The sequence below is a fragment of the Lithobates pipiens genome, unplaced genomic scaffold, assembly GCF_037356315.1.
Source record: "Lithobates pipiens isolate NorthernLeopardFrog02 unplaced genomic scaffold, aLitPip1_a1.2 Scaffold_16, whole genome shotgun sequence".
NCBI classification, from domain to species: Eukaryota; Metazoa; Chordata; class Amphibia; order Anura; family Ranidae; genus Lithobates; species Lithobates pipiens.
In genome coordinates, this window is record NW_027507748.1 from 499,935,676 (window position 1) to 500,007,764 (window position 72,089).

General features: G+C 40.7%; 1 long non-coding RNA gene across 1 annotated transcript; it reads right to left on the minus strand.

The window, feature by feature from the left end:
• Positions 1 to 11,503: 11,503 nt before the first annotated feature.
• Positions 11,504 to 11,957, minus strand: LOC143984433 (uncharacterized). The gene is made up of 2 exons (XR_013274856.1): positions 11,894 to 11,957; positions 11,504 to 11,796 (listed from the first exon to the last, which is right to left on the minus strand). It is a non-coding gene; the product is annotated as an uncharacterized LOC143984433 (long non-coding RNA).
• Between the last annotated feature and the right edge of the window lie 60,132 nt (positions 11,958 to 72,089).

Sequence of the window (72,089 nt, forward strand, 5' to 3'; positions counted from 1 at the left end):
CAACGTTCAAGGATTGTAAAGATGTATGGCCAGGAAACCGAATCGAAGGCCTTTTGAAGGTCCAGTGATAAAAGCATGCCTGATTGTTTTGGACCTCCTGGCCAGTTTGTCTGGAGGATGGAGACTATATCTATGGCTCTTCTGATCTGATCAGGGCCCTGTCTGCCTGGGATGAACCCCACTTGATCCTTATGAACATATTGGTTAATGAAGGAAGCTAGATGATTTTCAAGGAGTTTGGTAAGGATTTTTAAGTCGCTATTGATGAGGGAGATGGGTCTATAATTACTGACTTCTTCCCGGGTTTTTATCCGGTTTCGGTATTACTGTAATGTAGGCTGTGTTTATGTGAGGATCAAGTGGGGTTCCCTGTGTCTTTGCGTTAATAAATGTTGTCAAATGTGGAGTCAGGGTGGTGGTAAATGTCTTGTAATAGGGGTTAGGGAGACCATCGGGGCCTGGAGCAGAACTTGATTTGAGGTTCTTAATGACTTCCTGTACCTCTTCTTCTGAGAAGGGGGCCTCCAGCATATTATTTTTTATTTTTATGTATTTTATGGTATTTTAAGTTATTTCCCTATCCACATTTGTTTGCAGGTCACTTACTACGCTCTTAACAACATTTTGCTGCCATTTGCAGTCCTCTAGCCCTTTCCATTACTTTTTTTAGAGCCATTTTAGTCCTCAAAAGTTTGGGTCCCCATTGACTTCAATGGGGTTCGGGGTCAAGTTCAGGTCCCAAACTCAAACTTTTTTGCGAAGTTCGGCTAAACTCGTCGAACCCGAACATCCAGGTGTCCGCTTCACTCTAGTAGCAATTCCATCTAGCAGCACGGGTTGCTGATTCAATTCTCCAATATACTAATGCTTGTGTTGAAGTATATCAGATTTGATACCTCAATGCAAATGGGATTTTCAAGGCAATATAAACAAAAAATGATAATTCTTATAAAAAAAAGAAATTTTTATTATTGATACAAAAATAATGTGTATATATATATATATATATATATATATATATATATATATATATATATATATATATATATATATATATATATATATATATATATAATCAATAATACCACATAATTATATATTCATAGAATCCATGTTGGACAATGCAGCATACATAAATATATAAGAACAGATGAGCAAAAAAGTGTTTACCTTTCTTTTTCCCTACTTCCCCATTTCTCTCACACAAAAAAAAAAAAAAAAAAACTGTTGCTATTACTTACAGCAATGTTGAGATATAAAACCGCATCCTCAGTCTAAAGACCAAACAACTTTTTTGTTTGTCTCTTTGCCTTAGGTTTTCCCCTGTTTCCTGGTGATTGAGGGCTTAGTTGTATTCACATTCAAATTTGGTCTACTATATATATATATATGGCAATAACATGCAATAGCATATGAGTCTAAAGTATTTTTATGTGTTGAAGTATATATGTATATATGTTCTCCCTGTGTGGGTTTCTCACCACAATCCCAAGACATGCTGGTATTTAATTTGTCTCCTGTCGAAATAGTCTCTAATGTAAGAAAGTTAGTTTTAGACTTTAGATTGCAAGCTCATTGCAGCCAGGGACTGATGTTATTGTTTGTTAGCACTAATCATACCCAGTAACTTGGACATTTAAAATTGTAGGGTTCACACTGCACAGGTACATATGCTTAGAAAACTGTTGCTTTGTTTATGTGCATGCAAATGGTCTTCGATCTTTGGCCTGTAGTTGGAGAGTTGATGCACATAGCCAAGGGCTAACACAGTTGCAAATACTATTATGTGCTCCTGTTCATCAGGAGCAATCACTTTAGACATACATGAAGAGACAGATTGAAAGATACTGGTGAGTGTGTACTTCTATTAGGCGTGTGTTAGTGTTTCTGCAAAGAAGTCTTTGAAATTTCCCCCACAGTAGGGACAGACATGCGGGAATGAAATTGTTTGAGTTCATCTGAACTCATGCGATTTCCTCCCACTGTCAGTGTGAGCCAGGGCTCAAACTGGGCCTTTGCCTTTGTAATTTACCTGCTGCTATCCCAGGGACACAGTTTCTTATCGAACTCCCTTAAGTTTCCCTTTAAATATCATATGTAGAAATACATAATTAAATATATTTCTTTTTTTTTTTTCATAAACATTTTTTATTGAAATTAAGGAGACATACACAAAAGGAACAGACACAGCCAATGATTTTTCCATATAAACAAATAGGCAATTATGCTAGATCGTGCCTAAGACTCATGTATACATCAACATAAGTAAAACACATACAATATGTCAAAAGGGAAGGATATAGTGAATTCAGTTTCAAATACTTGAGCCTCAGGCCCGAGAACCTCTAGCGATCCAATCCAAGTCAGATGCAGAGGTAAACACTAACCACTTCATGAACTGGGGTAGTTAAGGAGAAAGAAGAAGACATAGAAAAAAAAGAGGGGGGTGGGGGGGGGGAGGGTGTATTATGATGCGTATAGAGACATGGGTGAAATGACATCCAGGATGAGATTTGCAGAGAAGGGATGAAAGAAAACAGAGGGGGGGAGGGGTATATTTCTTAATTTAATTATAAAAGGATTTGGAATTAATGGATGTGCCTGATATATAAAGTCACACTGTACATCAGCATCAACTAATTCCGTATTTACAATACTAATTTGTTGACAATCTATGGATTTTGATATTGTATCATCTATATACATATTTATAAGACGTGGTCTTTTTATCTGGCACAGACACCAAAATATATATAAAAAAAATTAATAAAGTTCTTCCTTTCTTTTTTTTTTTTAATTTTGCTCTCTATAAGCAATCTTCAAATTATTAATAACATAATATAATTTTTAGGAGCTGCCCTTACCCGTCAGTTTCACCAATGTCACATGGGGAAATGTTTCCTCTTGATGAGACCAATATTTGATCTTTCACTACTTACAGGACTGATTGCTTTGCCCCAGTGTCTCTCCGGGTTTCTTTTCTGCCCACTGTTGTTGGGGATGGGAGGGTTTGGCCCTCTAGCAACATCCAGCTGGCACTTTTGGCCCTACCCATTCAAGTTCTGAAAATTTAGTAACCATCGGCTATGTCCATCTTGTTCTGATTGTTTTTAATCTACAAGTCTCATGGAATGCTTACTCAACATACATCTTTAAATATGTAAGTGCATGTAAAAATATGAATATGCATGTAATATATGTACTTGCTAATGTTTTGTACTCCTCTGACATATACTATTCTATTCTTTTTTTAAATAGAATTACTTTGTGCTCTATACCTACCCCTGAAGAAGGAAACGCAGATTCCCTGAAATGCGTAGAGGGTTCTAAGCATTAGAGTCTGTTATGTATACACTCCACTGGTTTGGTCATGAATTCTGTGTTTTATATAGTTTTCTTTTTTATATACTATTTTCAATAAACTTGTCTTTATATTATATATATATTTGATACTTGTTGTACGTGCCTAAAAAGTCCATTACTAGGGGTTCTCTAATCTTTGGTATGTAGAAATACAGATTCACATATCTGCAAATAAACAAAAAGCAAAAACAATCTAATTGTGGTTGCGATCAAATATTCACAGCTGCAATCAAAAGCGCGTGGGTTCACCTTCTGACTGAGAAATGAGTCATTGTAATAATGACAAAGAGGAGGTGGTAAGTGTAGGATATGTACTTGTGCTTAATCAATGTGGGGGTGGATGTGGTAGTTAGATTTGGTGTGGGTGGGGTTCATTGATTTGTTTGGCATCACCACACATTTCCTTCTGGCCCATGTGCACACATCACTTCCTGCATTTGTTCTGCTGATGTAAATCAGTAAGTACTATGCAAATATAAATGAGAGATCCTTTCTATTAAAATATATATGACTTGTTTCACAGTTGGACCTCCGAAATTTGGACCTCTGAATTGTATGACAAGTTGTACCACATGATTCTCAATGACAACCATTTATAGCTGTGCTACTTCAAGTTGCAACAACTTCAAAGTAGTCCCTGTACTACTTTGTGTGACTTTCATGTGACTTGAGGTACATAGGGCGCAATATTTCACAGGCATTCCCAGAAGTTGGGGCTAAGTTGCAGCAGCAAAGTGGCAGCAAAATAGTGTGACTTTCAGGTCACAGCAGTGTGAATGAGATTCATGGATAATACCTTTGACTTAGGCACTATTCTATACTTATGCATCCTGCAAATGGGTCAAATTTGTCCCTGCACTACTTTGGTTTGACTTTGATGCGACTTGAGGCCCATATACTGCAAGATTACACAGGCATTAGTCGCACAAGTGCAAACGGGGCCTAATTCAAAAGTGTTATCAATGAATTTGATTAGGTTCCTTTCACACTTGGCTGACTTTTCATACAACTTGAGGTCCATAAGGCCCCTTTCACACTTGTACGACCTGAAAGTCCAGTGAATTTGTAGCTCTTTTTGGTGCACATTTGATGTGATTTGAAGCAATGCCAGTGTAATCTTGATGTCTATGGACCCAGGAGTCGCAGGACAATTCACACAAGTGTGAAAGGGGCCTTAGGGCCGGTTCACACTAATGTCCTGTCCAACATCGGATGTGATTTTCCCCGCACTGCAAATCACATGTGATGTCTGTGATGCAAACTCAGCCATACAGATTGTGTGGTTGAATTTGCATTACTTTTGGACCAAACTCGCACAGGACTCTTTTTTTGGTCCGCAGCAGAATCAGATCGCATGGGTGTTGTCTAAATTTGCAGTTCGCTCTGTGATATGTAAACTGATTTAGGGGTGTCATTAGCTTTCTACTGACACTCCCAGCAGTTTGCATATGGCAGTGTGAACTGCCTGCGAGTTGTATGCAATGTTGGAACCCACATTGGATTTGCAGGGTTCCTGCATTGCTCCAGTGTTAACTGGCCCTCTGACCCTAAATTCACACCTACACATTTTTTACTGCATTTTGTCCATTTAACATGGTTTACTATGGTGCTAGTTCACATCTATGAGTTTTGCGGCTAGTGCGCTTTTGGAAATGGTCGGGGACTTCTTTCACGTGATTTGCGGGTAATAGATATCAATGGAACTGCACCAGAAACTCAACTGTTGCGTTTGTGATGCAATTTTTCATGTGTTTTGCGGTTCTTATTTTAACACTGTATATAGCTGGTTGCTAACTTGGGGGCTGGCACGCCAGCCACCGCATCCTTAACAACCAATGAGTTATCAGCTGTTAGTGGCTTCCCCACTGAAAGTAACAAAAAATGGCAGACAAAAAAAAAATCGCAAAAAAACTGCATGGCCTCCCCTAGGTCTATACCAGGCTCTTGAAGTCTAGTGTGGACCCGGAGGGGACTGCCCCCCCCCCCACACCAAAAGCATGCAACCTGGCAGAACGCAGGAAAAGAGGGGGGAAGAGAGAGTAGCCCCCCTCCTGAACCGTACCAGGCCACATGCCCTCAACATGGGGAGGGTGCTTTGGGGCCCCCCCAAAACACCTTGTCCCCATTTTGATGGGGACAAGGGCTTCATCCCCACAACCCTTGCCCAGTGGTTGTGGGGGTATGTGGACAGGGGGCTTATCAGCATCTGGAAGCCCCCTTTAACAAGGAGGCCCCCAGATCCCAGCCCCCCATGTGAATGGGTTTGGGGTACATTGTGCTCCTACCCATTCACCAAAAAAAAGCAGTGAAATGTGACAAAAAACAATAGCCGGTTTTGAAAAATTCCTTTATTGTAAAATAGTGGTCTTCTCTGAGCTGTGTCTCCCAGTGTCATCTTCTCCTGGTGCCGTCTCTCTTGCCGCCATCTTCTGTTGCCGTCTCTCCCGCTGTGGCCTACTTCTCCCACTGCTGTGTTCTTCCTCTTCCTCTCTCATCCCTTCCACTTTTCCTGCGGCCTGCCAGGTTGCGTGCTCGGATAAGAGTCTGGTATGGATTTTGCGTGGGGCCCTGCACCATTTTTTTTCAAATTTTGGCGCAGGGTTCCCCTTAATATTAATACCAGACCCAAAGGGCCTGGTAATGAACTGGGGGGGTGGCTCATGCTGTTTTTTTTCTATTATTTTTGTCTATATTGCTGGGATCCAACAAAACATTACAGCCATGAGCAGTTTTAAAAGACATTTTCTTCCTTTAGAAATGTAATTTTGCTGTGTTACTGTTCTAAACATGGGAAAGATGGGCTAATGTACAGGCATGCTAAGGACACCCCCCAAGGCACGATATTTAAAGGAATATTTCATTTTTATTGTTTCACTTTAAGCATTATTAATTTCACTGCTCCTGAAAAAAACTGCTGTTTTTAAATGTTTTTATTGCATTGATACATGCCCCCTGGGGCAGGATCTGGGTCTCATACATTTTTTATGGCAATGACTTGCATATAAGCCTTTAAAATTAGCACTTTTGATTTTTCATGTTCGTGTCCTATAGACTTTAACGGTGTTTGCACAAATTTTCTGCCTGTTCCCAAGTTTTGGTGCGAACTGAACTGGAGGTGTTCGGCTCATCGCTACCCAATAGCCAATGGCATATGAGCATGGTTGGTACCATAATATTAATGCCTTAGATGCAAAACATTATTGTATACACTGAAACATTAGTAATAGTACGTTCTATGTATGATTGTGCTCAGCTCCATAGCATAGTGGTATGTCCTGCTACCTTCAAGGGTTCAAGCCATGGGTTTTAATCCCACCAATGGTATCACCTCCTGAAAACATACATTGTATTCAGTAGCATAATTAGCGAATGCACATCAGTTTGGTTTATTCTATAATTTTACTCTTCAAATGCATGCAATGGTATGTAATTATTCAAAAATATTATATATATATATATATAATATATATATATATATATATGGTGTGGAATTCCAAAAATCCAGCTATTCAAAAATCAAGCAAAAAAGGTGTAGCCCCCCCCCCTCCCCCACATCCCTGCATACCAGGCCCTTCAGATCTGGTATGGACTTTAAGGGGAACCCCACGGCAAAATAAAAAAAAATTGACATGGGGTCCCCCAAAATCTATACCAGGCCCTTCAGGTCTGGTATAGAATTTAAGGGGAAGCCTGAGCCAGAATAAAAAAAATGGCATGGGGTCCCCCAATCCATACATTGTACCCCTACCCATTCAACTAAAAAAGCAGTGAAATGTGACAAAAGAAAAATAGCCGGCTTTGACAATTCCTTTATTAAAAATGTCTTCTTCTTTCCCCCACTTCTTCCTCCATCTACCTCCGGTCTTCCTTTGGTTTTTCCTTCCTCCTCCATTCCTCCAGCTGCTTCTTTCCCCGCTTCTTCCTCCATCTCCCTTTACTTCTTCCTCTGGCTTCTTCTTCCCCCGCTATGTCCTCTGGTCTTTCTCCTCCACCGCTCCCACCAGTGACCCACTGAACATGAATACAATGACCCTCCTCCGATGCTGTGGCCAGCCAATCTGTCTGCTTCCATAGCACACATTTCATATATAAATTGAGCATGGCCGGCAGATAACATCAGCAGGAAACCCTGTCCCCTTGTGACATCACTGACCCATCATACCATGGGCGGTGAAGTCACAAGGGGTGGGGTCTCGGAGTGACGTCATGCACCCCATCGCAGCATCGGAGGAGGTTCACTTTTTTGGGGAGTCCCATGCAATTTTTTTTTTAATTTTGGTGTGGAGTTCCCTTTAATATCCATACCAGAATCGAATGACCTGATATGGACTGGTGGGAGAAACCTACGCTGTTTTTTTTCTGTGATTTTTACTCTATATTTCTTTTAGAAATGTAATTTTGCTGCGGTACAGTAATAAACACAGGAAAGATGTGCTTTTTTACAGGCATACTAAGGACATCCTCCAGGCACGATATTTAAAGGAATTTTTCATTTTTATTGTTTCACTTTAAGCATTATTAAAATCACTGTTCCTGAAAAAACGTCCGTTTTAAAAAAACTATTCCAATTGATACATGTCTCCTGGGGGCAGGACACATGTCTTCATTCACTTTTTATGGTAAAGAACTTGCATATAAACCTTCAGTCAGAACTTTGGATTTTTCAGGTTTGAGCCCCATTGACTTCTACTATTCCCACATATGTGATTTGACAGACATGTTTGCCGGCAATAGCTCTGCATTCCATTTGCATTAGCGCCCAGTTTCTGAGAGTTGAAGTCTTAATTGGCCATAATTGGGCGCTATTTTCCGGGACTTCAGGATCATTTATCGGCGCTATAGTAAATTACCCCCCCAGTGTTTCTTTCATGTGCACTTAGCTGCCTAATTGAAGTTCATTTCCAGCTCACTTTTTTCTGATGTAGCCCAGCAACATCATTGGCATTTGCAATTGTCACAGGGAAAAAAAACGATTGTTTACAGCCGTTTGTTGTGCATGTGGATTTTTGAATATAAAAGCAGGTTCCACAGATTGCAGCATTCTTATAACTAAAAGTAACCAACCGCACAAAGCAAAAAAGGTTTTCTGCACTACACTTTGTGATTTATTTGCAGAGACTTTTATTTTCTCTCTGAGGATGTTAAGGTAGATTAAACAACGCACAACTGAAATCCTCTTTCCTTATAATCTTTGTGATCAATTACTTGGCATGAAATGGGAATATCAGGCTGACAAAAAAACATAATAGGAAAGATTGATTTCTTTTCCATTAAGAAAACCTTCACTTAATGAATTACATATTTACTTTAGAGTCAATAAATTCCTGTTGTGTTAGAGTTTGCAAAATAGTCAATGCTTAACAATACTTAACAGAGTTAAGTCATTTTACTACTATGACTCTACTTTAAAGGATAGCTTAACCCAAGAACAAAAATTGAATATATTGCAGTTTAGATGTGGTGGCTGCATTTTTTTCAAGGTAATAACATGTTAAGCAACTACAGAAATTCCCGTCTTGATCTTTTCAGAAATGTTATGCCCTTGTCACTTCCTGTGAACTGTACTGAAAAATATCTTCCGTTCTTGCCATTTTCTGTAAACTACTAATTACCTTTCCCCCTCGGTATGAAGATGAAGAGATATGGACATGTTTGTAGCCCATATCAGAAGGGCAGCCTAGAGCGACAACCGCGGCTCCCTCCATAGATATGTTGTACAATGGAGGAGTGGTGTAGACACTCAGGGACCGGAGGTGTATTGTTTGAAGGATTATTGGGTGAAAATAATGCAGCAGAAGCTTAAAATAAGGGAACAAATGCAGCTACCACACCAAGAACTAGTAAAATTAAATACCTTACAATTTGTGCTTTGGGTTTTGGATTCAATTACACTTTAGGCTTTGTAAATGCAAATATGTGGTAAAACATCTACTTTGGTGAGGAGATATCGTGTACATAACATTAAACTAAAACAATGGGGTTGATTTACTAAAACCAAAGAGTGCAAAATCTGGTGCAGCTGTGGATGGTAGCCAATCAGCTTCTAACTTTAGCTTGTTCAATTAAACTTTGACAAAAAAACATGAAAGCTGATTTCTATGCAGAGCTGCACCAGGTTTTGCACTCTGAAGTTTTAGTAAATCAACCTCGCTGTCTACTTCTCCATATTTCTGTAGCCAAGGACATGGCTACTAGACTTGTGCACAACTAAAAAATTCGTTTAGTTCTGTTTCGTTTCTTTCCGTTCCCGTTGATTCGTAGTCATTCGTAAATTCGTAAAACGAGATTTTCGTGTTCGGACTAATTCGTATTTTCGCAAGTAACGTTTTTCGTTGAATCGGAATGAGTCGGCCGTATATTTAGTTGTTTTATAATTCGTACTTTCGGTAGAGAACGTTGTTTTTCGTTGATTCTGGACACAACTCCTACTTTCGTAACTTTTTTTTTTGTTTGTTGATTCGTAATTTTCAGTCTCTTACAATGGCGCTACCTAACGTTGATTCGTAGTTATTCGTAATTTCGTAAAACAGGATGCTCAGACTAATTCTTATTTTCGCAAGTAAGGTTTTTAGTTGAATCGGAATGAGTCGTATTTCTGAAGGCCTTATATTTAGTTGATTTATAATTCGTACTTTTGGTAGAGTACGTTGTTTTTCCGTTGATTCTGGACACAACTCCTACTTTTTCTTTTGTTTGTTGATTCGTAATTTTCAGTCTCTTACAATGGCCCTGCCTAACGTGCTTCGAATGGATTCGTAAATTCATTACTTTTTTTGTTTTTTTTGTTTGTTGATTTGTAATTTTACGTGTCTCTCACACAATGGCGCTGTCTAACGTGCTTCGAATGGATTCGTACATTCGTAACCTTTTCTGTTCGTTGACGTTTATTCGTAAATTTACACGTCTGACAAGACTGACAGTGGCGCTGCGTGCTTCGAATGGATTCGTACTTTTCTAATACATCACAGTTATTCGTAACTATTCGAAATCTCGTTTTTTTTACTTTCGTTTTTGACATGTGGCTATAGTCTCCGCCCCTGTATGCCATTTTGAGAGGTTGTATAGTGGTGTGGTGAGGAAGGAGCAGAGAGCAGAGCAGAGAGTTTTGTGTTTGTTTTTGTGTGTTTTGGTGAAATTAGAATGTCTGGGAGTGAGAATGGACGTGTGAGACTTGTGAGTGAGAATGTTGGTGTTGGTATGAGAGTTGTTGGTGTGAGTGAGAGTGGAGGGGAGCGGAGGAGTGGAGGAGAGGACTCAGGGGAGGGGAGGAGTGTAGTGGAGGAGAGGCATAGAGGGGAGAGGAGGAGTGTAGGGGAGGGGGGGCGTGGAGGGGAGTGGAGGAGTGGAGGAGGGGACTCAGGGGAGAGGAGGAGTGTAGTGGAGGGGAGAGGAGGAGTGTAGGGGAGGGGGGGCGTGGAGGGGAGTGGAGGAGTGGAGGGGACTCAGGGGAGAGGAGGAGTGTAGCGGAGGAGAGGCATGGAGGGGAGAGGAGGAGTGTAGGGGAGGAGGGGCGTGGAGGGGAGCGGAGGCGTGGAAGGGAGAGGCGTGGAGGTGAGAGGAGGATCAGTGGGGGGTTGAGGAGAGAAGAGGAGGCGTGGAGGGAAGAGGAGGGGAGAGGAGGTGGGGAGGGGAGAGTAGAGAAAAGGAAGCGTAGAGGGGAGAGGAGGATTGGAGGAGAGGAGAGGCGTGAAGGGGAGAGGAAGAGTGGAGGTGAACGGAGGAGTGGAGTGGAGCCAAGGCATAGAAGAGAGCATGCCCATGGAGGTGGAGTGGAGCGGGTGCATGTCCAAAAAAAGAGGCAAGTGTCCACCCCTACATCAGAAGAGATTTCTGACGCCGACCTGCAGCATCACCAGCGAACTAAGAGACAGGGAAGATCAAGGGGGCCCGTATTTACCCCAGAGGAGAATTCTGCATTGGTTGCTGCAGTGAACAGAGACAAACTGAGACTCTTCAGCCTAAATGTCTCAACGTCGGCGAAGAGAGCAGCCTGGGAACGAGTCCGGGACTCAGTGAATGCAGTCTCCAAGGTTCGCAGGGCCACCTCTGGTGTCAGGCACAGGTAATTATTCAAATATTATATCACTTTTAGAACACACCACATATATGTGAAAAATACACAATATAGTCAATAAACTGATTTGAACGTAACACAAATATTTATTTGGCACAGACACAGAAAAGTAACATGTAAAATAAAAATAATATTGTTGTAACGTGTATTAACTATACTGTATCTTATTTTTTTCATTTGCAGGTTTTATGATTGTCGGGCGTCAGTTAATAAAAAGATAGAGAAGCATCTTCTGGCCCAGTCTACTGGAGGAAAGGCTGTGGTCTTCAGACAGTGGGAGGCAGAGCTGAGAGATGGCCTGCTTGCAGACGAGGATGTCCCTGGAGTCAGCAGAAAGGGTCCAGCCGAGCATCAGAGAGCTGGTGAGTAAAATAAAATATATCATTATATATTGCAGTTATATGTTGTTTCCAGCTCACTATTTTTTTTTTTTATGACTACGCATGTAAGACTTACGTTTTACTTTACATTCATGTTTTGCAGATCGAGCAACGTCATCTGTGGAAGGATTAGCTCCAAGTTCCTGCCCTCAATATTCTGGCAATGGTGAGTACCTAACATAAACACAAAGCAAACATAATAATAAATAAACATAATAACAAACATCTATTTAACATTTAAAGCAGACATCACTAAATGGCGGACTGTGGGCTAAATGCATACCGAGACACTGTGCCAACCGCCACAGTCCAGCCATTTATGTGCCGTTCTGCACACCGAGCCAGAGACACAGCGGGAGACACAGCAGCTCTGAATATTGGGCAAGAACGGAGCTTTTGAAGATAACTTTCCAAATTAACCAGCAGGCGATTGGTTGCTAGCAACCAATCACCTGCTGGTTAACTTCAGCACCTCCCGCTCCTACCCACTATTCAGTGCTGCTGTGTCTCCCACTGTGTCTCCAACTCTGTGAGACCAAATAAGGTAGCAAGGGGCAGAGCTGTGGAGGCTGTATTCTGACAGGGGCAGAGCTGGGAGGTTAAGATGGGGAAACTGGCAGAGATGCAGGAGGCTGTGTAATGTGAAGGGAGCCAGAGTTGCAGGGGGCTGTGATGTGAAGGAGGGCAATGGACAGAGCTGTGGGGAGGTGCTATGAAGGTGGCGGAGAAGATTAAGATACCATTGTGAACGGAGGTTCAGAACACTACTGTAAACTGTGATGTGAAGGGGGATTGTGATATGCCAGGGGACTGAGGAAACTGATGTAAGAATGGGATTGAGAAATAAAAGAGGAGGGGCTGTCAAAGCACAATTTAGCAATGATTTTTCCTCTTATCTGGGACTTGCTCCTTTTTGTTATGAAGTCAGATTTATGACATCTGGCTTCTGCTGTGCTCCCGAAGCCGGGTGACAATCCTCTGCCGTCCATTCTCTGGCTGAGAGATTAGCTGATTGTTCTCAGCCAATAAATGTCACACTGTGCAAGGGAATAAAAAAAAAAATTAAAGCCCAAATAAGTCCTGTAGCATACCACTTCCCACAAAACAATGTATCTGTACAGCGCTTTGAGGAAGTGGTTGTACCGGGGTGATAAGCAGCTGCAGCCGTCACCCCGGTACCTCTTTTTAGATCTGGTGGTTGGCTTTGCTATAACAACCGATGCGGCTCCGAAGCTGCTCAGCTGTCATCATAAGGAGTGGGAGAGGATACGACAAGCCCCCCACCTGCCGCTTTCCACCACGTCGCCCGGGTCTCCAGTCCGGAGCGACCAGCCGGCACGTCCGCCGGCATGCCAGAGTCGCAAACAAAGCCAGAATCGGCTTCAATCGAGTCTCCAATGTAGTAACTCAGAAGTTACGTACTCGTTTACATGGCTGCCAATGGCACCGATATGAAAAAATCCACAGTATTCAAATATGCAGATTTTTGCTTTTTCAATACTTGTACATGCAAAGGAGGGATTTGGGGAATGGGATTTTTTTAAAGTACAACTGGAAAAACAAAATAAATAAGAACAAAATAAATTATTTGAAAGTGCCCATAATGGTGTTCAAATCACACTTGTGAGGCATTGCCACATTGAGAGAAATAATTATAGCAAAAGATCTCTTCTGTAACGCTAAACTGGTAATCGTAAAACAAAAATCCCATGCTCACCTATAGTGATTTTCTAAGTACCATAGTTTCTTGCCATTCCAAGAGCGTTTGCAATTTTAAACCATAACATGTTCGATATCTATTTACTTTGAGTAACATCGTCTATCACAATATCCCAAAAAATTGGGTTAAATAAATTTACTGTAAATTTTTTTTTAATTCTGTAAATTTTTCCCAAAAAATTGCTTTTGAAAGGCCACTGTGCAAATACACACACACACACACACACATATATATATATATATATATATATATATATATATATATGATGTTTGTGGTTCTCAGTAATTTTCTATAATGATTTTAAATTGTAAACAATAACTGACAGAAATAGGCTTGGTCCAGAAGTGGTTACCTTAACTCTTTTTTATTCTATCTTTAACAGAAAGCCTGAGCCATATCCCGGACCCTCCAGCATCAGCTTCTGTCAGGAAGCAGCGGCACATTACTCCTCAACGTAAGTAGAATACGCAAGCTGCCAATATAAAGAAACAGGACACGAGGCACCATCATCATCCACACGTTACAAACAAGCATTATAAAACACATAAAAAGCTATTAAACAACCATCCATTTTTAAGTTCATACACACACACCTCAAACTAGGGGTCGACCGATTATTGGTGGCCACTTTTTTGTAATAATCGTTATCGTTGACAAACTTACCAATATAGTGCTTCGAGGTGTTGTACTGGGGTGATGCCTGCAGCGGCAGACATCACCCGGTACCGTTTTTTAACAACCGATATGGCTAAGCAGCCGCTTGTCTGTTATTACAAACAGCCGGAGGGGATGTCCTCCCCAGAAGTGCAGTCGCTGTAAATCTGAGGAGAAACTCTGAAATGAGGTGGAGCTCTGCTGATTTTATCATCCAATTGTGTACAAGCAAACATTCTGTTTTTTTATTTTCCTTGCATGTCCCCCTCAGATCTACAGTGCACTTGTAGTGGCAAGTGTATTTTCCTTTAGTAAATAGACCCCACTGTTTGTATTGTAACCTATAATTGTTTATTCTATTACTACAATATTTGGAAATGCATCTGATCTTAGTATCCGACCGCCACTACAATCGGCCACCAGTAACTAGGGTGGAACTTATAAAAGAGTAGCAAAAATAAAATATTTGCTATATAATGAAAAGAAAAACAAACATATGTTTCTTTAAAGCATTTGTTAACCTAAAAAAACCAAACCTGTTCCCTTAACAACTTAAGGAAGGACCACATGCCGCAGTTATACGTCGGCTGTTTGAAGAGGACCACCATTGTTATGGCAGCAGATAGCTGCCATAACCCCGGTATCTTCTTCAGCGGGCGGTCCTCTTTCAGATAAAAGTGGTCACTTCGGCAGACTTGCCGCGAGTTCACTTTTATCAGGGGCATGAGAGGCCCACCACGCTCCAGTCGCCTCTGCCGCTTACCAGTAGCAGTGGAGACGATCAGGTCCACTTCTGCCCTCCAGTCTTAAAGGGGCTTTTTTGGGGGGGGGGGAATATGACAATTCTTTTTATATACATTTTTTTTGCACTTTAGTGTAAATATGAGATCTGAGGTCTTTTTGACCCCAGATTTCACATTATAGAGGACCTTTCATTCTTTTTTTCTATTACATGGGATGTTTGTTTACATTCCTTGTAATAGGAATATATGTGACACAAAATATATTTCTTTTTTAAAGGACAGTGTCAAAATAAAAAATTAAAAGTAAAATAAATATTTTTATTCTAATGTCTAGAAATCTATTTCTTTGAATGCTATCATCAACATTGGCTATCTCGTCTATTTCAGATCAACAAGACCAGTCAGAGGGGAGAGCACAATGCAGCCTGCCTTGCTCACCTGTCCTTATTTGCGAGGGCATTGAGCTCCAGAATGAGCCAGAGCTTACCCCTGTGATTCCCCAGACTCCTGTCTTCTCCCCATGGCCAGAGGAGGCCACGGGCCATGTTTCCCGCATCCTGCCACCATCTGATGCTGCCCCTGGTGTGCCTCTACAGGAGCAGCCACAGCTGTTGCCCCCTCGTACCCAGATGGCACTGCCATCTACTGCTGTACCACCTGGACCAGCAACTGTCCCCGATGCAGTGCATCAGAGGCTCCTCAGAGAACTTCAGAGTCTGGCAAGTGACAATAGAAGGATGTCACGGGACATCAGGAGGTTAACCCGGAGCATTCAACTTGCAGCCAGGCAACAGACTGACCATATGGAGATTATGTTGGCCCGAGTAAACCAACAGCAGAACCAGGCAATGGAGCATTTGAGACTCTCTTTGATGGAAGCAATTTCCAGGCACAATGCTCCATTGCCTGGGAGCTCGTCTGCTAGTACTCAGAGCAGCAGAGAACCCTCTCCTTCGGAAATCTGAGGGCTAGTTCTTCCTCTGTTCCAGGACCCAAGGCAGCTCAGCTCACCTTTTTGTTAATAGTTGTATATATGTATACGTGTTAATATACATGTTTTTTTTCTACAATTGTTTGTGCAAATTATTTTTGCCTAATAAAAGCATACTTTAGTGCTTATATATTGATTATTATGTGACATTGTACACTTTATTACATAGCTGGTTGCTTAATAAAAACTCACATGCTATCACACATGGTAATCAACGTAAACAGTTAAAAGAACATCTTTGCCAGTTGTCACCGACAACTTCATTTAGGTTTAGCTAGGTATTATACTGCCTCGCTGACCTTACTATTCTCTTTCTTTTTCCGCATCATTATATGTTGTAGTTCAAAGTTGCAGTAACAGAAATGGAAATAGTATTAGTCGTGATGACTAATACTATTTCCATTTCTGTTACTGAAACTTTGGACTACAACATATAATGACCTGGAAAAGTGTTCGAGTCTTTATTTTATGTTTGAAAGGAACATGCATCACTTGAGATTCCCTCCACGTATGGATACCGGTATTGGATACGAGTAATCTTTTATCTGTACTCGTCAATACCAAATACCATTACCTGCGTCCAGGTGCCACGAGGGAGCTTGGCGCCGGCTTCCCTGCCAATCAAGAATCCGGGAGGCCTGGCTTTCTGATAAGCTGTGAAGCCGGCATCACACTCTCTAACAGCACCTGGATGCACCTGAATGGTCTTTGGTATTAGAGACAAGTACAGATAAAAAATTACGCGTATCCAATACTGCTATCGTGCATCCCTACATACAAGTTTGCCATTATTCATACATCCTAAAAGATGTGTATGGTTAATACATACCACTTGCATGTGTCTGTCATGATGAAGCCTCATCCACTCATTCCAGTGGTACTTTCACTAAATTGGCAAATAAAACAAGAGTTACATAAATGAATGGAAATCAATGATAGATAGAGGAGTAAGTGGGCAGATGAGCAGGTACTGACCTATTTCTGACTCACGGCAACGCAATTGCAGTCTTTCCTTCCTTGTCGTGGGTGATGACTTTCCAGAGTGCCAACTTACAGGTGCCATGTTGCCAACACTGTGGCCTGGAGATTACATGAATATCTTGGTGGACGGGATATATTAGCAGCAAAATCGCCTTGCCATCATGTAGGTGCCATCAGAGGGTGAACAAAAACAAAACATTTTGGTGGTAGGAGTATAGGAGAATCGTAGTACCATTGTAGGCCTTCATTTTCCTGTGTCTGTATGTATATTAACAGCAGACTCAGTATCACCATTATTTCCACCACCAGTACTACAAGTATAAGCAAGCAGCCTGGCTGGCAAGCTGCATAACAAAACAACAACAGATTTAACTTAAAAATACAAATAATGGTTTATCTAACTGCTTACTAGGAGAAAATCCAATAGTATTGTGTTTAAAGTGCACTGTTCAAATTATGAAAAGGACTGGAATAATTGTATAACATTATTTCTTATAAGTACATAATACAGCAGCTTGAGACAGTTTTGACACCTGTCCAGGTAGTGAAACCCTGACAGGAGGCAATCCTCCAAGGTGCTTTTTGCACTCATGCGTGGTCTGTGTGCTTTCCTGATATATTGCATGACCATGTGCGCAGTCGCATTGACAAACGGTTTGCCTTTCACCTTCATGGTGCTGCTTTATACCGAACTTAAAGGGAATGCATTTGTATTCCAGTGTCCTAGGTATTCGAGATTTGAGATGAAGGCAGGTGGAATGGAAATAGCAGGACTATTGCAGCAGGAAAGTTTCACAAACTGAATGGTTTAAAGTTTTAATTTAAATGTACAAATGATACAGCTGTCCCATTTATTTATTATGCTACTAAATGACACAGTTGTCTCAAAAGGACAACTAACTTTTAAGTTATAATACCAGATCAGCAGCTAAAACCTTGGGCAGTAAAATATCATGGCAGGAGGTATGAGGTGGGACTTAGTAGGGGCTCATTCCATGCCAAATCATCACAAACCAAATGGAACTTTGTTTTCAACCTGACCATCTCAGATGTTCATTAAATTTGATAGGATGTTATAGGGTCAGACATGGAGTAACTACCATATCTAACATTTAAGCCCTCACGGAAATGGTCAGGGTGGGACATGTGATGATTTGCCATGGAATGAGGGCCTAAGGGGATTATGTTATCATGGATGAGCATTATATTTTTATTCTACATCAAAGTCAAGAGCAGGGTAGCCAAGCTTTGGCAGGTTGATTTTTAAAAAAGCCATTTGCTCTAAGAGCTGAGGCATCAATTGTGAGCGCTGAGGGCATAATATATTTCCTGTTACAGAAAACACCCGCTCACTCTGGACCGTGGTTGAGGGACAGGAAAGAAGCTCCTGGGCTACCGAGGACAAAGCAGGCCACACATCCTTCTTCTCATCCCAGAAACTCAAGGGATCTGTACTGGGGGGCAAAGGAGGTTCCGCTAGGTAAGACCTAACTATGTCACCAGCAGTTTTTTCTTTTCTAGGGGGCTGTTCAGTGGGTCCCACAAAACTGTCAAGTGCCTCAGCCCAAAAAGCTGATGCTCTGGTAGAGCGAGCACTGGCAGCAGTGCTGCTAGTACCAGCTAACAGAGTATCATTAGACATCTCCAGCTCCTCTTCTTCTCCCTCCTCTATCTGTATTCCCATTTTCCTTTCCCTCTCACGTACCCTCTCTATCAATCTATCCCTCCAGGTGGTGAGAGTATTTCTGCGGAGTGCTATCTTGCCTTTTATTCTTGGGTCACAAATTGTGGCTAACATGAACTCGGGGCGAGAGTCGATGAGCTCTTTTATGCGCCAACTGAGTTGCTCCTTCAGCCTCCTCAGAAGGGCATCAACTTCAGCAAGTATATTGCCACCAGGCAATCGTTCCCTATTGGAAAGGAAGGAATCAATTTTATTTGAAAGGTGTGCAAAGAGGGGAACCACTTGTGCCAGGCTAGCACTCTCTTGGCTTAAATTGTCAGTGACATCCTCAAAAGGCCTGAGCACTGTGACAACTTGGTCAATCATGACCCAGTCCTCCCTGCCTAGTGGTCTGGCAATACCAATAAAATGTTCACATGCCATTGCGTGAATTGCCCTCTGTTGCTCAAGTATACGCTCTAGCATATGTAAGGTGGAGTTCCACCTCGTTCCAACATCCTGTTTGAGGCAGTGCTCCACAAGGCCTGCCTTTCTCTGTTCCTGCCTGAGAAGGTGGCTATCCTTCACACTACGGTGAAAGTGACCAGCAATTTTGCGGCACGACTCTAAAAGTGCTGCTAACCTTCCACTGTTAGGTCTGCTCTTGATGATAACACTAACGACTAGATGCAGGATGTGTGCACAGCAGCGCACACCAACAAATCTTCCATCACGGATAGCCTTTGTCATGTTAGCTCCGCCATCACTGACAACAAATCCCATTTTGACATTAGTGCCTGCCTGTCCCCCTAGCCACCTCCCTATCATTTTCTGAAGTGCATTTAGAATATTCTGTGAGGTGTGCTGCTGATCCATCACCTCAGCATGGAGGAGGAAGGCGTGCAATCCTGTCTTGTGCACTGTGGCAGCAGCCACAGCACTTGAGGTTTTTCTTGACCTTGCAATTGTTTGTGGTGGTGGTTGTATATCTTGCGACTCATTGGGCTGCCACCAATGGGCAGTCAAGGACAGGAAGGCATGCTGGCCACTTGTAGCACTCCATAAATCAGTTGTAAAGTGAACTGATTGGCCAGCAGCCTTCCCCAGCAAATCCTTCAAAACCCCAACACATGACCGGTACAGCCAGGGCACTATAGTTCTACTGAATGTGGTGCGAGAAGGGACCTGGTATTGTGGTGCCACAGCCTGCATCAGCTGCTTGAAGGGCTCCCCTTCCACAAAACTGAAAGAAGCCCCCCCAACAGCTATAAGTTGTCCAATGAGGCGTGTAAGTTTACGGGACTGCTGTTTTGACATACCCCGGTAATGTACCCCTCCAAAATGTTCTATAGTGGGCTGTATGGATTTGTTTAACATTTTACGACCTGTAGCTCCAGAAGTGGCTGTGACTTTGACACTGCTGCTGGTAATAGTGGTGGTAGATGGGGGAGACACACCCATTTCTTCCCTCAGCATTACTGGCCTATGGTGGCTAAGCATGTGTTGCTTCATCCCAGTGTTCGTGAGATGACCCAACAGTCTCCCACGGCTGACTTCTCTGCTGCATATTTTACATGTAGCTGTGCGGCCATCACCAACTGTCACAAAATGTTGCCAAATTTTAGAACGACGGGTGCTGCCACTGTGTGGTGAAGATTTTTTAGAGAGAATTTCCTCTTCAGCCGCAGATGCTAGAGCAACTTGCTTAATTTTGGTTGTAGCCTGACCTGTGCACTCTGCTATGCTGCAGTGTTTTTGTGATAAAATGGGAGGTGGCCTCATGTCGGGGATAGTGAAGGAGGTTACTTGATGATTAACAGTTGTGCTGGCGGCTCTAATGTTTATGGGAGACTCAACTGGAACAGGAGAGGCAGGTTCCACTGGTGCCGTTCTTTCAGGGGAATACAACAGTGGAGAATCAAATTTAATATGGGAAGGAGAATATTCTGGCTCATAAATATTTGGTTCCTGATCAAGATTAAAAGGTAAGGTATAATCTGAATCTTCCATGTTTGCGAAGGAGGATTTATCAACATCAGATGTTGGGGGGACCTGCTGAACTCCCTCTTCTCTCGGATGGCTAATGGGAAATGTGACTAAAAAATCTCCCTCATTACTTCTATGACCTGTAGATGTAATTTTTTCAGTGGTGATGGTGGTGCCAATGGGAGTAGCAATAGTGGTGGTGGTGGAACTATGAGCGCACAAAATGTCTTGCTCATATTCAAATATTTCACTTTTAGGCTGCTTAAACGGATGCTCAGAATCAAAAGCCTGTGTAGGTGGTAGTGTCAGGCCTTTCCTGTAAAAAAGACTTGGTGTCACCACATTTCTCAAAGTGCCCATAGCAGAGGTGGTGGTGACACAACTGGCAGTGGCACTAGTAGTTATTGTGCAGGTTGTTCTTGGGGGAAGATCCTGAAAAAGGCGACGACATGCAATAGATGCCGACTGCTTCCTAGTCTCAGAGCAGGACCTTTCAGCCCTGCTAGTAGGGGATTTTGAACCAACAGTTTCCCTCTCTGACCTTTTCTGTTTGGAGGGTGGCCTTAGCATAGCACTATCAGAGCTAGGCCTTTTGCAGCTGCTAGATCTGCCTGAACGCTTTGGCTGAGGCACTGAAACAGGACAGGCAAGCTGCTTCTGCTGCTTCATTTGCTTATCCATTGAAAAGGTACTCTTGTGAGACCTAACACGCCTACTGGAACGTTGTGTACTGGTGGTGGAAGTATGACTGTCTGGGCCTAGCAATACAGATGCTGACATACATGACACAGACAATGGTGGTACAAACTCACAAGTGCTGGTAGCGGTTGTTGTTGCTGTGTCACTGCTGCTGCTGGTACCAGGAGGAGGAACCTCATGTTGAGAGCTTGAATCCATCTTGACAAAATTTTTTACGAGACTGGACTCTCTTCTGCTACTTCTCAAATATTTTCTCTCCTCCTCTGCTCAAACTCCCTTTCTCACTCAGTTGTGGAATGCACAATGCAGTGACCTTTTGCCCTTAATCCAACCTCCAGCACAAAAGAAATCATCTGATTGGACTGTAAATTACTCCATGCCAGTAATCCAGCCCCCTAGGAATCAACTGATTGGCTTAAAAAACTGTAATTCACTAATATCCGGAATAACGAATGCATTCGCATTGAAATTCGTCCGATTTTTGCTATTTTTGGACATTCGGATGCATTCGGATGTATTCGAATTCGTCTGAATTTTGCAACTTTCGGACATTCGGATGCATTCGAATTTCCGTTCAAAGCAATTACGAATAAAACCGAATCCGAAAAAAATTATCTCAAATAGCGAATGATGCTTTAACGCGGACTAATGCAATACCAAGTCGACTCGTGGTTTTGCATAATGAATGATTTCATTAAATTTATCGGACATTCTGATGAATCAATTTCTTTCGAATTGTTAGTAGCTCACTAGGGAATAAAACGAATCGATTCGAATATAATTAAATTATTCGTTATGCGATTACGATCACAAGTCGACTTGCTGTTGCCGCGTTAACGCATTAACGAATTATGCCGAAGGCATTCGCTATTTATGATAATTTAGTTCGGATTCGGTTTTATTCGTAATTGCTTTGTTCGGAAATTCGAATGCTTCCGAATGTCCGAAAATGGCTAAATTCGGACGAATTTCGATTAGTTACGAAACTAATTGCACAAGCCTAATGGCTACAGTAATAAGGCAGCACGCAGGTTTACTGTTGATCTCAGAGAGGGCTGTTCCTTCTCTGGCTAGGTGCTAGGCAGGCAGCTGATTAGTTTCTATGCAGAGCTGCACCATATTTTGTATTCTCCAATTTTAGTAAATCAACCCCTATGTATTGAGATGAATGTTTGTTGAGAACATTGTGCATCAAATAGTACTATAACAATTTTTTCATTCTGTCATATGAAGTCTATTTTTCCAAACTATACATATACAGTACATCAAGACTGAATTCTTAAAGGGTACGCTCACCTTTACAGAAAACCTGTAAACTTACACTGGACCCCCTCCCTATCCCCCCAGGTCCCGAGTACCTGAGGCTGGTGACTACCTGCTAGGAGACATTGGGCCACTGCTTCACCGGTCCAGGGATTTATAATTCATAAAGGTATGTATAGGAGGCATTCTAATTGGTCAGCGCCATCATATTGATGGTGCCAACCAATCAGAACCTGCCTATTCTGTCCTGTCAGCAGGGGAGAAGAAGAGAGAAAGCCTTGGGGATTTCAAATCCCTGGACTGGTAAAGCGACGACCTGATGTCTCCTAGTGGGTAATTTCGGACCTCAGGTACAGCAGAACCTGGGGGGATGGGGAGAGGGTCCAGTGCAAGTTTATCTTACAGATTTTCTGTAAAAGTAGACTTAGGCTTTTAAAGACATTTTTATCACAGTAGCTGATATTAAAGTAGATGTTTAATAGTAGTGAACTACATATTGTATACCAATGGAACACATTTAACATAGCCCATTAACACATAATGATATATGAAGCTTACAAAATTTATTTCAGATTGATAATAACAGAAGAATCAAAATCACATCTGTCCCTATAGACTGTTCATGTATGAGCTCCTAAAGTAAAACTGAAGCCAAGACTTTTTTGTTTATTTTGGTGAGAGCAAGGGAAGGCTATAAACTCTCCTTTACTAGCTCTGTTAGTCACCAGAACTAATGTCACCATTTGAAGATTTCCCCTCTCTTCCAGTTATGATGACCACCCAAAATGTGTGATTAAGTATCACTTTCACTTTCAGCGATAGTGGTCACTAGAGCAAGCAGTGAGTAAATCTCCTTAAGGGGTATATAAGGGGTAGACAGATAGTAATAAACAAACCTGATGGATGTTCTAAACCCAATCAACTAAACAACAAAAATACATTTTTCCTTCAATTATATTTTAACGTCACCAAACATTGGCTCAGATACAAGCTGAATCTTAATTTGCTTCTTGAAGCTGTGCAGCCTTTGACAAGCATCTCACATCAATTTACCTTATAATAGAAATAGCATTGGAAATGCAAGCCAGGACAGTGTAGTCCATAAAACACAATATTTATTTATGATGAGATTAAACCTAATGATGAAATTGATTCACTTTTGTATTACAATCTATCACAATACTGCAGAAAAAATAATAAAGTCTGATTAGGATCATCCTGAGCTGCGAAGATAAATTCGCCCATGCTCATGCACAGTATTTTGCCAAACATCTTCCCATCATAGCTGGTTATGGACATTTTTTTTACACTTTCGCTTGAAGGCATAAAAAGCTTAAAAAGATGACAACAGAATTATAAGCTTAGCTATAAAAAAAAGTTTTCTCTTAGAGTTAGCATACACATGTTCATCTGCCTATTTTTTCAGAGAACAGGTTGGGCAAGTTTATGTCAAAGTTGGCATTATATATACAGTTTGGTCACATCTAGTTTAAAAAAAGGCATTTATTGCATACAAAGTCCAATATGTTTATCTTACTGATTTGTTTTATCTGTCCCTTTGCCAAGAAGAGTCAACAATTCTACATGTGAGCAAGTATAGAAAAAAGGTAGTTTGGCATAGCAATTTGTTTGCCATGAAGAGAGTAGGTCTGAAATGCAGACTTGCCTGCAGTTAAAATATAAATGCCACTGAGAAAAAATGGATATTACATAAGCAGTCTTTGTCACACTAACATGCACAGTATAAGATGCCAACAAGCAGCCTAACACCTCCCACCCTTCTCCCACTCACTATATCTCCTGAAATAGAAGCCTACTCCTGTTTGTTTGTTGTCGATTTGTATATGGGATGTGCCTATTTACACTGTGCTTGCTGATTGATTGCTTTAGATAGTATATAAAAAGAAAAAGAGTATCCCAGCACATTGTGATGAAAAGTTTGTCATTCTGGAAAGTGTAAAATGCCCAAGCATAGTGATGTTTTGAAACAATGCATCGAATATATATTTAGAGCTACCAAACAAACTATAGTCAATTCCTAGAAAACCATGGCATTGAATTTTCCAGACAGGAGTCAAAGTGATTGCAATATATATATATATATATATATATATATATATATATATATATATATATATATATATATATATATATATACATACAGTATCTTACAAAAGTGAGTACACCCCTCAAATTTTTGTAAATATTTTATTATATCTTTCATGTGACAACACAGAAGAAATTACACTTTGCTACGTAAAGTAGTGAGTGTACAGCTTGTATAACAGTGTAAATTTGCTGTCCCCTCAAAATAATTCAACACGTCCATTAATGTCTAGACCGCTGCCAACAAAAATGAGTACACCCCTAAGTGAAAATGTCCTAATTGGGCCAAGTGTCAATATTTTTTGTGGCCACCATAATTTTCCAGTACAACCTTAACCCTCTTGGTCATGGAGTTCACCAGAGCTTCACAGGTTGCCACTGGAGGCTTCTTCCCCTCCTCTGTGATGACATCATGGAGCTAGTGGATGTTAGAGACCTTGCGCTCCTCCACCTTCCGTTTGAGGATGCCCTACGGATGCTCAATAGGGCTTAGGTCTGGAGACATGCTTGGTTAGTCCATCACCTTTACCCTCAGCTTCATTAGCAAGGCAGTGGTTGTCTTGGGGTCTTTATCATGTTGGAATACTGCTCTGTGGCCCAGTCTCTGAAGGGAGGGGATCATGCTCTGCTTCAATATGTCACAGTACATGTTGGCGTTCATGGTTCCCTCAATGAACTGTAGCTCCCCAGTGCCGACAGAACTAATGCAGCCCCAGACCATGACACTCCCACCACCATGCTTGACTGTAGGCAAGACACACTTGTCTTTGTACTCCTCACCTGGTTGTTGCCACAGACACTTGACACCATCCGCTTATCTTGGTCTCATCCAATAATCCAGTAATCCATGTCCTTAGTCTGCTTGTCTTCAGTGTATCATCTTTAGAAGAGGCTTCCTTCTGGGAGGACAGCCATGCAGACCAATTTTTTGCAGTGTGTAGGGTCTAAGCACTGACAGGCTGACTCCCCCACCCCTTCCACCTCTGCAGCAATGCTGGCAGCAATCATACATTTATTTCCCAAAGAAAACCTCTGTATATGACCCTGAGCACATGTACTCAAATTCTTTGGTTATCCATGGGCGAGGCCTGTTCTGAGTGGAACCTGTCCTATTAAACAACTGTATGGTCTTGGCGACCATCTTTATGTAGAGCAATGATTCTTTTTTTCAGATCCTCAGAGAGTTCTTTACCATGAGGTACCATGTTGAACTTCCAATGACCAGTATGAGAGAATCAGAGTGATAACACCATATTTAATATGCCTGCTCCCCATTCACACCTGAGACCTTGTAACACTAACGAGTCACATGACACCGGGGAGGGAAACTGGCTAATTGGGCCCAATTTGGACATTTTCACATAGGGGTGTACTCACTTTTGTTGCCAGTGGTTTAGACATTAATGGCTGTGTGTTGAGTTATTTTGAGGGGACAGCAAATTGACACTGTTATGTAAGCTTTACACTCACTACTTTACATTGTAGCAAAGTGTAATTTCTTCAGTGTTGTCACATAAAAAAATAATAAAATATTTACAAAAATGTGAGGGGTGTACTCACTTTTGTGAGATACTGTATATATACAGTACGTGATTTTTCACTTCCGAATAGAGAGGGGGACTCTGCTGGTGCGTCACTTTTGCTGTGATTAGTCACAGCACAAGCTGATCAGTGGGTGTCGACCAATGGATGTCTGCCATCGAGGAGAGAGACTGGATGGAGCTGTGCCTATGTAAACAAGGCAGAGCTCCATCCTGTCAATGGGGATGTGATGGATGTACTTTCTCTGCAAAGCAGAGAATAAAATCCATCACATCCCTTAGTAAAAGCACCATATATAGTACACATAAACACTAGCTAGGCACACATTTAACCCTTTGATCACCCTAGATGTTTAACCCTTTCGCAGTCAGTGTCATTAGTAGAGTGACAGTGCAAATTTTTAACTGATCACTTTATTAGTGTCACTGGTTCCCAAAAAGTGTCAAGTATGTCATTTAGTGTCAGATTGTCAGCCACAATATTGCAGTCCCACTATAGGTCGTTGATCTTCAACAATATTAGTAAAAAAAAAAAAAAATAGATAAAAAATTCCAGTATTTGACTTATAGTTTGTAGACGCAATTATGTTACTTGTGGTCAAACCAATCAACATATGCTTATTGGGATTTTTTTTACCAAAAATATGTAGCAGAATACATATTGCCCTAAATTTATGGAAAAATTTGTTTTTTACATTTTTTATTGGATATATTTTATAGCATAAAGTAAAATATATATATAAAGCTCTATTCATGGGCAAAACATATGTTATTTGGGCACAGAGTTGCATGATTGCACAATAATCAGTTAATGTAACATGACGGGGGGTAAATCTTCCGGAGGGCAAGTGGTTAACATGGACAAGGATTGGTTTACATTTGTTATGTGATTTTAAAATCTGATTAAAAACATTGAAAACATTAATCAAGAAATGTATTAGGAGTTCTTTAGTGCAAATTTATTAAACCAAGGGTGTTTGCATCCTCTGCACCCTTCTGGGGAGGGACCCACTACCACTAATGTGGTTTTACTTGATCAAAAATTGAGGCATACCTTCAATTGTACCTCTATGTACTTTTTCAGTACATTTTCAACATACTGTATTTTTAATTGTTCTATTATAATTTTCACGTGTATTAAACCAAGTAGCTGTCCTAGGCGCTGCAAAATTCTTCATAAGGAACACTCCACAAGCCTACAATTGCAGTTCACACAAACAATAATGTAAACTAACTCATACAAGCTCTTGTACAGTTGGGGAAGGACAGGGCAGAACAACAAGCACAAGGTCACAGACAGAACGCCTGTAGGCTGCTCAGAATGTGAAAAGCTAATACATAATGAAGAGGCCATAGAGAGCTTGTGAAGAATTTTTCAGTGCCTAGAAGTAGAAAGAATTTAGTTTTAGAAAGTAAGAAATTTAATGTTTCATATAAAGGATACTTAATTTATTTATGTGCCTTCTGAGTCATATCATCATACATAGTCGCAAAGGGAAAATGTGCAATAAAATTTAATTTAAATATCGTATTATTTTGTATGTCTATCGTGTAGACAGGCAACTTTTAGATTACAAAGAAGGTGGTAGAAAAAAAGTCTTTTTATGATCTACAGCAAAAAAAAAAAAAAAAATCAAAACTAGGTCAGAATCTGCAATGTATTCTTTTGAAGAAATCACTCCTACTTAGCTTTCAATGTGAGATATTCTTGCCAAAATGTGTTCAGTACAATGGTACTTTATATAGTTTCTGTTCTTTTTATCTGATTTCTGCAGACGTATGTATAAAACCACATGTACAGATTATTATTTTTGTTTGCTAAAACCATTTTGCAGCTTCTCAAATAAATACATGTAATTATACTCTGTGGTTTGTTGAAGTCGATCCAGCAATTCTGTACACTTGACCTAATCATTATCAGACAGATCTGCAGCAATCTTAACTAAATGGCACCCAAGGGAACATCAAGATCATACAGGGCCAAAGGAAAATGGTATTATCATGACTGAATACATCAAAAGATGCAGCAATGTTTAGTCTACTATCTTGTCCTTTTGGTCTAATAATTGCCATGTAATCTGCTTTTGAAGTCATGTTTGACCTATTCGCTTGGAAATTCTAGGCAGTTTAGGTCTAAACACTTAAATATCCTTAGCATTGTTTTGATAATTTTGTAAAAAAGGGGTTAAGAACAACACTGCATATATTAACAATTAGAGATGAACAAATGAGCAAAAAAGTGATTACGTATGCAAATAATCATTTTCAATCTACAGTCACTATTTTAATTTTTTTTGCCAGAAGCAGCACTGGAAATTAAACAACTTATCAACACGTATTCCTAAATATAATTGTTCTTCCAGCACAACATGTAACTTTTTTCTTGAGTTACACTTCATGCAGTCATGTTCAGCTTCTTCATTCCTACATTCTATAGCTCCAGTCCTATATTTTTCAAAGTGACCATAAACTAAAAAGTTTACAATTTTTTTGTTATATGGAACATCTACAAATGGTAATTGTGCATAGGCAGTACTGTAAAAAATACTTTCTTGGTGGACCTGTCTGGTGGTCTCCTCATTCTGGGCTGAAGTATTTAGCATGCTTTTCGTGTTACTGGATATCCAGATCCAGCATGACCCATCCATTGCAGTATTAAACAAACGTCCCGACTACTTGAAAGCAGCACAGTTCAAACTCCTCTTGTATGTAACCACTGCCTCCAAGCAGACCATTGCTAAAGCATGGAAAAGCACCTCATTATGCATCCTTGAAATGAAATTAGGATAACCCAATTTATGATACATAGCAAGGTTAAGGCCACATTGCTGGACCATGTTCCAAAGCATCTAAAAATCTGGCAGCCATGGGTTGACAAATATCTGCTGTCTAATTTTGAATTTTGCTGGAACCCTAGCTGTTATCACTGGAACAAATGTATCTCTTCTGACAGCTGAAGTATAGGGCGCTGTCTGGCCAGGAAGAGACTCCGAGCATCTCTCTCCTTTCTCTCCCCTATTCTTTCTTCTCCTCTCTTTCTATCTTTCTTTATTTCTACTTTATGTTGACTTTTTCTTGCTACAGGACTTGGCAGTGACTCGAAGAAGGGCATTGAAGCTTGTTGTACCTCACCTTCTCTGCACGATGGGGAGCTCTCGTATGTATCTTTCGTTTTAACATGTTCCAAGTTTACATTAAAAACAAAAACATTTGTTGAGCTTTATGCAAACGATAAAGTGAGTATCAAGTACACTGCTTACTGTATATCAGGTCATCAAAGTACAAATGTGCTTACCACCGTGATTAATAATTCAAATAACCAGCAAAAAATGCAAATATTCTTAAAGAACAAAGAATACATTTTTCATAGAAATCCTATAGTGCAAGGAATATAGTGCTTCAAAAAATATAGTATAAAAAACAGTTCATGTAAACAACATAAGTAATTGATCAGTGCTGATTTAGGAAGAATATAGTGCAAAATCCCATAAAGGCAATAAGGTGCAATGAGGAATAGCCCCAGAAACCAGTTAATTGTAAAATACGCTGTTCTATAGATGTATTCCAAAATGGATTGTATTGTGAATGGTCACCACAATGTGCTCCACTTCAAACAAAAGGGATTAGCCTCTTACCAGAAAATGTGACCCTTTACCGGTCACAAAACTCCTTAGCAAGCAGGCTTCCCTCAGGCAAGAAATTACTTTTCACTGGCAGATCTATGCACTAGTATGAATGTACTCTCCCGTCATCTCAATCCAGCACCATGTAAACATTCCTCAATTCCAAGGACAAGGCATATTGCACACAGAAAAGGGAAGGAACATCTCATTGTGAAACATCCATAAAATCCATGTTTTATTAGAAAATAAATGTACTTACAAACAGAAGATTAAAACATCACCGTTACTCCTACCGCCCAACGTACATTTCGTCCTAGAAGATGTAGTCACTGGGGCAACTGAAGTGCTTTTAAGTTTGTCCTGCTGTATTGTCAGATGTATATTGCTTGAAACCTGCAAAAAGTCTATGTTTCTAACAACCACGGAGTGTACCAAATTGTAATCTAGTACATGCTTTGCAATGCCTGTACCTCACTGTGTTTTTTTTTTATTTATTTTTTATAAAATATTTGTACAAGAAAAAGAAAAACTTTATTTTCTTTATTTTCTTTGATTGAAAGTCTTAGAGGATTTAAAGTTAGATTTGAAGATGTCAATACTGTGCTGCTCACCTTTCTCCTTGCTAGAGGCTCGACACGAGGAAGTGAAGATCTGCCTCTGCCAAGATGGCTGATTCCATACAGAGACAGTACAAAAATAAGGCATAGATAGATCAGCTGCAGAGAAGCCACAGGCAATACTAGTGCCTCATCCTTTTCCCACTGCCTGCCCTTTTTTTGGGCACAGCTTGCACGGTTACATTTTCTTTTTTTTTTTCTTTTACCCTAATGCTCGGGTACCCCAACAGGTCATGTTTTCTAGATCTGCTACGGATGCAGTCATTGAAGTTTATCATTATTATAGAGTTGTATTACTATATTTTGCACATGCTAATATTTGCATATGCTATCATTTGTATGGGATATTAAAGGGATATACACTTTTTGTTTTTTGGAACGCATTGACCCAAGGTGGTTCAGATGTCACTTAAGAACTTTTAGTTCACATTAGGTTAAAGTTTATATCTTAAATTTATATCTTATAGCGCACCTACCATGTCTATATAAACGACATCTAAAGTTCCTTATAATCAAGGTCTTTGGTATCTTTTGAAACATGAAAATGAGAGTCTGAGTGGATTATGTGGGCAATGCAATCATTTAAATATAAAGCCCAGTGTTTCTATACCTAAAAAATGTCAACAATAAAAAATTATAATATAGGTTTTATGTGGTACTGGATTGCTTTGCTTTGCTAACTGATGGAGTTCTTGAAGCTAAGAAAATTGGAAATATTTTTTATGTCAGTAAATGTACCAACTGCCAGCAGCTTAATAGGTACAATTTGATTCTTTATTTAGTATCCCAATAATTTCCATGAAACGTTTGTTTCTTTTGTCTTATAAAAGCAATAGGAAACAAAATTGCTTCTTCATGGTGCATTCAATGGCATTCATTGAGCCCATCTCAAAGATAAACTTCAGTTCTCTAGATAAAGTTGATTATTTATCATTCTTTCTAACACACTTGGCATAGCTTAGCAATAGATTCACATTGCATTTTTAGTAGAGATTTACTGAAATGTATTGATTAAGCAGAATACCACTATAACACACAGCCAAATATCAAGACAAAGAAAAAAATTTTTTGACTCTTCATAAAATGACTTCAAGCTAATTGCTACAGTACACTTTACATTCAGAATCTGTTCAAATGAATGTATTCAGCCTTTTTCTCCAAATACACACTGAATAAATAGCACTGGCTACATTTATGACAGTATATGTTGCAGAAAAGCAAAATGAGGGACAAGATGTGTTAGCCTTCAGAAGGGAGCTAACAGGCTGGGGAGAAAAGGATTAGGAAATGTGCAGGGACAGTGTAGGAGAATATAGAGAAAATATCTATATCTGTGTGTTTCTTTGGTTATCAAGAAGCCCAACCTATAAGGAATAAATAAGTACAACAAAAATGACATGCATGCAAAATAGTGCAGTAACATTGCTGTGTATCCATACAATTCCGAAAAGATGATTTTATGCAGATGCTAAAGTTTTTTTTAAATTGTGCAACACCTGAACAAAATACATTTAAGTGTCTATATAAAGTTATAAAAAAGCAGTCGGAGCTTGAAAACTCGATAGACAGCTCTATGCATTTTGTAATTAGTTGCTTTGCTTAGTTGTATTGACCTGCTATAAATGAGTGTAGCTATACCCCTGTAGGGGCTGCTGAAAGTTGTAGTCCACCTGTCACCCTGCCCAGCCCCGCATTTACTTCCCAATAACCTCAAGTCAATGAACAGTCCATATGCTTGTTTTTTGTATTTTTTTATTGAGGGATTTGAACTTGGATAGGGGTGCGGATTTATGGAATGCCCAAGAGAATTTTAGAACAGTCAATTTGGGACAGAACTATGTACACTCCTTGTACATAACACTTATTCAAACTCCTCCTACACATCACTTGACTCCAGGCACAGCTAGAACATGGTTAGGCCCAACAGTGACACAGTCAGGCCCTAGCAAAGGCCTAAACCATGGGTCCCTTTGATACAGCAGCAAGATAGGAAAAAGTCTTTAGTACTAATTGACCTATGGTGGACTACTGCTCCCAGTCAGTCCTCTTTGGGTCCTGTCAGCCCTCCTGGCTGCAGTTGCCCGACACCACTGCCCATGACATTACAGTCTCTCCCACTTGTTCTACATCCATCTGTGACTGCACACTCCCAGATTAATCACCAAAGAAATAATCATAAAAGAGTATTCTTCATGGGAATATTAAATCTTGGTGGGATAGTGAGATATAAGCATGCATCAACTGCTGCCCGGTTACCTGTGCTATATAGCATGGGTTCATATGATCTCTAGAGTCACATGAATTTCTAGTATAGTATACTATATACCATACATTTATTCTAGCTCACACCTCAAATTATGATAAAATGTAGATCATGCAGAGGCCATTAAAATATATAAAACAAACAAAAACAGAATATATTGCAGCTTACCAGTCCTTAGATGTTGTTTCTGCATTTGTTTTCAGGCTAAGAACATTTTCAGCAAGCACAGAGTATAACTAACTGGTGATCATGTCAGAAACGCAGAGTCATTGTCATTTCCTGTGAGTTGTAAAGATCAAAAAAAAAGAATGTTATCTGTTAGAGATGAGCAATGCAGGAAAAGTTTGGCCTGCAGTGTGGTTGTTTTTATTTACTTTTTGACATTTTTGGGGGTAATAATATCCAGGGGCACCTTTATTTATTTATTTTTTCCTTTTATTAAAGGGGGCTTCCAGATTCAGTACCCATCCTGCAGACCCTCAAATTCCTTTTAGGGGACAGTATGTGGGGATGAGCCCTTATAATAGTAAATAAATAGTATATAAAAACATCCATGCCAATAAAAAAGTCCTTCATTAGAGAAATGAATAAATAATGTCAAATACAATGGCAATCTCTTCATCCAATGATGTAGACCCATGTCAGTCCCCATGAGTAAAACCCCAAGATACATCATGCTGCCCTGCCAATTCTCACATCACAAATGATGGTTCCATGACACTGTTAGTATGTAAACATGATGGCAGTGATCCCAGTAGGCATCACTGACCAAATACTATCATATCCGCATTAGGTCAATATCACCATGAAATCCTGATGCTGTTATTAACCACTTTCTGACTGGACCATTTTGCTGGCTTAAGACCAGACCACTTTTTGAAAAATGGCTTGGGCAGGAAGGGGGTGTTCCTGCCTGGGTGGCAACTGGTTAATGAATAGGCCATTTTTTTGCGATACGGCAATGCATCGCTATAACTGACAATTGCGCGGTTGTGCAACGTGGCTCCCAAACAAAATTGATGTCCTTTTTTTCCCACAAATAGAGCTTTCTTTTGGTGGTATTTGATCACCCCTGCGGTTTTTATTTTTTGCGCTATAAACAAAAATAGAGTGACAATTTTGAAAAAAGCGCATTATTTTTTACTTTTTGCTATAATAAATATCCCCTAAAATTATATAAAAAAACATTTTTTTTCCTCAGTTTAGGCTGATATGTATTCTTCTACATATTTTTGGTAAAAAAATCGAAATAAGCAATTATTGATTGGTTTGTGCAAAATTTATAGCGTTTACAAAATAGGGGATAGTTTTGTGGCATTTTTATTAATATTTTTTTTTTACTAGCAATGGCGGCGATCAGCGATTTTTATTGTGACTGTGACATTATGGCGGACACACCGGACATTTTTGACACATTTTTGGGACTATTGTCATTTATACAGCAATCAGTGCTATACAAATGATTCCTGTGTAAATGACACTGGCAATGAAGGGGTTAACCAGGGGGTGGCAGTGTAGGGGTTGAGTTTGTCCTAGGGGCGTGTTACTAACTGTGGGGGGCTGGGCTGTGTGTTAGTGAACACTGATCTCTGCTCCAATCACAGGGAGCAGAGATCAGTGCCACTTGTTGCTAGGCAGAATGGGGAGATGCTGTTTACATCGGCATCTACCCGTTCTCCCTCCCCGTGAGACGATCGTGGGTATCCCCGTGGCGATCGAGTCTGTGGGACCCGCGACCGGACTCACGGGGGTCCTGATTGGCACGCGCGCGCCATCGGCGGCGCGCACACGATGGCAGGGTGCCAATTACAAATGGACGTACCCGTACGCCAGTTTGCCTGCCCGGCCATTCTGCCGATGTACATTATCATGCACCGGTCGGGAAATAGTTAATATTTTAGTTTTAGTATTTCCACCCTTTGGGATTCAATTCATTAGGTTTTCAATTTGAGGGTACATTTTATTCTGATCCATTTTCCTCATGTTTTTTTCTTTGAAGTCTTTTCAACTTTTGTTTACATTCAGTTGTATTTGTAGCGTAGTTGTAGTTTTGGTTTCAGTTTCTTTGGTGGGGATTTTCTTTTTAACCATCCCACTTCTTCCTTCTTTGTGTCAGTCTTTTGTATAAATTTAGTTGTGTTGCAGAATAATTCAGTAGTTCTTTAGTTATTGATACATCCAGCGTGACACCCTTACACCCATCTTGAATTTATTGGTATTTAACCACTTCAGATCCGCGCTATTGCCAAATGACGGCATTAGCGCGGACCTACATTTCCAGGACTACGTCTATTGACATCGTCCTGGTTACGAGCGGCCTGCGCGCCCCCTGAGGGGCGCGCGCGGCGCGCTCTGTGATCGGCGAGTCCGTGAGACTCGCCTGATCACCGATCCGTGTAAGGGGTCGATCCCGACCCCTTATCACGTGATCAGCTGTCAGCCAATGACAGCTGATCATGTGATAGAACGGAGCCGGTAATCGGCTATTATTCCTCCTCGCGCTGACAGCGCGAGGAGAGAAAAAAAAAGCCGATCACCGGCGGCCGTGATCGGGACATCAGTCCCGATCACGGCCATCAATACAAGGGACCACCTGCCACCTGCCTGTGCCCACCTGCCTCCCGCAGTGCCATCCTGAAGTAAAATAAAAGAAAAAGTAAGTGCCCCCCGTCAGTGCCCCCTGTCAGTGCCCATAGTGCCCACAGTGCCACCCACAGTGCCACCCACAGTGCCACCCACAGTGCCACCCACAGTGCCACCCAATCTGCCTCAAAGGTGCTGCACCCCAGTGCCGCCCATCAGTGCCCAGCAGTGCCGCCCATCAGTGCCCAGCAGTGCCGCCCATCAGTGCCCAGCAGTGCCACCTATCAGAGCCACCTATCAGTGCCACCTATCAGTGCCCATCAGTCCCATCTATCTGTGGTACCTATCAGTGCCCATCCGTGCCACCCATCCGTGCCACTTATCCGTGCCATCTTATCTGTGCCCATCTTTGCCCATCAGTGCCGCCTTATCTGTGCCCATCGGTGCCGCCTTATCTGTGCCTATTAGTGCCGCCTTAACTATGCCTATCAGTGCCCACCAATGCAGCCCATCAGTGCCCACCAATGCAGCCCATCAGTGCCCACCAATGCAGCCTATCAGTGCCGCCTAATCAGCGCACTTCAATGAAGGAGAAAAATGACCCGTTTGCAAAATTTTATAACAAACTATTAAAACATGATTTTTTTTTTTTTTTTTTTTTTGCATTTTTTTTTGTTTGTTTAGCAAAAAATAAAACTCCGAGCTGTAACTAAATACCACCAAAAGAAAGCTCTATTTGTGGGAAAAAAATGATAAAAATTTCATTTGGGTACAGTGTTGTATGCCCGCGCAATTGTCACTCAAAGTGCATCAGCGCTGAAAGCTGAAAATTGGTCTGGGACTGAGGGGGGTTTAAGTGCCCAGTAAGCAAGTGGTTAATTGAAGCATCATGTCATGATTTTTTTTCCTCTCATTTTATGGCAATTAATAAATGTTTTTGTTTGGTTGCTTTTTGAAGATCTTTTTGACATGCCTTTGATTTGGGCCACCTTTTATACATAGGTCTCGATATTTGACTTGCCTTGGAATGAAGTCCTCCCCATCTGAGCTAATCTATTCATTGATTAATACTCCAATGGGGAGTGTTGTTCTTGAGTTGGCTTGTTGAATGGTAGGAGCAGGTCTTATCTGTAACTGTAACTGGAACTGCAGGCTCAAAGAAAATGATCTGAGAATTAACAATAGCATGTGCACTCATTACAGGATATTTGCACTTATACAATTTTATGACTGGATAGGTTACCCGTAAGCTTTACACAAACAGCTAAATACTTAGATTAAAAACAAAAGGATTTGTATTTTTGTCCATACAGTCCTGGGATTTATACAGCTTTGTCACACAGCATTGTCTGGCAGTTGAAAAGACTCAAATGTTCTCTGCTGATGTTACACTTGCAAAATTCCCTACCCGCCCTGTGATCTGTCGCTGAGGAGCTCAAATCTCTTCCACTCTGCTCTCCCCTCCTATCAGCATCCCACTTGCACTGTAGCATATTTGACTGACTCCTCATGCTACTTCTGTACAGGAGGCTGATATCATGTCAGATTCAGGTATTAACATGTCTTTGAGATAAAAAATACATTTAATGATGTATTAGGGAATACAGAGCTGCATTCATCTGTGCCCTTTTCATCTGCCTGTGGCTCAAATTTAAATATCAATGTATGGTTTTGCTACTATTTATGATTTGCTGTTTGCATCCAGTTACATCTAGGGCTCCTTGTGTCTCTCTCCCCTAGATTGTAAACTGATTTCTTCTGTAACAGTTTTTTTGTACCTCCCCTTGTACAGGCAACACAACTATATTCATTTGTACCCTTAAATTAATTATTTACATTTTATTGCATGACTTCATTTTCACATTAGTTATAACATAGACACAGCTGTTGTTTTGTGGCAATTGTTAAGCACATAGTAAAAAGAGTTGACCATTTTCTGTCTAAACAACTGACATCAGCACTGCTTTACTGTATTAGGAATCTTGGATGTATGACTACATTTTTTTGCTTGATTTTTTTAAGAGGAATGTATTAATGAAGCTACTGTATGTAGAATTCAGTGAGTCAGTTGGAATTTAGAGGGACTAAATGATCGAAAAAACACACTAACTCATATTAGCAGTAACTAGCACATATGGGCCTAGTAGAAAGATTATATACTAAACAAATGCATGAAAACCAACTATATTCACATGGTTTGCTTTATACCGTTTATGTTATGATGGATTGCTACACTGACCTAATGCTTTTCAGTAGGGTTGAATGAACTGGGCAAGTTTGGTTTGAAGGAGTTTCATTTATCCCAGCAAAATGTCTGATGACCACAAACATTGTGGCAAACCACACTGAAGTCTTTCATGATATTTTTCTAAGCTAGTTCTCAGGTTTAAAAAAAATAGCACTGGGCATTGCCGTCAGGATCATGTATGAATGAAAAAAATAAATAAATTAAAAGTGCAATTCAATGTTTGTTTTATTGTGGCCTAAAGGGCAACACAGATTCAGTATAATGAGACATTAGGTGTTTACAAACTATGATGGAGTATCTCTCGTTTAGCTGTAGTAGTCCTGGTGGGAGGGACGAAACATGTCAGAGGTTGTGGCTTCTGGAGTGGTGTAAGGCTGAGGCCATCTTACACCAGTTGTGTCACTAGGGTTGTTGTCACTTGGTGCCATAAAACATGGTGTCAACCCCCCTGCCACTGATCCTAGCACAAATTCTCCACCAAATCCCCCTAAATAGCACAAATTCTCCAATCCCCTCTCCTAGCACAAATCCTCCCTCCTAGCACAAATCACCCCAATCTCCTTTCCTAGTGCAAATCCCCCCAAACCCCTCTCCTCGCCCCAAATCCCCCCTCTTAACACAAATCACCCCAATCCTCTCTCATAGCATAAATCCTCCTCCTAGCACAATTCCCCCAATACCATCTCATGCAAACCCCCTAATTTCCCCTTTTAGCACAACCCCCCCCCCCCCCTCCTAAAAAGCATACGAGAATAGATGATCATAAAGCATATACTGTAGCAAAATCATATTACATGGTTAAAAAAACCGGACATATATCACAGTTGTAATATTGTTCTAATTCCATACGTTACTGTACTGCAAGCTTTTATTTTACTATAGTAAAATGTTTTGTTCCTCAAATAAGTATTGAGATCATCATGGTATAGTCACAAATATATAATGGAAATGTCACCCCATTGACACCCATCATACCACAAAATGGGTGACATTGCCCACATAAAGAGGGGCCGAGACGAGGGGAAATAACAAAAGGAAGGGAGGGTGGGAGAGCAGGTCAAAAGATCCAGAAAGAAGGCTGAGAAGAATCCAGAGGTGAGTCCAGCTGACAGACCTGAGGTAAATGCTGACTCTGCCCAGAGACAGGAGAGGGTATATGTAAAAGGATACACTCATTGGCTGGATGTTTCCCACCAAAGGATTTGGCACCAATCCAGTGCTCAGCAGCTGAGGTAAATCTTTCCAGCAACAGCAGGCAGCTTGTCAACTGAAACACAAAACAGAAAGAACCAGCAAAGCAGCCACCGAGAGACATGTACTTAACATTAATTATAGCCCTCTAATAAGAGTGGGATTTATTTATAAAACAAATGGGTGTGAGGGGGTGACAGGTTACAGGAAATAAATTTGATCGATTTCCCCATCAACTTAGACACTATTGATGCAGGAATCCCTTCTGCTGCACCATTGTCTTCTCCTGGTGGGGGGGGGGGGAGGGGGCAGTGGAAGCCATCCTCGTTGGGAGAAGATAGTGATTATATCTAGCGGCTATAGCAGCTGCTAAAACCCCGCATGCTGGTTGTACCCAAGTAGATCGATCAATCAACTTGGCATATTCAGCCTGCCCATATATGGTTCGATTCAGCAGGAACTGGCCCGAGATTCAAACCTAGTATGGCCCGCAGGATAACAGGAACGGATACACAACATTCTGCCATCCCCATCCAAAATAAAAACAATGAATGAATAGCGGTGCCAGTTATACATTGTATGATTCCAAACCTGTTGGGAAGTAGCCTGCAGGCCAAATCACCCTTGCCAAGCAACTGAAATTATCAACTGGGAAGCTAGTAGCAGGATGATGAGTTTGACATTTTGACTTTACCCCACCTAATTTTGACCTGATCCCACCTAATCCTTTTCCTTTTTCTCCTTATTCCTTCCAAGAATTCAGCCTTAGAACAAGTTTGTTTTGTAACAAGTAAAATCAGTATTTGCAATGGTAGTTTTGAAGATTTGATGTTACTGTTAAGTACCTCTAGTGGTGATATTATGTGCCTCAACCCCTGGCACTGTCACTTTTGCTGGACAGTTTTGTATATATGTAAATGCAGAGAGAAATACATTTAAAAGCTTATGAAATAAAAAATACATATACGGATTAATATCATTACATGTGTTAACTCCATACAGTTATCAGAATACATTTCCTGTGATTTTGGTCCTTTAAATAAGTTCAAAGTAATAACATTTTCACTTCAAAGCTTTACAAAAATACTTCTGCACAGAGAGGCTACAGTATTTATACTTTGCATAATATATTTTCTTTAGTGATAAAATATATCACATCAATGTCATTTCATTTATGCCCTAACTACTATGAAACCGAATAGACCCACTGATGTATGGTCACAAGATTCATCATAGATTATAGAATCCTTGTATTTGATTTAGCCCTTCAGGACAATCTTTCCAATGCATGTATGATAAGATCTAAGTTGCTATGGAAATTGTTTTGCAGTTTGGAGAAACATTGTACTGACTATTATGACCTTTATTCATGTGCTCATTTTAATTACGCTATCTGTGAATTTAAACCTCGACCGTAGTGTGATATAAGAGATTCTTTTAAAAAGTCGTAATTTTCTGTGAATTTTTCACATTGTCTTATGTAAAGGTTAAACTTAAATACCACAGATGCTAATTACAGACTACAAAACACACATACCTTTTAACAGCAACTCTTTCAAAGTTCAAAAATTCCAGGGACAAACAGAGCTCTAATCCAGGAAAGCAGTGGGCACTTTCCCTGCTATACTTCATGTGTGAGACAATGGTACTCTAATGTAAATCAAAACAGTGTAATGACATGAACCCAGGGTGCGCGCCATGGACAGCCTGGGCTCAAAGGAAGGTTGCATACTGTCATAGTTAGTCAGGTTGAAAAAAAGACACAAGTCCATCTAGTTCATCTAATAGAAAAAAAAACTAAATACCTGAATAGAAAAAATATAAGAAAAAAAGCCAGTAGTCCTGCAAATACCATCTGTAATCTTAACTTCAGCGTGACCATGTTAAACTGATCGCTAACGTGTTTTGGCACAAACTTTGATCACAGCACAATCAAAAGTGAAAAACACAATATATATATATATATATATATATATATATATATATATGTATATATATATATATATGTATATATATATATGTGTATATATATATATATATATATATATATATATATATACAAATAGAAAAATAGTGTATTCCACTCCTTCTTTTTAGGTGATGTCATTGAGTGAGATAAATGGGAAACACCGCTGCAGGTGTATACTCCCCGGGAAGTGCAAGACGCATCATACATCATATTGTTATAGAGAAAGCAAAGGGTAAGGGGAAAGGGTAAGCAAAATGGACCTATAAAAAATCTAAAATTATTAAATTCGGAGAACTAAAATAAAACATAATGCAAAGCACAAAGTACCACTTAATTAAATGCCTACTGGAGGAAGAGATCAACATCATATCTAAAATTCATACCAGATGGAATGCTGGTATGAAGGTTGAAAATTCACCAAACCTCTCGTTCGAGAAGCCTGCAATGTAAATCTCCACCTCGAGGTGGATTTTTAATGCTTTCTAAACCACAGAAGATGACATATTACCCGAATGGTGGTGTTTAAAATGTTTGGATACATTGGATAAACCCTTATCAGAACCGTAGGATGCACCATAGTAACGCTCACTTATCCTTGTCCTTAATGGTCTCATTGTACACCCCACATACTGTAATTGCTAAGAGGTACATTCCACTAAATAAACCACACTACTAGTCCCACAATTAATATAGTCTCGTATTGTGAAACTTTTACCAGTAGAACAGAATCACACCACAGGATTTTTTAGAGTGCTTTCCACAAAAACGACAGGTATTGACACCATAGGCATAAGATCCTGTGGTGTATAACCATGTCCTCTTTTGACCCCCTGACTGGTAAAAGCTGGGGGAAAGAATGTCTCCTAGTGTGCTAGAATGCCTGTTTGAGAACCTTCAACCTGCTTCAATGGCAGGTGTCAAGTCTTTGTCTGTTGACAAAATGGGAAGATGTTTAATTATGATGTTTTTGACTAGATTAAATTAACGCAAATACATTGTGACAAAAGTAATATGGTTAAATCCTTCCGCTCTATTCCTCTTTTGTTGTGAGAGCCTGAGAAGAGTAACTTTATCCCTGTTCTTAGCCACATTTGTGGCTCTATTTATATCTTTCTGTCTGTATTCGCGTGCACTCATCAGAAAAGCTCTCCACTGTAGAGCAATTTCGCTTGGCCCCAATATACTCTCCCAGTGGAACTGATCGTATTGTATATGTCCGATGGCAACTAGTGGCCAATAATAGTGAATTACCAGCACATGTTTTATGGTAAGTCCGAGTGTGGACAGTTCCTGTAGAGCCACGACCTTTCAGGGTAATATCCAGATAATGTATTCTTTTTTGATGAGTGTCAAAAACTGAATTCAAGGTTGAGGAGATTTTTGTGGGCATAGGTGGCAAAATACACAATATCAGTATAGGAGCCCTCCCATATAAGAAGAAGGTCATCTATATAACGACCATACCACTTTATATGGCCCATAAATGGATTGAAGGGGGAAAGGGGAAACTTCCCCTCCCACCAACCCATATATAAATTTGCTAGGGAAAGGGAAAACTTAGCTCCCATTGAGGCACCTTTACATTGCAACTCTCTCAATTCCATAATGTTAGAACTGTAATGAAATCTAAGAACTTCCAATGCCAGTTCATGAAGGATGAAAGAATACCATTTAACATCCATAGTGATCCAGCTATAAGTGTCCACCCACTCAAATTTACATTGCAGACTTCACAAACGAACGGTCTGGTGGATTTTCAACCTTCATATCAGGATTCCATCTGGTATGAATTTTAGATATGATGTTGATCTCTTCCTCCAGTAGTCATTTATTTAAGTGGTACTTTGTGCTGTACATTATATTTTATTTTAGTTTTTTGAATTTATTTTTATTTTTTGTCTTTTATAGATCTATTTTGCTTACCCACTACTTTTCGTTTTTGGGTATAGGAAGGACATCCTAAGTCAGAGCACCTGGAGTGGGAGTGCCCGTAATTGCTTCACATGTGGTTTTCACTGTTCAGAGCGGTGTAGCTCTGTGTTGGACATAAATAGAAAAACTCCATATACAGAGTACTATACCCACAGTTGATACAGTGCAAGCAGGAAAACCCCTATATAAAGCATGGTCCAATTTGCTCCAGCTGGGAAAAAATAAATGCATTCCTGATCCCCAAGATGGCAAAAGAATATTCCCTGGATCAGCAACCCCCCGATGTTGGTATCTACAAATGTTTCAATCCAGTTTTATTTTGTGCACTTAAGAATGCATCTTGATCTTTTCTAAAACAATCTACCAAGCTGGCCAGAACTAGTTCTTGAGGGAGACTATTCTACATTTTCACACCTCTTACTATGTAGAAGCCTTTCTGTGTGTATGGGTTAAATCTATTTTCCTCCAGACAAGCTGGAGTTTCCCCTTGTCCCTTGTGATAATCTTAAAGCAAATACCTCTACACCATGTTCACTATATGGATCACTTACGTATTTATACAAGAAGATCTTCAGTCTTAGCAAAAAAAAATTTAAAGTTAGCAGCTACAAATTCTGTAGCTGATGACTATTTAAAAAAGGAACACTTACCTGTCCAAGGATCTAGCACCGTTCTCACTGGCTGGCTTTTCACCAGTCTTCGGATCCCCAGCGCTGGCATGTTTATTAGGGGAATCTGGCTGTGAATCCATGTGGTTTCACAGCTGAACTCCCAATGCACATGTGCAAGCTGTGTTATGCTTTGTGAATGGTCCCACAGTCTCCTGGGACCTGTGACATGTCCCAGAATTTTGCGGGCAGGAATGGGGGGAGAACCTCCCTGCTAAAATTAGATACCCATTCCCCTGCAAAAAAAACCCCTCCAAAAGTGGGAGGGGGGAAAGGAGATGTTAAAGCAGAACTTCCCTTTTAGTTCCACTTTAATTGCCTCTTCTCAAGAGAGGATAATTACGTTTAGTGAATCTTTCCTCATATGTGAGCTTTTCTGTGCCCCATCACTTTGGTTGCCCTTCTCTGCACTTTCTCCAATTCCGCAATATCCTTTTTGTGAACTGGTGCCCAAAACTAAACTGTGTATTCCAGATGAAGTCTTACTAATGATTTGGGCAGGGGTAAAATTACAGTATGTGTGTCTCTCTCTATCTCACTCTCTGCAGTCCAAGCCCATTTACAAGAAAGTACTTTTGCTTGCTTTAGACACTAACATGGTATTGTATACTATTATTAAGTCTATGCTCTACCAGAACACCCGGATTCTTCTCATCCATTGACTCTCCCAGTTGTAATTCTTCTATAATGTAAAATGCAAGCATATTTTCCCCCCAAGTGCATAACTTTACACTTGTCAACATTAAACTTGAATTGCCCAATTAAATAGTGTATTGTGCTCAACTCTTATGCTAGAGACATCCTGTAATGATGTTATTCCACTACATACAGTAGCTTGGCATTGTCTACAAACACAGAAATTGTACTTATGATGCTGAATTTTTTCCCACTTAAAAAAATGAGAGAGGTCTGTAATTGTCATAATATGTATACCTCAACTATGAGAGACAAAGTGCGGAAACAAATCTAGAAAATCACATTTCCTGATTTTTGAAAGAATTTATTTGCAAATTATGGTGGAAAATACGTATTTGGTCAATATCAAAAATTCATCTCAATACTTTGTTATATATCCTTTATTGGCAATGACAGAGGTCAAACATTTTCTGTACGTCTTCACAAGGTTGTCACAAACTGTTGCTGGTATGTTGGCCCATTCCTCCATGCAGATTTCCTCTAGGATGTTTTGGGGCTGTCGCTGGGCAACACGGACTTTCAACTCCCTCCAAAGGTTTTCTATGGGGTTGAGATCTGGAGACTGGCTAGGCCACTCCAGGACCTTGAAATGCTTCTTATGAAGCCACTCCTTGCTCAGGTGGTGTGTTTGGGTTCATTGTCATGCTGAAAGACCCAGCCACATTTCATCTTCAATGCCCTTACTGATGGGAGTAGATTTGCACTCAAAATCTCACAATACATGGCCCCATTCATTCTTTCATGTACATGGATCATTTGCCCTTTTCCCTTTGCAGAGAAACAGCCCCAAAGCATGATGTTGCCACCCCCATGCTTCACAGTGGGTATGGTGTTCTTTGGTTGCAACTCAGCATTCTCTCTCCTCCAAACATGACGAGTTGTGTTTCTACCAAACAGTTCTACTTTGGTTTCATCTGACCATATGACATTCTCCCAATCCTCTTCTGGATCATCCAAATGCTCTCTAGCAAACCTTAGACAGACCCAAACATGTACTGGCTTAAGCAGGGGGACACGTATGACACAGCAGGATCTGAGTCCCTGGCCTCTTAGTGTGTTATTGATGGTAGCCTTTGTTACATTGGTCCCAGCTCTCTGCAGGTCATACACTAGGTCCTCTGTGTGGTTCTGGGATTTTTGCTCACCACTCTTGTGATCATTTTGACCCCACGGGATGAGGCCTTGTGTGGAACCCCAGATCGAGGGAGATTATCAGTGGTCTTGTATGTGTTTCATTTTCTAATTATTGTTCCCACATCTGATTTCTTCACACCAAGCTGCTTGCCTATTGCAGATTCAGTTTTCCCAGCCTGGCGAAGGTCTACAATTTTGTTTCTGGTGTCCTTCAATGGCTCTTTGGTCTTCACCATAGTGGAGTTTGGAGTGTGACTGTTTGAGGTTGTGGACAGGTGTCTTTTATACTTATAACAAGTTCAAACAGGGGCCATTAATACAGGTAATGAGTGGAGGACAGAGAGGCCATTTTAAAGAAGAAGATACAGGTCGGTGAGAGCCAGAAATCTTGCTGGTTTGTAGGTGAACAAATACTTATTTTCCACCATAAGTTGCAAATAAATTCTTTCAAAAATAAGACGATGTGATTGTCTGGATTTGGTTCCACATTTTGTCTCTCATAGTTGAGGTGTACCTATGCTGACAATTACAGGCCTCTTTTGTCTTTTTAAGTGGGAGAACTTGCACAATTGGTTACTTTTTTGCCCCACTGTAATTTGTAAATAGGTTAAAAAGTTCAAAGCTCGCCACAGCGCCTAGAGGCGATTCAGTTCGCATTGTGCGCTATACAAGTATTTCATTCATTCATTCATTCATTCATTCATTCATTAAAAAGTAAGGGTCCCGACACTGAACCTTTGGGTAAACTAATAACTAACCTTAGATCATTCAGAATATGAAAAATTAATCACTACTCTCTGAGTAGGTTTTTTTTGCCAGTTTTTTATCCATTTGCAAACTGAATTTCTAAACCTGTAGACTTTAACTTACATAAAGTATTAGTCGTATGTGTCAAACGCTTTTGCAAAGTTCTTAAAATACTATATCCACAGACATTCCTTTGTGTAAGTTTTTACTTCCTCAAAAAAAAAAGAAAGATGAATTGTTTGACAACTTTGGTCTTTCCTGAGTCAATCCTGTCTATTGCTTTAAATATTGCTTCTAGCAAAAACTCTTTTATGTGGTCTTTTATCAAATGCTCAAATATTTTCCCGACTATAGAAGTTAAACAGCCAGTCTGTAGTTAGTTGGTAAAGACTTTGATCCCATTTAAATATAGGCACTGCATCGGCTTTACACCAATCTTGTGGTACTGAGGCAGTAATTAAGGAGTCTCTAAAAATTAGTACAATGGCTTTGAAATAACAGGGCTCAACTCCTTAAGGTCTAGTTGTTTTATTTACCTTTATTTTGTCTAAAAGTTTCTGGATCATATTATTTTTAAACCATTGGGACTATGTTAATCCTATCCCCTATTATCCTTTGTATACACAGAGCTGAAGAAGGTATTTATATAACTTCCTTTTCTTTGCCCCTAGTCACCAACTCTAAATCATCTTGAAAAGGGCCTAGATGCTTAGACTCGCTATTAACCTCCCTGGCGGTATTGCCGAGTCTGGCTCGGGGGGGAATTTCAGTACCATTAGGGGTAACCCCAAGCCAGACTCAGGGCTGCATTGCAGGATACAGGGAAAGTTACTTGCCTTGTCCCCTGGATCCTGTGATGTCTGCCCGCTGTGTGTGCCAGCCGTCTCCTCACTCGATTCACACAGTGCAGAGTTCCATTGCCTGTGAGCGTTGCGACAAATTAAGAAAAGTAAAAACACAGTACACATACAGTACACTCTATAAAAAAATTACACATCCCCTTTGTCCCTAGTGGTCTGTCCAGTGCCCTGCATGCACTTTTATATTATAAATACTGTTTTTTTGCCTGGAATTTGGAGATTGTCCATAGCAACCAAAAAGTGTCCCTTTATGTCAAAAGTGGTTTTAGACCAGCTAGAAAACAATGATAATAAATTAGAATCACTTTCAGAATTGAGCAATAGCGATTTGTGGGGAAATTCATCCTCAAACACTAAATCTAATGGCAGCGACAATTCTGCAACTGAGCAAATTTCAGTGTTGTTGATTTGATTACATTATTGAATCATTTTTATTATTATTATATTATTATTTGTTATAATTATTTATAGTTATATACTATATATTATACTATTATAATTCATGATTTTGTGTTTCAACCTTTATCATACCTGGGATGTTTACTAGACAGATTTAAGGGAGTTATTCCTAAGAATTGCAGGCCTACAATATAAAACGCCAAATTTCCATGCAAAATAATTGTACCGCTTTCATCACCTAAAATCAGAAATAATCATAATGCCAGGGAGGTTAATAAGTCAATCTTTCATTTTGAGTTTTTGTGGCCTTGATTTTCTTATACCTCTTCTGTTATATTCTTTATAACTTTCAAATGATTATAGTGTAGCTTAATTTTTTAATTTTTAAATGCCCTTTTCTTTTTTTCTTTTTTTTCTTTTTTTTTTTTTTTTTCTCAATCAAAGGTTTATTGAAGCATATTCAGTGTTACAATAAAGAATATAAAAATAGCTGTCCTTAATAACAAAGAAAATAGTGACATTGGTAAAAGTATAAGTCTTGCAAATGTCATATAGAGTCTGAACAACGACATAGTAAATGCTAGGTTATGATATAAACAATTAACATCAGAGTCATTAAGACTGAATATGGAATGATGATCTTGACAAGATTGTCAGGATTAGCGTATATCGGATTGGGGAGTTTATGGGATGGGGGGGGGGGGGAGTGTATTGCGCCAAAGGTTTTGGTTATGGTAACTTGTTCAGACCTCATTCATTTATGACCTTATTGTAAACTTGGGAATTGATAAGGGTAGGTAAATCATTGGGTAAGTAATTGGTAATCAGGAGATAGAGTGAATAACAACCAAGGTTGCCATGTTTTATTGAAGTTTAAGCTGTTTTCTCTCTTCATGGCCACAATTTCTTCCATTTTAAAGATATATTGTACTCTGTTTACCCAGTCCTTGATTCCTGGGACTTTTGTGGATTTCCAGTAAATGGGTATGAGAGTTTTGGCAGCAGTAAGCAGGTGTCGTGAGAGTGATTTTTTATATCTGCTTAAAGTAGTGGGTACTAAGTTAATTAAACATGCGGCCGCATTTAGTTCAAGTTTGGTATCTGTGATGTGTTTTATCCAGAATTTAATTTCATCCCAGTATGCCCGAATGGATGGACATTCCCACCAGATGTGCAAGAAGGATCCGGTGTGAGTCTTACAACGCCAGCATATGTCCGAGGTTGAGCGGAACCATCTCCCGGCCCTCTGTGGTGTTATGTACCATTGCGTAAGGATTTTGTAGGATATTTCCTGATATCTAGAGCTCAGAGAGCATTTGTGTGTCATAATACACGCCTTTTCCCATTGCTTCTCGGAGATCTTAATTTTGAGATCTTGTTCCCATTTCCTCTTATGTTTATAGTTATCAGCATGTGTTATCTGATTCAGCCAAGCATATGCAAGAGATGTGGTATTCGATACCTGTGTTCCTTTGAGGCATAGGGACTCTAGATGTGTCAATGGAAGGCGGTATTGAGATTTGTGTTTGCCGTTGATCAGGAAGTCCTTCAGTTGTGTATAGAACCATAGGCCGGGAAATGATTCGCCCACCTCGGAGCGGATTGCTGCAAATGACTTAATGTTCGGGCCATTCATGCAATGTGAGGTGAGAAGGTTGCGTGGTATATTATGCTGCAGGCCTGGTGCAAAATCAGGGTTGTTAGCGATGGGTGTCAATGGTCCCGGTATGGAGGCAATTTTATATGGACCTACTATTTTGTGCCAAATATAGATTGTATTTGCAATTAGTGGGTGGTTTATGTGTTTGTTTGTCTTGGAGTGAAGTGTCCATGGGTGGAAGAGGAGTTGGTATGGGGATAGGTTGTTTTCCAATTGAACCCAGTCTTTATTTGGGCCGTGACAATGCCAGTCTATCAATCTGGTGATATGCGAAGCCTGATGATATTTTTTGAAGTCTGGTAGTCCTATACCCCCTCTATTTTTGGGTAATGTTAGGAGACGGAAATTTATTCTTGGTTTTTTGTCTGCCCAGAGAAAATTTCTTTGTACCGTGAGGAGTTTTGTGAAGAAGGTTCCTGGGATTCTAATGGGTAGGGCGTTAAACAGGTAGAGGAGTCTGGGGAGTATTGTCATCTTTAGGATTGAAAGTCTACCAAACCACGAGAACATCTTTGGGGTCCATCTACTTAGGTCTTTCGTTATGGCGACTAGTAAAGGCTTATAATTAGTGTTATATAATGAGTCAAGGTTGTTTGTTAAATATATCCCTAGATATTTAAGTGTGTTTTGTTCCCACTTATAAGGGTAGTTATCTTTTAACATCGTTAATTGTTCTTGGGGCAGGGTGAGATTAAGTGCTTCAGATTTCGATTGGTTTACTTTAAAGTTAGAGATGTATCCAAAAGTTTCAAAGATTTTATGGAGATTAGGTATGGAGATATGGGGGTTGGATATGAAGAATAGCAGGTCGTCCGCGTATGCGGCTATTTTGTATTCCCTGTTGTTTACTGTGAATCCTTTTATGTCATTATTTAAGTTAATTGTCCTTATTAGGGGTTCCAATGCTATAATAAAGAGTAGGGCCTTTTCTTATTCTTTATAACTTTATTTTTTATTTTTTGACTTAAAGTGGATGTAAACCTGAAAATATATTTTTTTAAGGAAGACTTCCACCTGGTACAATAGAGGATGTCAATTCATCTGTGCCCAGTCTTGCCACAAAGAGTTAATCCAGCTCTGAGCAATACTCTTGCCTTTTTCTAGTAAGATAAAAAAAGGACACACAGATAAGTTTGTGTCGCCAAATCCCCCACTGCTGTGACAGACACTGATTTCTTTATATCATGAACGAGCATGAGAGCAGAGAGAGTGTTACAATTTCAGCTTCACATCCCTCCTTCTTCCTTTTCCACCTCTCCCAGGATTGGCTGCTTTACACCTCAGCATCATTGGGCATGTTGAAGTCATGTGGTGCCTTTCCTGAGTTTTGACTGGATGTTACTCATCATGGGGCGTGATCCACGAGATCAGCAGAAGATCAGTGTGACTGAGGAGGATAGCCATACTGCAGTCAGTTCCCAGAGCCAGCAGAAAGAGTAGGAGAGTACAGAGGTGGGCAGGGAAGCTTGTGACTTCACAACTCCACCCACCGAGCTCCAGCAAGGAGACCCACCCGCCGATTCCAGAGTTTTGCAGGGCTCCTACTGCTTAAGGGGGTGACATTTGCAAGGTGTGGATACATGCAGGAGGCTTGCATGTATATATATATATATATATATATATATTAATACTGTGCCATTACTTTATACTGGGTGAGTGGTGTATTTATATCTACTTTAAGCCACAAAGGTTTTATTTTTATCCTTAACATATCATGGGAATATTTTGCAGCATGGTTGCATACAATTGATTTGAAACATTCCCATGTATATTCTGTGTTTTTAATGACTACATACCCTTCCAGTCAAAATCTTGGAGAGCAGCCCTTTGCCTTAGAAAACATGTCTTCCTAAAATTACGTGTTTTTATCTTTCCAGCATGTGTTTGTTGTTTACAGCTTAAATTAAATTAAAACATGTTATCATCACTGCTGCCCAGATGTTCTTTAATATGAACATTAGTAATAAGCTCTACAGCAGTGGCTCTCAACTTCTGTCCTCAGGACCCACTAACAGACCAGATTTTAAGTATTACATTGGGGAGATGCAGACTAGAATACTACAATCGCTTAGCAGCAAATTATATCACCTGTGATGTATTTCAGTTATCTTGCAAACCTGGCCTGTTAGTTGGTCCTGAGGACAGAAGTTGAGAACCACTGCTCTACCTGGTTTGAGATTAACAGGTCCTGCAGAGCATCCGTTCTAGTTGGGACTTCTATAAATTGCACCATAAAATTGCCTTATAACAAATGTATACATTTCCACGCTTTTACCGTTCCAAAAGTGCTATTACTCCAGTTAATGTGTTTCAGCAGACAGGTTGAAGTTCAAAACATTGCCTTGTGTTCATGGACAAATTTTACTTTCTACTATTCATGCAACCAGAATAATAGTATTGGTAATATTTTGGAATGTCCTTCTTAGTGGTTTATCATACTCATCTATTAAATTAGGAATAGCTAGAGTATTTTTAATTTCAGTCCTGACTGGCATGATTACACATTTCTAGCTACTCCTTGAGAAATCCCAGAACTTTTAACAAGAAACCCAGCAATCAATTGCAAGATGTTACAAAAGTACAGTCCCATAGCACAAACTAAACAGTATGATACATCTGTGATTAGCCACAGTATTGTTCGATGCAGCTAATATCCAACACCATCATCACAGCTCCATGTTTTGTCTTATTATTATTATTATTTTATCATAGGGTTTTATCCGGCAGTCATTGCAAGAGGTGTTTAGGTTTATTTTAGTCCTTTGTGTAGACATGAAAGTTTTTATAAAATTATTCTGTAAAATAATTTTCTACTTCATATTGACCAAAAATCTCCAGAAAGTGTTTGTTATATTTAAGATGATCGATGCTATAAAATGATTCTGCAGATACACAAACCTGCTTTTGCACTTCACAGGAAAAAGACAAGAAAATACTCCCACGGAAAATCTCTTGCTATCTCTTTTTTAGTAACAGGCAATGCTGTTTTTGAGTCGACTGTGGTTTCTCCAAAGCTAGCAACATCTGCAGTTGACATAAAGAAGTAAATACGAACAAAAAGATCATTTGTGTAGACAGAGACTTATAATGAAATCCACAAGAATGTCTGCAGGTTTACCTAACCGCCTTTTACATTGTTGTTTGTCTCCATCTTGGTTTTTACACAAAGTTAGGAAAATAAAAATATTTTTCAGAGACGGTATAAAAAGTCTCCCTAAGTTAAAAACTAGGCTACAAATTATACATTGTCTTCTTTGTTTACATAATTTAATTTTAAAACAAAGGGCCCTTTAGGTTGCATTACCCAAATCTCAATTACAAGTAATCCCTCTTTACATTCAATGCATATAACCATCTGCACATCAGCTGAAGTTTGAAATGAAAGACTTTCTTACAATGTCTTCATGTTCAATGTCTGTAATGCTTGCACTGGTTGTTGAAAAAAGAAAGAAGACTGAGGACTGAAATGACTGAAAAGATACTCGCAGTGTTATATTTCACAACATAGATTAAAAAACTGACCTTTGGTGTATTGTCTATTTTTTCATTCTTATTGATTATTTCTTCTTGCTTATTATTTGATTTATGTTTATTTCAGACATTGCTTCCTTTTTCCTAAACCAGTGTTTATGTAAATTAGTATCAAATTTACTATTTTCTGACACTATAGCAGCCATTTGTTGGTTCAAAATTGTGGCTGTTGATATACAAACCTGTCTATTCTAGGAAACGCTCCTTTTCTATCGTTCTTATGAATAAAGAGTGCTAGTGCTTAAAGTAGAGCTACACTGCATCTGAGCACTACAAACCAGAAACACTATTTAATTGATTTGGAATATTCAAAGCAAACTCCCCCATCCATCCATGTTTCCATGCATTATTTTGCCGAAGAATCACTTTGAAAATGACCCCCTAGTATTTCTGTCCTTGGCCATCTTAAAGCGAAGCTCCACCCTAAAGCGAAACTTCCGCTCATCGGAACCCTCCCCCCCTCCGGTGCCATAATTGGCACCTTGGAGGGGGGAGGGGGGTGCAGATACCTTTATAATACAGGTATCTGCACCCACTTCCGGGCATAGATAGCCGCAGAATCTGTGGGTATTCACGCCACTTCCTGTCCCCCCTGCTGTCTGCTGGGAAACACACGGATGACAGAGACAGCACGGACCGTCCGTATTGCGCAGCATGACTCGTGCATGGGCAGTAAGGAACCGGGAAGTGAAAGAAATTGAGAAATTGAATAAAATGTATGTTTTTCACAATATTTTTTTGTTACATACCAGTGTAGAACAGCATCATCATATGACTGATGTGGTGGTGATTAGGGACACGGACTGGTGACAGTATTTTTATTAGAGTAGTTCAGCATCATCATAGTAACACTGTACTACTCTGAGGGGGTGATCAGGGATTTTTTTTTTTACACTTTGTTTGCTGTTACAATGGTAATCATTGTAAAAGCAAACTTTTTAACTGTCATAATTGGGTTACATTCATGACAACTGTGATCACTAGTGATCTGTGATTGGCTGCAGCCAATCACATAGTACAAGGTGCTGTGATTGGGCCAGGCACCATGTGATAGCTGTGGGCCAATCGCAGTGCAGGAAACACAACTGTTATGAAAGAATTAATTCATAACAGCTTTGTTGACATTATGATTACATGATCACTGGGCCCTGAGCACTGGAATCCATAAACATACGTGCTCCTAAACCTGGGAGGAGGCACATGACACGTACATTATTGTTCCTGCACGTACCGCCCCGCCGCAGTATATGTACCTTGGGGGGTCGGCAAGTGGTTAATGAAAGAAAATTTTAGATAAAATTGATCAAGATGTAAATGTGAACCCCAAATGAATGCCTTATGCCGAATACACACTATCAGAATTTTGGTTGGAAAAAGCTCTGGTGGTTTTCCCAACGGAATTCTGATGGGATTTTGCTCAAGCTGTCTTGCATAAACACGGTCACACCAAATTCCGACTGTCAAGAACGCGGCGATGTACAACACGTACGATGGGACTAGAAAAAGGAAGTTCAATAGCCAGTAGCCAATAGCTTCCATCTCATAGTTGAATCCGAGCATGCGTGAGTTTTTGCGTGTCGGAATTGCATACACACGAAAGCATTTTCGGATAGGAACTTTTTCTTTTTCATGCTCTCAATCTTTTGCTGGCCGAAATTCGGCCAGCAAAAGTCCGATGGAGTATACATACAATCGCATTTTCCGACCAACAGCTCTCATCGGTCTTTTGCTGGCCAAATTTCCGATCGTGTGTCGGCATTACAGTTTACTCGAGCACTGTTTTTCATAAACAATTTACATTTTCTTTCACCTTCCTGATTTCCTGCAGCCACTTCTTGTTTACATACATATACTTCATCAACAGCATTTCTAAAGGCAGGTTTCTTGATGGTGACAACAGTGAAGCATGCCTGTATAATGTGTATAGAGTTTGTCACTTGCAGTATTCATTGGAGACCCATGTGACACAGTGACAATCAGGGGCGAGCTGGGCTGGGGGGCAAGGATGCAAATGCCCTCCGGGCTGCTCTCATGTCCTGTACAAAATCGGGCATGGCCGGATTAAGTACTGCAAGCTCAGCGATGAGCTCTGCCACAGTGCTGACAGTCTGTTTACAGAGTTTAGCACGGCCCCTCCCTCCTCCACACGAAGCTCTATCAGAGGCTGGATCTGCTTTCTCTTTCCCCGCCCACACTCCGGACAGCCCATGTGTTGTCTGTGAAGAGGATGTGTGGGCGGGAAAGTTAAAACTGAGCAGTCGGACTCGGCTAAGCTTGGCAACCAGAGCCTTAAAAAAAAAGTAAGCCTCCTGGGACTGTCCATTGCGTCAAGTGAGCTTCTCCTCCCTCCCTTCCTGCTCTCTCTCCCCCTCTCTGCATATTACTGGAAGCCTGTGACAGTTGCTTGCCCTCCTAGGTGTTATGATGTGGGTTCACACTGGCATGATGCGGTTTGGCCTGCAGTTCTGGTGTGCTGGCAGTCGTCCTGCATGTTACCCCCGGTTCCATAGACTTCTATTAGGCTGTACATTTTTGCTGCATGTTCTGAAAGTGCACAAAAAGTCCTGCATGCTGCATCTTTGGTGTAATTCCAGAAAATGCAGCAAAAATGCACAACCTAAAAGTCTGAGGGACTGCGGCTGTGGAAAACCGCAAGCACACCAGTGACGGCCAATCCATTAAAGGCGCATGGGTGCTGCCCCCTCCATCATCCCACCCCCTATATGTAAAATGGATAGATTCATGTGTTGCACAAATCTATCCATGGCCACCGTGCCCACCCCCTATTTAGGTGTCCATGTCCGGAGGGGGTCTCACAGTGGCTGCATTTGATGGGCACAGTGGCTGCATTTGATGTAGCACAGTAGTGGTTGCATATGATTGGGCAGAGTGGCTGCATTTGATGGGCACAATGGCTGCATTTGATGGGGCACAGTGGCTGCATTTGATAGGGCACAGTGGCTGCATTTGATGGGGCACAGTGGCTGCATATGATGGGGCACAGTGGCTGCATATGATGGGGCACAGCGACTGCATATGATGGGGCACTGTGGCTGCATATGATGGGGCATGGTGGCTGCATTTGGTAGAGTAGAGTGGCTGCATTTGGTGGGGCATAGTGGCTGCATTTGATGGACACAGGCTGCAATTGATATTTTTTTTGTTTAGTATTTTTCAGTTTGCGTGCACTCCCCCTCCCACTCTTAGCAGGCACTGCCACTCCACTGAAAAGTGATCAATGCTCAAGTCACTTTTCAGAGGCATTTGACAGGCAGTGAGGAGGTGATATCTAATTTCCTCCCTGCCTGTTTTAACCTCCTAAATGCCAGTCCCTTCACTTCGAATTCCACCTTATTTCCATTACTCTCTGTAGGTATTAGATGTTCGCTCACCTTATTCTTTGCATATCTAATACATAATGAGAGGTATGTAAATAAGATGGAGTTCAAAATTAATTTATACACCTAAGTGGAGCACCCCTTTCAGAAGATTTAAGGATATTATTAAACTCAGACTGGTGGACTTCGGCCACCATAGACAGACTGAAATTTCTGCTGAACTGGCAGAATTTCAATCTATCAATATGCAGACTGGTTATACAAAATCTGATCTATCAACTGACTTCAGTACAACCAGTGAGTCCTTTTTTCTTTCTTTTTTCTTTTTATCGATCACTCCTGGCTGCTATAGCTGCCAGCAGTGATCCCTGTATTCTGATGGCTGGGAAGCGTTCACCTCAGAGCACACTAAGGACGAGCTCCGGTTCACACAGTCCACGTGCAGAGCCTGCCAGGAAGTTGGCACTACGCTGTGCTAATCACAGGCAGTGAGACATTTCCCGATGCGCAGCTGCAGAGATAGGGAAATGTTTCATTGCCTGTGATTAGCGAAGAGCAGTGCCGACTTCCTAGCAGGCTTCACACGTGGGCTGTGCAAACACGCCAGAGCTCATCTTTAGAGCACACAGCAACACATGGCTCTTACTGAAGCTTGGTAAATCAAATGCCAGGCTTCCTTAGCATTACACCTGTGTGGCTGCAACCAAGTCTGGGCACAAGCTAGCACAGGCTCCTGGAAACGCAGGAGGGTGGCCAGTAAGAGGAAAGCTGGGATAGGACATTACTTACATCATATCCCTGCCGCTCCTAAACCTGCTGCACTGCCGTACCAGGCCCACAATGCCCTTAATCTGGTCCTGGGGGCCAGTGCACAGGCCTGTGCCTGTACACGCAGAGGCACTGCCCACACAGGAAGAGGGACTGCGCAACATTGCTTCCAGAGAGAAACTGCAATGTGGAGCAATTTCTCTCTCTCTATGAGAGCAATGTGGAGCAGTCTCTGTCTCTCTCTGTGCGGGCAATGTGGAGCAGTCTCCCTCTCTCTCTCTGTGTGGGCAATGTGGAGCAGTCTCCCTCTGTCTCTCTCTGTGCTGGCAATGTGGAGCAGTCTCCCTCTGTCTCTCTCTGTGGGCAAGGTGGAGCAGTCTCCATCTCTCTCTCTCTGCGGGCAATGTGGAGCAGTCTCCCTCTCTCTCTCTCTCTGTGGGCAAGGTGGAGCAGTCTCTCTCTCTCTCTCTCTCTCTATGCGGGCAATGTGGAGCAGTCTCCCTCTCTCTCTCTCTGTGCGGGCAATGTTGAGCAGTCTCCCTCTCCCTCTCTCTCTCTCTCTGGGCAATGGGGAGCAGTCTCCCTCTCTCTCTCTGTGTGGGCAATGTGGGGCAGTCTCCTTCTCCCTCTCTGTGCTGCCAATGTGGAGCAGTCTATCTCTCTCTCTCTCTCTCTCTCTCTCTCTGGGCAAGGAGGAGCAGTCTCCTTCTCTGTGCGGGCAATGTGGGGCAGTTTCCCTCTCTCTCTCTCTCTCTCTCTGAGCAATGTGGAGTAGTCTCCCTCTTTCTCTCTGTGGGCAATGTAGAGCAGTTACCCTCTCTCTCTCTCTCTCTGTGGGAAATGTGGAGCAGTCTCCCTCTCTCTCTCTGTACTGGCAATGTGGAGCAGTCTCCATCTCTCTCTCTCTGTGGGTAATGTGGAACAGTCTCTCTCTCTCTCTCTGGGCGGGCAACGTGGAACAATCTCCCTCTCTCTCTCTGTGGGCAATATGGAGCAGTCTCCCTCCCTCTCTCTCTCCGTGGGCAATGTGGAGCAGTCTCCCTCTCTTTCTCTGTGGGCAATGTGGAGCAGTCTCCCTCTCTCTCTCTGTGGGCAATGTGGAGCAGTCTCTCTCTCTCTCTCTCTCTCTCTGCGGGCAATGTGGAGTAGTCTCCCTGTGTGTGTTTCTCTCTTCCTCTCTCTCTGTGAGGGCAATGTGGAGCAGATGGATGGGGAGCTAATTCGGTGGTTCAATGGGCCACTTGACTAGACTTGCCCCCAGGCCTAAGGCTGCCACAATCGAGGGACATAAAGGGTGTTTTTACTCTATAACAGTAAGTGCCGGAACAAAAGATTTCATGGCAGGATCACAACATATTATTTTAACCACTTGCTTACTGGGCACTTAAACCCCCCTCAGTCCCAGACCAATTTTCAGCTTTCAGCGCTGATGCACTTTGAATGACAATTGCGCGGGCATACAACACTGTACCCAAATGAAATTTCTATCATTTTTTTCCCACAAATAGAGCTTTCTTTTGGTGGTATTTAGTTACAGCTCGGAGTTTTATTTTTTGCTAAACAAACAAAAAAAGATGCAAAAAAAAAATCATGTTTTAATAGTTTGTTATAAAATTTTGCAAACGGGTCATTTTTCTCCTTCATTGAAGTGCGCTGATTAGGCGGCACTGATGGCTGCATTGGTGGGCACTGATGGGCTGCATTGGTGGGCACTGATAGGCTGCATTGGTGGGCACTGATAGGCTGCACTGGTGGGCACTGATAGGCATAGTTAAGGCGGCACTAATAGGCACAGATAAGGCGGCACCGATGGGCACAGATAAGGCGGCACTGATGGGCAAAGATGGGCACAGATAAGATGGCATGGATGGGTGGCACGGATAAGTGGCATGGATGGGTGGCACGGATGGGCACTGATAGGTACCACTGATAGATGGGACTGATGGGCACTGATAGGTGGCTCTGATAGGTGGCACTGCTGGGCACTGATGGGCGGCACTGCTGGGCACTGATGGGCAGCACTGCTGGGCACTGATGGGCGGCACTGGGGTGCAGCACCTTTGAGGCACATTGTGGGCACTGTTGGTGGCACTGCTGGATGGCACTGTGGGTGGCACTGTGGGTGGCACTGTGGGCACTATGGGCACTGCTGGGTGGCACTGATGGGGGGGCACTTACTTTTATTCAGGATGGCACTGCGGTGGGCAGGTGGGCACTGGCAGGGGGCAGGTGGTCAACTGTATTGCTGGCCGTGATCGGGACTGATGTCCCGATCACGGCCGCCGGTGATCGGCTTTTTTTTTCTCTCCTCGCGCTGTCAGCGCGAGGAGGAATAATAGCCGATTACCGGCTCCGTTCTATCACATGATCAGCTGTCATTGGCTGACAGCTGATCACGTGATAAGGGGTCGGGATCGACCCCTTGCACGGATCGGTGATCAGGCGAGTCTCACGGACTCGCCGATCACAGAGCGCGCCGCGCGCGCCCCTCAGGGCGCGCGCAGGCCGCTCGTACCCGGGACGACGTCAATAGACGCCGTCCCGGAAAAGTAGATCCGCGCTAATGCCGTCATTTGGCAATAGCGCGGATCCCAAGTGGTTAAAGAAAGCTTCAGATTTACAAATATTAAAAATTAATTTAGAAATTATCTTCAGATATTTCATCTAATATGAGATTGTGGTGATTGGGTTTACAGAAATATTAATATTACAGAAATATTAAAGTTTCCTTATGCATGCAAAAACCTAGTACATCAACACACAGCCATATTAAAAAAGATCTGGCAGGCACTGCAATGCTTTTGCAATAAAGTAAAAGCTTTTCATACAGATAAAAACGTGTGCAGATGTACTAGATTTTTGCATGCTTGAGGTTCCTCTGAGTTGCTGAAGTAGGTTTCATCCTGGCACTAGGCACTGAATAAGTTATGCGCTCCTGAAGTACAAGTACTTTTAAAGTTGTCTTTAATTGCCCAGCTTGGTGCAAACTTCACAACAGTAAGAAATCTGTTAAAGTACTGCTATGTCATGTATTACAAACTTCTTAGTTATTCATCAAGCACAAAGAGCACAGTTCATTTTATATAGCTCATCACACTTTCCTAAAGATAGTGACAGGTGAGAGGGAGGAAATATACCAAAATAACTACTACACTAGTATGTTACTGTACTTTGCAAATTAGCATCTCCTTATCCATAACACATTTTTCTGTTCCTTGTTTTTCAAAGTTGGAATAGCATCCTTATTTAAAGAAATCACTATCCTATTTAACATCCCACTTATTTTTGGAATCTTCTAATTTATAATCAAATATATTTTAAGAGAAAGGCTATGGTATAAATTAGATTTACACCATATCTTTTTAAAAATTACCATAACCATTTGCAAGGAAAAAATGTATAGTATAAATCTGTTTCATGCCATGGTGTAAAAGCTGCCATAAATAAAATTAAAATGTGTTAATGTTTACATTTATTGTCTGTTACTAGCCAGCAAAACTGTCTTTCTTTACCTCTTGGTAATTTGGGTAGAACACATTTAATAACTTGATTTTGATATTGCAACAGGAATGTTGCTGCATTATATCATTAAATACCATAGATGGAATAAAAAGTTGTAATGGGTTTATTCCTCTATTGAGTAAACCCAGTGTCAGATCATTCCATTCCCATGGCAACCTAAGAAAAAGCCTAAGGGAGCCTAAGCATGACCTTCATGCTCCAAGGTAAGCCAGCAGAATAGCGAAATTGGTCAAAGCTGTGCACCAGTCTGTCACTTCCCAAAGTAGAATATACCTGAAGGCAATTGGTGTTCAGGGGGTCTGTGCCAGGACAAACAATACAAATCGCATGGACTTCTGTGTCTACTACAATCAATGTTGGCATCAAAGGGTTGAGGGGCAAAGTTGCTAATTAACTGAAGTGGTGCATGTGTAGGTAACATGTGTTTGTGCTTTTCTGGATGAAAATAGGGATGGGGTTGATCCACATATTTACACAGTGGTTCCCAACAAGTTGTGAATCTGCTCTAAGATCCTTAAATGACCCAATCATCAGCTGAACCATATGTTCTACATTAAATCAACAGCAGGATTCAACACTGTATGGTCACCCTAACTTTTTAAAGCAGGGTTTTTCAACTGGGGGGGGGGTGCAAAGAATCCTCAAGAGTGCCACAGCCACGTCCCGGTCTGAGGACAACTTTGTGTTAACTCCTGTGTGCAGTGACTCTGTGAGGAGATAGAGAGTACAGCCTGCCTGGCTCTCTTCCCCTCCTCCTCCTCCCTATTAGCACTCTCCTCCCAATGTGCAGGATTTGACTACTGTTCCTATTTACCTCTTCCACACACTGCCCCTGTACAGGCTGATGAAATTGTGGGTGGAGGAGGAGGGAGGAGGAAAGGAGAGGGGAGTGCGGGGTGCAGCAAAGAGCGCAGCCAAAATTTGTGCTAGGAGAGGGGTGTCTTGTGCTAAGAGGGGGGGTTGGGTGGGATTTGAGGGGATTGGGATTTGGGAGCCAGGGGGTTGTGCTAAGAGGGGGGGTTTGGAGGGGGGTTTGTGCGAGAAGGAATTGGGGGGCTGTGCTAGGAGGGGGGATTTGTTGGGTGATTTGTGCTAGAAGGGGGGATTTGAGGGGTGCTAGGAAGGGGGATTTGTGCTAGAAGGGGGAATTTAGAGGGGGGGAGTTCTAATCTAAGATCACTGAACTCTGCCGCACAAACTACATTTTAGGGCTTCTTCACACCAGGTGCAAAATCACATGTTTTCCTCTACCTCACAAAAATATACTCCTTTTTGCAGTTGTATGTGAGTGCAATTATTTCTTAATGACACCCCCACACATCTAGCAAATGCATGTATGTATGCTCTCATAAAAAAAATTGACATTAGTAAACACGCAAAAAAGAGTGTATACCCCCTGGTATGAACAACCCCTCAGACTAGTGGGCCCCAGGGCTGTACACAGTTCTAAAGGGTGCCTTGACTGAAAAAAAGGTGGAAAAACACTGGTTTAACCACTTCCCGACCAGCGCACGACGATGTACATCGACAGAATGGCACGGGCAGGCATATTGGCGTACAGGTACGTCCAATATTCAATGCCGCCCTGCCATCGGGAGCGCTCCGCCGGCGGCGCGCTCCCGCGCTGGTCGGGTCCCCGGTGAGTCCGGTCGCGGGACCCGCGGACTCGATCGCCGCGGGCATCCCCGCGATCGTCTCACGGAGCGGCCGAATGGAGGAAATGCTGTGTAAACAACATTTCTCCATTCTGCCTAGCAACTAGTGACGCTGATCTCTGCTCCATGTGATTGGAGCAGAGATCAGTGTTCACTAAATGAAAGCCCAACCCCCCCACAGTTAGTAACACACCCCTAGGAACACTTAACCCCTACACTGCCACCCACTGTTTAACCCTTTCACTGCCAGTGTCATTTACACAGGAATCACTGCATTTATATAGCAGTGATTACTGTATAAATGACAATGGTCCCAAAAATGTGTCAAAAATGTCCGACGGGTCCCCCACAATGTTGCAGTCACAATAAAAATCGCTGATCGCCGCCATTACTAGTAAAAAAAAAATAATAAAAAATTATTAATAAAAATGCTATAAAACTATCCCTATTTTGTAAACGCTATAACTTTTGCGCACACCAATCAATAATCGCTTATTGCGATTTTTTTTTACCAAAAATATGTAGAAGAATACGTATCGGCCTAAACTGAGGGAAAAAAATGTTTTTTTATATATTTTTGGGGGATATTTATTATAACAAAAAGTAAAAAATAATGCGTTTTTTTCAAAATTGTTGCTCTATTTTTGGTTATAGCGCAAAAAATAAAAACCGCAGGGGTGATCAAATACCACCAAAAGAAAGCTCTATTTGTGGGAAAAAAAGGACGTCAATTTTGTTTGGGAGCCACGTCGCACGACCGCGCAATTGTCAGTTAAAGCGACGCAGTGCCGAATCGCAAAAAGGGGTCTGGTCTTTGACCAGCAAATTGGTCCGGTCTGCAAGTGGTTAAAGAGTATGTTAGTATGTAAACCCTAACAATAAAATGATTTGCTCCCTTTTGATTTATTATTTATATGTATATGGCATATTTATATATCTCTTCCTTTATTTTGTTTGGTGCAGAATATTCCTGTTGATCCAGCCACAAATTCAGGCAGATAGAAAGTCCTTGTAGTGTGATGTCAAGCAACTCTGCCTAGTACACTTCATGGAAATGAAGAAGGTGTTCTATAGGTCTAACACACGTCGGATTTCACAAGTGACAATGCTATCTCTCCATAAATGCACTACAGTAAGTGAGAGTTGCTACTATAGGACAGAAAGGGGTGAACTTACTAAAAGGAAATAGACTGTTCACTTAAAAGGGAAAGGACTTTGCAAGGGAATTACCTCCAATGCATAGTTAATGAGGTCAATCTCTGCCTACTACAGTACCTTCATCCAATCGTAGTCTAGCAAAATGCAGGGTTAACATTTAGAAAACAATGCAATTTTCCTGTTCATATATTTGTTCAAAATATTCAGCTAAAATGTCAAATGTAAGAGTAAGGAAAATTGTACTGTAGGTCAAATAAAGTATACTATAAAAAGCACGTCAATAAATTATTTAGCAAAACCAGGCCTGTTTTCCTTGCAACAGTTCAAATATAGTAGAGGATTTTGGATACCTTCCTCTTGCAAATCAATTTCCTGCTATACCTCTTTTATGTTCAATATTTATTGAATCCTTCTTACATTTTTCTAAAGGTTTGCTTCTTTGCAAAAAAAAAAGACTTGCATTTCCAGAGAAAGAAATGTACAATGATTACAATGATTTCCATCAGTCCAACATTAGTCTTTGACTGAGAAATTATCTTATCTGTGGGAGCATTCTGTATTGTAAAGACATCTTTGATGAATGAAGGCCTAGAGCTCATCAATTTTAATCGACTTTCTTCTTACCAGCTTAACAAATATAAAAAGAGAAACAATACAATGCACAGTACCTTTTCTTGTGTTAATGGCAGTTAAAGATGCTATTGAAAATGAGTTGACATCTGTAAATTAAAATAGTTCATGTAGTGAATTTTAGGCAAGTTATAACATGACATTTATTATGACCTGAGATGCTGTGTTATGACATGTATATTTTTGAAGAGATCAGGAGTGATGAACTTTTTATATTATGCCATGTAAAATATACCTGATTTTTCCTGCTTTTTAAATTTCTCTTTTGTATGTGTAACCTGGACTGTAGATGATAAATGCTGTGGAACTTTGTCCTTTGTTGCTGCTGTATTGTCACTCTGCAGTGTGGACAGGATTAAACTGAATATTCATTAATGGAAAAGCACAGCAACCATCTTTACAGAGACCACTTTGCAATCATCTATGGAGTAGCTTCAGTGCATGGGGCAACCATCTTGTCTGGGTCTGGAGGATGGTGATTGGCTGATGCAACAGAGCAATGACACAGTGAACTGGGCTGCAGGAGAAAGGGAGCACTGTTGTGCCACTAGCCTGCAGAGTGCAGGGAGGAAGCCAATGCTGAAACCATGTGCTGCAACTATTTCCAAGGGTGCTGAGAGAGAGCACCACAAAGTTGCAGCGAAGGGGGAATAGTGGTGAGTGACCAGAGTTTTCTGGAGCTATCTAAAGCTGCACTGCCCAGGAGAATAGTGATGATGATTACAGACAGCTGCTGACATGATACTCTGTGTAATGCTACGTGTGAGGGGATCTGGATCTAGAGAGCCTGCATTGGGGATACTATAACCATTAGCAGACCCTTGACTACCAGCACAGGACCACTGGCTACTACTGCTGTGCACAAGCCTGCAAGAGAGGACCCTTTCCTACATGGAAACACCTGGAGTTTGGAGAGTATCTACTGAGATGAGAGGCCTGCTGGCCATTGTATTTTATTGTTTCCTGGTTCTGTGAAATCATTCTGCCATAACTCCCCTTTATTTGGGAATGATTCAGTGCCCCTTTGGATTACAAAGACTGTATTAGAGAGCACACTTACAGTTTGTAAAGAACAAAAAGAGCGACTGCCTTAACAGGATTGAAAGAGAGAGATCACAGCAACTTCTTTCCCTCTCTGACTTGAACTTGCCTTTTACTGAATCAGAGCACGCATCTAGAGACCCAGAAACAGGTGCCTTGGGACTAGTAGCAGGCTAATAATATACAAGTTAATCTGTTGCCTGGAACCGTTGTGCCTTCTTCAAGGGGCCCAACTTTGCTGGCCAATTTTTTTTTTTCCATCTATCACTGGCCAGTGGGATAAACCTGGCTATGTTAAAGCAAGTTAGGACTGCCTTTATTTGTTGCTAGGTAAATGCAGTTCAGTTCTGTTAATTATTGCTATGCCTACCATACATGGATCAAAATTTGGTTGGTTCAGCATGAACCAGCTAATTTTTGATCCATATATGGGCAAGCTGGTGGTACATAAGTCAAATATTCTGATCAACTTCTGTACAACCAGTCTATTGGAAACTGTCAGCACAACCAGCACCGCCAGCTGTAGACAACAGCATTGATCAGTGTATTCTGACAGCGGAGAAGTCTCCCCGCTGTCAGAATACAAAAGCTTAGCCAGAGTGATTCCTCCATCTATATCAAGGATGTGGATGGGGGAATTGGGTAATTTTTTATCTGTTCGAAAAGATGGTGGAACAAAAAAAAATTACTAAGGTATGGGCTGCCTTATTTAGAATACTGCAGGTGTTTAACCATATCTCTCAGAGTAAGATTATCAACTTGCTAATCATCGCTCCTTTTAGGCTATATTTGGCCTAATACATTCTTTGAAATTCCTCAAAGTGTGTTATGTCATCTTAAGGTGCGTAGAGAAAAAATGTAGCGGCTCCTCTGCAGGTAACGCTATATATGTCTTATTGTTAGCAATTTTCTCTTAGCCCTTGTACACACGGTCGGAGATTCCGACGGAATGTGTCCTATCGGACCATTTTGTCGGATAATCCGACTGTGTGTGGTCTACATCGGACTGTTTCCCTTGGATACTCTGACGGACCAAGTTTTCCAACTTGTCCGTAAAATTTTCAAACAAAATGCTCCGATCGGACATACTCCGATCATGTGTAGCCTACTCCGATGGACAAAGTGCCACGCATGCACAGATCAAATTCCTAGACCAAAGCTATTGGCTACTAGCCTGAACGTAGTCCCGTCGTAATGAAATAATGTCATCACGTTATGTACAAACGTTTTTTCCGACAACTTTGTCCGAACGTGTGTATGCAACAGTTTCGGACAAAATCCGTCAGACAAAATCCAACGGATTTGCTTGTCAGAATGTCCGACCGTGTGTACAAGGCCTAAGTAATTTAGTATTTATTAATGTTAAAAATATTCATTTTGCAATACATTTTTAGTAATGATGCATGTAAAACTACATATTCAATGCCAGATGTTATACAATAATCACATGGATGTCACATGATGAAGGGCTAGGAAGCTGATGTCACGGCACATGCCATGATCATACTCGTGGCTTGTATCATTGTCTGAACATGAGTAAACGCTGTTACCCTAGTGTCGGGAAGACACTATGAATATGTGAGTGTTTTTGATCATTTTAAATAAAAGACTGATTTTAAAATGTTCTTATGCTATGGAAGCATTCCTTCCTGTATCCTGCTTCTATGTTTGATCAGGATCTGTATGAGAGAATTCAGTGTCAGAGACCAAACTTGGAGCCAGTATCGTGGAGCCATTAACCTTTAAAGGGATCAGTAATATGCACAATAGTTGGTTCATTATTTGACCAGCCATTAACTCTGGTGAGTTAATTTAGTGTGAACGGTGAAGGATTGGACACAGAGGCATTAAAAACACCTTTGAGAAGTATTCAGCACACAACTTGGGAGTGTTTTCTTGGGATTTTCTTCTTTGGATCACATATGGAGTTTTGATTTTTGCTTAAACATAATTTATTTTTGTATTTTTAACCATTTGCACTTCATTAGCACTTTATGAATCGTTTGCACTTCATGATCACACAATTGTTGCACACTGTCGCATGATACTGTTTTGTTTAGATTGATAATTCAGATATCAAATTTTTAGTTAATTTCAGCACATATTGCATATGGTTATCAATTATTTTGTCACCAGTCTTTTGGTGTTTTTCATCAAAATCTGAACAGTAGCGGTTTGCTGATTGCCAGTTTTTATTTACGTTTTTAGTTCCCATAATATTTCTTGTGGCACTGAAATTTTCATTAGGTTTCTCAAAACATACTCTAGCATATTTGGCTGTGGCAATGATTTTTTATTTTTTTTTACATTTATTTTGGCTTTCATAATTGTTACTATTATTATTGTTGTTATCATTATTACAGACAGCAGCAGCACCTCAATCTGATTCACTTTAGTTTAAAAAAATATATATATGTTGTTTTAGCAGCTGTTAGTTTAACAAGCAGAAGCAGATCGAATTGACCAGTGGTTTGCTGAGGCTGAGTCCATGATCCAAAACTGTCCTGCCATTGGCCAATTTCTACCAAATTTTCATTAGAAATTAAAAGACTGCAGCGTTGCAATACAGTGCAGAGTCAAATTAGCCAGCACATTTTAATGAAGGGGGATTGGATGAAATATATTTAATAGGCCCAACTGAAGTATGTTTAACTTTTATTTTATATATGGGGATAGAGGGTTGTGTTAAATGTCTGTGATATAATGTAAAAGTAAATGCTACCCTTTAAGCACACCAAATTTTTTTTTTTTTAAAGAACAAACAATATTAACATAAAATAAAACAAAAATAAAAGACAAAGAAATTAAAACTTAAAATAACACCCCTGAAACGGAGGGCCACTTTAAAAAAAACAGAAGTTTTGCAGCAAAAAGCAGTTTAACCTTAAAAGGTAAGTTCACCTTTGTACGCTTTTTTTTTTTGTTCTAAATTCCAGCTCCCCTATGCACCAATATAGCATTCATGTACTTTTTGTGCAAAAATATCAAAGCTTTCCATTAAATCTAGTCACTTACTTTTCTTGTCTAAATCCATGTTTCTGGACATTTCCATTAGTAATGTCTTCTTCCTGATAAGACTAGAGGTCATGTCACAGGAAGGAGTTGACCAACTGACCTCATTAGCACACATCCTGCATCACCCACCCTCCCACTCCCAGGTGCATGTTTTTAAATGAAATGCAATCAATCAGTTGTCACCCTTCCCACTTAATACACAGATTGCATAGTGTATGGCTATCTTTATACAAGTACATAGGAAGGAGTGGACAGAAACACTCAGGCGTCAAGCCGCATTCACAACTCTGCATAGTGGGAACTCACATTCCCATATGTGTTTGTTTGGGGGTTTTTTTGCGAGGGGAGGGGGGGCGTTTTGGAGCATTTTCTCTCATCACACATAGGGCAGCCCATCCATTGGAATGTGCTTCCCTACACACAGCAATTGCCCCAAAGAAGCTTCAGAACTTTTTTTTTAGAGTGGAGCTTGCTGTATTTTTTACTGCTATTTTGAGTGCTGTGTATTGCTAAAATGCAAGAAAATGCACAGATGTGATTGGAGCCTCCTTGTTCTAGTGTTATCGCACCAATTTCACTTTTATGCCCCATTCACATCTAGCATAGTGGGGCTCACATTTTGTTCCTTGTTTTTCCAGTGACATGCATAGGACAGCCTGTTGATTTAAATTGGCAGCACTACATGTGGTTAATGGGACATTTTGGCATTTTGTGGCTTGTGTGTTTTTTACTGTGCATTTTGCAGCATTTGCCCCTCGTTTTTTCACATGGAAAAATGTGTGTTTGCTTCTGTGTTTGGTGTGCCGTTAACAATTAATGGCACTGAAAGTGCAACTAGTAATTTTAAGTGTATAAACATGGCCATACACTATGCAATCTGATTATACATTGTGTATTTAGTGAAAAGGGTGATTACTGATTGATTGCATTTCATGTTACCACAGTAAGACCGTGCCTCTTTTTCAGATTTGGCGTTTACAAGTTAAAAACATTTTTTTTTGATAGAACATTAAACAATATACATTTTTTTTCTAACACCCTAGAGAATAAAATGGCGATTGTTGCAATACTTTCTGTCACACTTGTGCAGCGGTCTTACAATCGCACTTTTTTTTTTAAAAAATACACTTTTTTGATTTAAAAAATGACAACAGTAAAGTTAGCCCAATTTTTTTTATATTGTGAAAGATAATGTTACACTGACTAAATTGATACTCAACATGTCAGGCTTCAAAATTGCGCCCACTCTTGGAATGGCGACAAACTTTTATCCTTAAAAATCTCTGTAGGTGACATTTAAATTCTACCGGTTGCATGTTTTGTGTTACAGAGGAGGTCAGCTGGTCAACTCCTTCCTGTGTCATGACCTAAAGTCCGATCAGGAAGAAGACATTGCTAATGAAAACATCTGAAAATGTGGCTTTGGACAAGAAAAGTAAGTGACTCATGAATGCTAAATTGGTACACAGGAGAGCTTGGATTAAAAAAAAAAAAAAATAAGTCTACAAAGGTGAACTTACCCTTTAAAGAAGGTCTTATCAACAATAATGACCAATAAACCCCCAAAAAATAAAACCCCTACATAATACATCCCAAAACAAAAGCACTCTGTTTAAGGTAAGCTCTGCTGCCAAAAAGACACTTTAACCTAAAAAAGCCCCTATTAACATATATACCCATAAAAAACACTCCAAAATACCACCCCCTGAAACAAAAACCCATTTTCTAACCACTTCAGCCCCCGAAGGATTTACCCCCTTAACCTCTAGCCGCCTGTCCACTGTCATATGATGGCAGGATGAGGCAGCTCTCGTTCTGGGCCACCGTCATATGATGTGATCTCCTTCCCGGGCCACTACGGAGACCCGCCGCGTCACTAGAGACCCGGTGCACATGCCCGGCCGCCGCAATGTCCGCCCAGCGATTGCCCAGTAACTGAGCAGGACCGTGGATCTGTGTGTGTAAACCGTGGATCTGTGTGTGTAAACACACAGATCCACATCCTGTCAGAGGAGAGGAGACTGATGGTGTGTCCCTTGTACATAGGGACACCGATCAGTCACCTCCCCCAGTCAGTCCTCTCCCCCCACAGTTAGAATCACTCCCAGGACACACATTTAACCCCACGATCACCCCATAGTGTTAACCCCTTCCCTGCCAGTCACATTTACACAGTAATCAATGCTTTTTCATAGCACGGATCGCTGTATAAATGTGAATGGTCCCAAAAATGTGTCAAAAGTGTGCGATATGTCCGCCGCAATGTCGCAGTCATGATAAAAATCGCAGATTGCCACCATTACTAGTAAAAAAAAAATAATAATAAAAATGCTATTAATCTATCCCCTATTTTGTAGACGCTATAACTTTTGCGCAAACCAATCAATGTACGCTTATTGAGATTTTTTTTTAAACAAAAAACGCAGAGGTGATCAAATACCACCAGAAGAAAGCTCTATTTGTGGGGAAAAATATGCTAGAAATGTAATTTGGGTACAGCATTGCATGACCGCTCAATTGTCATTCAAAGTGCGACAGTGCTGAAAGCTGTAAAATGGCTTGGGCAGGAAGGGGGTGTTCGTGCCTGGGTGGCAACTGGTTAATGACCAGGCCATTTTTTGTGATACGGCAATGCATCGCTATAACTGACAATTGTGTGGTTTTTATTTTTATGCTATAAACAAAAAAAGACCGTCAATTGTGAAGAAAAAAATATTTTTTACTTTTTGCTATAATAAATATCCAAAAATAAAAAATAAATTTCAAAAACGAATTTCTTCATAAGTTTAGGCCCATATGTATTATGCTACATATTTCTGGCAAAAAAAAGCATATATAGATTGGTTGTACGCAAAAGTTATAGCATCTACAATATAGGGGATAGATTTATGAAATTTTTATTATTATTTTTTCTTTTACTAGTAGTGGCAGTGATCAGCGATTTTTAACAGGACTACAACATTGCAACAGACAGGACACTTTTGACACTTTTTTGGGACCTGTGATATTTATACAGAGATCAGTGCTATAAAATGCACTGATTACTGTATAAATGACAATGGCAGGGATGGAGTTAACACTAGGGGGTGATCAATGGGGTTGACTGTGTTCCTTGGGAGGTTTTTCTAACTGTTGGGGGGGAGTGGACTGACTGGGAGTACAGCGAGATCCCTGTTCCTAATCGCTAGGAACAGACGATCACACTGTACTCCCATGACAGAATGGGGATCTACTCCGTTTAGAATGATCGCGGGTGGCCGGTGGATATCTCGGCCACCAGCCACACGTATAAGCTCCCACTGTATCTGTTACATGAAGCACCATACCAGTACAGCGATTTGCGCAATAGAGCAGCTCTGCTGCAGTATAAATGCGGCAGCTGGTCGACAAGTGGTTAAATGTAAGCCTTTCAGCAAAAAAGAAAACATGTTTGCTTTAGACAAGGCAGAACAAAATGAAACACAAAAAGCCCCCTATATTAATAAGAATAAAACAGCAAAAAGGTCAATTGCTTTAAAAGCTAGCAATCACAAATGAAATGACAGTTTCCTGACTGATTATAATCTCTTCTTATGCACAATTTCCTATATTTTTCCTACAGCTGTTTCCAATACACAGACATGACATACCTTAGTTAAAAGGTGTCCCTTGGAACATTGGTACAGGATTTCATCTTCTTTATGAGTTAAAATTAAGTTCTGATGTCAGCCAAGACATTCCTCTATTCTTTAAAGTGTCATTAAGTCCAGACTATGAAAAACTCTCATTACATGCTATATAACAGAGCGTTCATACTCACAAAGCCACTAAAGCATTTGTTTTGTATCCCCACTGCAGGCTGAGATTGTGTAGATCAGCTGGTGTCCACTACAGGGCATGCTCAATTTCAGCTCCCTTTTAAGCTCTTCATTTCTTCCTTTTTCTTATTGGTGCAGCCCACATGACTATAGAGTCTCACACGTGGGCATATACACAGTGGTAAGTGACACTCCCCTCCTTCCCTTCTCCTCCATGCCCTCATATTGCTAAACACTATGGGGATATTGTGTAAGAAATGCACAAAAACAGTTAATTTTAATATAAAACCGTATTAAATATATCAATTGCTAATACCTGTAAATTAAAAAAAGAGCCTTGGATGCAGATGTCGTCTGAACAAAATGAAAGCTAGTGTCAATCATTAAACATGTGCACACTGAAATATTGTGTTTCAGAATTTCGTTTTCGTCCAAAAAATAATATACATCAGCAGACTAATAGAAGCCCCTCACAATGATCTTTCCCTGCAAATGGCAAAAAAACAGGAAAACATCATGTAACCACACAACAGCGCTGGAGCATTTTACTTTTTAAACATAAACAAAATACAGTTGCATGAGTTATATGATGTATGGCAATTTACACTTCTCTGTTTAGAATCACTTTACCTATTAAATGACAAAATCTCCACCTCTGCTACGCAACAATTGAATGAGGGAGGTGCTTAATACCAGAAGGGGGTGGGGCATATTCTTGATTTGGACAAAAGTTGAAGCCCTGTATATAGCCTGCACTTGGAGTCAAGGAGCTTCAAGGAGCTTCACCAGGAAACAAGAACTGATTTAAAAGCGAACACAAGTACCAGAAAGCACGTTAAAGTGCACTACAACACTTTTGTTATCTTAATATAAATATTAA